Source organism: Cupressus sempervirens, chromosome 3 (genome assembly GCF_028749045.1).
Source record: "Cupressus sempervirens isolate cs-2001-9-10 chromosome 3, ASM2874904v1, whole genome shotgun sequence".
NCBI lineage: Eukaryota > Viridiplantae > Streptophyta > Pinopsida > Cupressales > Cupressaceae > Cupressus > Cupressus sempervirens.
The window spans coordinates 210,303,805-210,375,893 of record NC_143120.1 but is presented as its reverse complement, the minus strand read 5'-3'; positions in this window follow the sequence as shown (position 1 = coordinate 210,375,893).

Below are 72,089 nucleotides of genomic sequence, written 5' to 3'. Positions count from 1 at the left end.
AATCACCACTTCCAATTAGTTCACCAGTAGCATCATAAATCTTTTCTTTTTTGTTTTAGAATTCAACTTGGTAGCTTGAATTGATCAACTATGCCACACTCAACAAGTTATATTTTAAACCATCAACCTAATATGCATTATCATTCTTGATCTTGTCATTCAATATAATTTATTATTTACCTTTCACATAACATGGTGGATCATTCCCAAACTTAACACTACTTCCATTATAATGTTCTAACTTTTCAAACTTGCATGTATCACTAGTCATATGATGTGAAAAATCACTGTCAATTATCCATTTGTCATTCTTGTCCACATGTGAAATCAATGTATTTTTCTCATCTTCACTAGATTCATCTTTCATTGCAACATAAACAACCTCCTCGTGATTTTCACTAGTATCACTATCAGAACCATTTTCTTCAATAATATAACATGGTTTCTTACATTTTCCTTTGTAGTCTTTGGTACCTTGGTTGTCTCTTCATTCCCTTCTTCCCCCATATTTGATATCCTTCGTTTCTTCCTTCTCATCTCTATCAAGACATCTTGCAGCAATATGACCAACTTTGTTACATGTAAAAATAATAATAGGGAGTTTACCTTTGTATTTTCCTTCAACTCTTGACAACCTTCTTGCCAATAATGCTTCAAGATCATCAAGATCATCATCTGATTCACTATCATTTTCCATGTGTCTTTTTTCTTCTTTCTCTTAGATCCATCAACAGTTAGTTGAGACTTGAAAGCACATTCAATACTAGTAGGGGAATAATTATCAAAATTTGATAGCTCAAATGCAATGAGTCTACCAATTAGACTATCCAAGGTCAGATCATTACTAGATGTACATCTCAGTTCTTGAATTGTAGATACTCTAATTGCATACATTGTAAGTAAAGTCCCTAATAACTTACTTATCACAATTTCACTAGATATGATGCTTTCATATGCTCTAATAGAATTCAAAACCTCCTTGATTTAGACACAATATTGTGCAATAGTTTCACATATTGTGCAATATTTTCACCTTCTTTCATTCTCATGTGATAAAACTTGTCTCTCAAGCTTTTTGCTTTAGCTCTTAGCACATTTTTTTTCCTCCATGAATTTGTGCCAATTTGCCCCACATTTTCTTTGCAGTAGTACATTCCTTCACATCATCAAATTTACCATAACTTAAAGAATATTTCAGATCTATCATCATTTTATTATGCTATTTCTTCTCATTCATCTTTTCAATAGTCATGGGTCTAGGAACTTCAAAGTATTAATTTTCTAGATAATACAATGTCAAAACTTCAACTTCAAATAGATACAATTTCATCAATTGTTTTCATGTAGGGAAATTCTCCTTGTTCAACTTAGGTACCTCTCTCATGCATCTTTAGCTTTAGGTTAAGTCCTCACAAGCACCAAAAGCTTTAATACCAATTGTTAGAATGTTTAGAATAATTAAGAGGGGGGTTGAAACATTTATCCTTAGATCCAAATGGACCATATCAACTTTCACTACTCTTCAAACAACTTAAACAATCTCATTAAATCACTCATCCTGTATAATAACTCATCAATAACTCAACGTATTGTTCACTACTTAACTCTTTTTTTAGTACATGTTGACCAATAGTAAAATAAATAGCATGCATCATACATATAATATTCACACATATATGACACCAAGATTTAACATGGAAACCCAATTTGGAAAAAACCACCAAGCAACATGCTACCACTTTTCACTCTTCTAAAGTGAGCTCGGTTAAGAGCCAACCCTATTAAAGGTTACAAAAGACATAGTTAGGTGTGACCCTATTAAAGGATTTAATCACCCTATTAGTAGTGGCCTAGTTAGAGGACTTTGGATCATTCCATTAGAATGTCACCTTGATTAAAGGATTTACAAAACAATTATTAGGTTAACCTTGATTAAATGATTTTGACTACCACAATGGTTAGAAAATAACAAGTTTGATCTATAAAACACAGCTCACTTTTCAAATTTAGATCTCCATTCATCTCATTTTTTGGTTCATTGACTGGACTTCATTATCATATCCATCATTGATCTGCTTGGCAACCCTTCAAGAAATCTCACTTCACCATTCTTCTCATTTCTCCTCTACTACTATGGTCTTCATAAGTTCTCCTTAAAATTTCTAATGAACAACAAACCAGTTGTAGAAAATATCTCTTATGCCTCCTCAAATAGGTAATTTTGATCTTTTGTTGCTTAAACGTCACCATAGATCTTAGGGCTAGGTTAGATTAAATGAATCCATCCATATTTTTGTCCTTCTACTCCTCTCTTTACACTTCTCTTTAAATCCTTTCCTTTGATTCTATAGCAAACATAATTCATGCATTTGATATGCCAATTCATCAATCCTTATCATTCATGTGTTTTGACTAATCCAAAGATTTCACTATGTCGGTTTCAAACTCGATTATTTCACAAACTATTATTTTTGTGACACTCAGTCAATATTGTGTTCTTTTGCTCAATCATAACTATGTATCTCAGTCTCTACTATTCTATCTTGCTTGTCTTTCATTGGATCACTTGGTCTTCACTACACTCGATTGCTACTATACTTTGCTTCTCCAACTTGATCAACCATAACTATCAATCAGCTAATACAGTTTGTTCAACTAACTCTTAAGTTCCTTACTCTTCCTTTTAAGCTCGCTCATTGACTAACCACTTTTCACTATTGTTTTATTTGGTATAACACAATACTTATGTACTTCATACACTAAGTAACAATACATTATCTTGTCAAAGACTAACTGATCAAGTTCCCATTGTAATTCCAACATACTTGCTCATCTTTACTCAACAACTTTGCTAGTTCATCTAGTTATCTCTCTTTTCAAATCTTCTTCATAAAGAAACATATATGGCTCTCTACACTATTAGTAAATGTCTCTCTAGTAGGTTTGACATTAATGACAATATAACAATTATTCCAATTATTGTTTCCAACATCCCAATTATAACAAACCAATCTTTCATTTTTTCTCACAACTTCACCTTGTTCATTCATCTTGATTCTAAATACCCAATTAGTTCCAACAAAATTCTTGTCTTTAGATCTAGGAAAAAGTTACCAAGCCTTATTATTTTCAATCTATTGTACTTGCTTTTTCATAGCTTTAATCCAATAGTCATGTTTACAAGCTTCATCAATATTCTTAGGCTCAACTTGAGAAATTAAACACAATTCTTCGCTAACCTTGTTTCTTGTCATACTCTTGTGTTCACACTTCCAATAAATTTTTAAGCACAATGATTCTTTGCCACATTTCTATTAGGTGTCACTTGTTCAATCCTAATTTCTTCTCTGGGTAATTTAGATCTTGGTTCTTGTTCATCTCTTTGTAGTTCAGTCTACAAATCAATGTAAATTTTATAAAATAATTCCTTCTCAACATTCTTATTGTTAGTTCTTTGACTAGTCTTTTCATTAGAATCATACTCAAGTATTCTTTCATGTATCTTGAACTTTTTATCAACTATCACATTAACACTTTAAACATAAGTCTTCAATCTCTTATTAAAATATATGTATGCTTTGCTTCTCAATGAATATCCAAGAAACATTCCTTTCACTTATAGAATCAAAATTTCAATATCATCATCTCTCTTGATCTAGCATTTACTTCCAAAGATTCTAAAGTATTTTATAGTAGGCTTGTGTCAAAACCCAAGTTCATAAGGTGTCTTATGAGTGCTTTGTTTGATTTGCACTCTATAAATAGTGTATATGGGTGTGTTTACTGCTTTTCTCCAAATGATACATGATACATTATTATCAAACATCATTGTTCTAGTTTCTTATGTCACTAATATGTTCCTTCTTTCTGCTATCCTATTCTGCTATAGAGTTTTAGGGGTTGAAAGTTGTCTCTTTATACTATTATCCTCACAAAAATTGTTAAACTTGTTTGAAAAAAATTCTCCTCCTCTATCAAATCTCAAGTATTCAATCTTCAAACTAGATTCATTCTCAACTTTATTCTTAAATATCTTGAATTTCTCAAAAGATTCAAATTTATCTCTAAGAAATGCAACCCACATCATTCTAGTAAAGACATCAATAATAAGCATAAGATACCTTTCACCATAGAAATCTCTTATTCTTGTAGGAACATTTAGATCTATATATGCAGTTTCCAACTTTGATGAAGTAGTAAATGTCTTTCTCAAAAATGAAATCTTTTTTTTTTTGCCAATATACATTCTTTACAAATTATGTTAGTAGGTTTCACAATCTTAGGGAAATATCTAACTAAAATTGTAGTACTAACCTTCACAATGTTGTCAAAGTTGATATGACAAAATCTCTTATGTCATAACCAACTTTCATCCACTTTAGCAACTAAACATGTCATTTTAGTAGCATTCAACTAAAATACATTACCTCTTGTCCTTGCACTAGTAACTATCAATGTACCATTCTTATCCTTAATAATACAAGCCTTTTTTGTGAACTACAACTGATATCCCTTGTCAACAAGTTGTCAACACTAAAAAGATTATGTTTTAAACCATTCACAAAGTGAAAATCCTTAGTGTTGGTATTTCCATCAAGTGTAATCGATCCTTTTATTTTTATGTGACATGCTACATTATTTCCAACTCTAACTATTCCTCCATCATAACTATTGAATTCAACAAATTTATTCATATCTTCAATCATATGATGAGAACAACTACTACCTATAATCTAATCAAACCTTTTCTTCTCAATTTGTGATAATAATACTTTTTCTTCTTTTATCTCTTCTTTCTTAGGGCTTTCTTATTTAATATAAACAAATCTAATTTCACCATACTTATTACTATCATCGAAGAAATTTACCATCTTAAAATCAGTTTCACCATCCTCATCAACATAAAAGAAATTCTTAGGTATTCTTGACATTCAAGGTTTACTAGGTTTAAACTTATTTTCTCTTTTAGGACATTTAAAAGAATAATGACCAAGTTCTTTAGATTTCCACAAACAAGAATTTTGTTAACTTTAGATTCTCTCTTCATAAGTAGAGTAAGTCCTTCTTTAATCTTCTTGTCTTCTAATTCTTTTGTTTAGTTGTTACTAGCATAATCTCCACTTATACTCACACTCCTTGTCAATATAGGCATGTCCTTCTATACACTAAAAATTGTTTTTACTCTAGGTAGTTCTTCATTTAATTTCATCCACAATTCAAACAATATATTGCAAGAAGAGTTTCCTTTTTAAAGTTAGGTGTACATTAAATAATTTGTTCCCTCTGGTCAAAAGAAGGTATCAAAGTCTTTAGAATTTTCCACACAATCTCATCTTCTATCTTAGATCCAACACAACTTTTGATCCCAACAACAATCTCTAATATTCTAGCAAAATAAGATCTTATAGTTTCATCCTCATGCATCTTAGTATCTTAAAACATACATATCGAACTTTGTAATCTAGCCTCATTAGCATGATAATTTCCTTCAAATATATTTTGTAAAGCATTCCAAATGTCATGGGCAAGTCTTAAGGATTTTACCTCTCCATACTTTGTTTCAGGAAGAGCTCATAATAGTGCTTCTCTAGAAAGCATATCTACATGAATAGATCTTTTTCACTTTCCTCATAGAACTCAAGATTATCTTCTTTTGTCACCTCCTTTGCATTCAATGTAACTAGCCAATTTTATAGAACCATGCACAATAGGCAAGTCTTCATCTTTTTCCTTTCAACTGTCATAATTGATTCCATCAAACTTCAAAATTTATTTTCTAAAATAAAAAACTATGGATCTCCTCAAGTTGTTAAACTTTTACTTCAAGGACTTGATGCTCTAATACAAATTGTTAGAAAGTAAAGTCCACCAAGAAAACTAGGGGGGTTGAATCATTTATGTAATTATCAAAAAAATTAGTAATTCTAAAACATGTAAAAAATAGATTTAAAAACCATAGAAAGATAACCATGTGTTAGTGAACAAATTGCCTTCCAAAGAAATACATACAGATTAACCCCAAAAAGTTCAAATAGGAAGACTGAATATGCACTAACAGTTAGGTTACTTTGTTATTGAAAAGCATAAGCAAACTCTAAATTTATATGGGTATAGCTCCCCATGTATAATTTATAATAAATTGTCAAAAATACAAATATGGATGCTTGAAAGCACAAAAGGTAGAAAAACATCTACTTGTAAACATGACATGGATGTGAAGAAACTGATTAACTACAAGAAAATAAAAAGACAATGATACAAAGCTCATTGAACCGATCATTTTTTATTATGAAAAATAGGATTTAAAAGGGCCTTGAAACCCAAACATTACATAGTATGGACTAAAATAGAACACTTAAAGTAAAATCTTAAGAAACTAGCTATAACAACTCCCCAAAAAAAAGATACAACCAGAAAAAAGCCAGGGAGTCAAGACAAAAAACTAGGACAAGCCAAGAAAAGCCAAGGAACTCAAGCAATGTCTCTTAGCATTTTTCTTGTACTTATCTCCAACTCTGATAGTCAACCAACTCCCTCCTTCATGTTTGAGAGTTCCTTGTTAGGGTTCAGGGTGTCCTTTCTCATGCTAGACCTAGTTTGCTTCCTTGAGCTGTCATCAGGGGTGCTATCCTTTGTGCTATGGAGGGAAGGGTCCTCCTCTTTACTAATTCCTTACTCCTTCATGTTGTTAATGAAAAACTTAATATTCTCATTGGCCTCTTTGAGAATATTATAGCTTTCTTCCACTATAATCTACATTGAGCTCTCCATTGTATGTACCCCGTTCTTAACCTCCTCCACTCTATTGTCCATACTCTTTTCCTCCTCTGTAATCTGGTTCTTCAAGCTATAGTTTTCCCTTTCCAAGTAGCTCACCCAATATTTTAGCTCTTGGATTTCATGGAAAATTCACTTGGTTGTGCAGAAGCTATCCATCATGTTGTTTTTGGCATTATTGAGGGTGTCCATATCTGGATACTCCTTAGTGAAGTCACTAAAAATCACCAAGCTAGGGTCAATCAGCTCTTCCATTTGTATTTTACCCTCTTTATTTTCTTTGATAAGAGTTCTAATCAACTCATGATTGATCTCCATTTAAGAAGAATTGGTGTCAAAGTTCCACCACACTACATTTTTGTCCTTCCTTGAGATTGAGCATCTATATTTGGTTGACTTGATCATTACATTAAAGAAGAAATACAAAAAGAAAGATGAATTATTTTCTCCAAACACACGAATACCAAAGCCCAAAGTCTTATTGATAATCGTGGTAATGATTATATGTATCAAAACTGCATTTAGAGATAATTAAGCTAACTCAAAGATTAACATTAACCAAAAAGCTAATACACAAACCCAAAGTTATTGTATACTAAAAATCTCTTCCCCTAAAAGAAATAGAATAAGGAAAAATCTGCCCCTTGATAGATGTTGATCATTCATTCAAAAAATTATATATCCTCATGTAGAACAAAATATACTGAAAAATATAATCCCCCTTCTTCTGCATTAAAATAGAACAGAAAAGAACAAAAAATCTCCCACTCTTGGAAGCCCAAAGTCAGCAAAAAAAGGAAGTCTCTCCCATGGAAAAAACAAGAACCCTTCTCCCAGAGAGTTCTCACAAATAATAGTGATAACAAGTCACATTCAGTTTTCATAACTGAATCCTGATAGCTTACACCCCTATTTTTTAATTTGGCTTTGGTGTTTTTCCTCTCTCAAAGGTTTAATTAAATATCATACCGCTGAAATATTATGAATGTAACTTATGGAAAGATGTGAAATTTCCATCCTTACAACCACGCAATATTGGCAGCATATGTTTTGTTTTGAGAAATTAGTGAGTACCTTGTTGTCATTATACTTCAACAAGTGGCATGTAGAAAAGGAGGCAATTTTTCTCAAATATGTCTCATCTCACTTTAATATACTTGATGACTCTTCACTTCCTTTTTGCCTCAGGTTAATATTGACTATCTTCTTTATTTGCTCTAGTGGTTATACTCAAAACAAGGCTTGAACAATTGTAATATCTTCATACATGACTCTGTAATGCTTATTTGACCCTTTTGATGAAAATTGACATTACATCAAACACTTACTACATGAATGCAATCAACATTATATAAATGCCAATTTATAATAGTTTATATGCTCGATGATGGATTGGAATGGCTTCAAAACTTTAAATAGGTAGATGGGTTTCTGCTCTAAAGCATTCCATCCAATCTTTCACATGCTACATTTGTGCCTCTATAATGAATCTGTTACATTTATACATGTTTAATTTTATCAAACTTTGAAAACCCACTATCTTCCACATCAATGTTTTTACATTCATCATGTATGGATTCAAGGAACGAGGGGAGTACTATTCCTTTTTCCTATGATTCTTCCTTGGAACAACCTCATTTGATGATGAACTAACACAAACCACAACCCTAGTGACTATGAATCGATAAAGGGATTAGAGCACCTTAGTTTGCATGTGTTAGAATCTTTCATGGAGTACTGCCCATGGTATACTATAGACATATCTTCAAATACTTAGAGAGCATCCTCTAACCACAAAGTTTTTTGTTTAGGATTTCAACTTCCTACATCCTAGTGTATATAACCGATGTTCAACCCTATCATCTTCATTATACCAATATGATGCTCTAATCTTCCTATCTTTGTACACATTCAAGGTCACCATTCATTGTTGACCATTCGCAGTGCACTCTAATTTTTCAAACCTATGGCCAAGGTCACCATGAGAATCATTACCCTTTCATCAAGCATAATTAGCATAACTCCAACACCAGATGAGCTATCAAGGTTCTTGAATGTTGTTGAAGTCTGGATGCTGGGTTGGATACATTATGCTAAACCTCGGGCATCATGTCAAACATTTTGTATGTTTTGTCTATGACAATCTCCACACTATCAGCACCATGAGTCACCAAAGATATTGATTGACTTGGAGATCAAGCTTGTGTGCATTCCAAAATTGAAAAGTCTCAAACTCTACACATAACATTGGCTACTGATCTCTACACACAACCACATGCTTCAATTGCTACCATGTGGAATACACTTGGTGTTTTTGGTGTAAATAAGTATTTACTTATTACACTTTACTTAAGTTTACTTAGGTCAATGCATTATTTTATTATTTCTTAGGTGAGACACTTAGGAGTTTGCATACTCTTATGAGTTGTCATGTTGACAACACTAGAGTAAGCAACTCTAATTCAGCACATGGTGTCTACAACACTAGAGTTTGCATAATTAACTAAGTTGTCATGTAGAAAACATAGTTATTAGCATTACTATTTTAGCACATGGTGACTACAACATAATTTTGCATGCTACACCTTTGTAGGCTTATCCTCTAATCATCACACTTACTCCTATGCTTAATGGAGGATAATCCACTTCTAGTGGACATGTGCTTGGTTGTAAGACTTATAAGTATGCTAATTCCTAAGCATTCTAGAAGCATTCTAGAGGCCTTTATATATAGGCACTCCTAGTGTACTTTCACATGGAATTGAATACTATATTATTATTTTGATAATACTCTTTTGGTCTACTATTGTGCTTATGCTTGACTTCATTGATCTTGGGTGATTTTTCCCTAAGGAAAACTCTTACATGGTATCAAAACATGGGGATATTCTCTTCACATAGCTATTCAAGACCATTCTTGCTTTAGCACCTCGACCCAAATCTAGAGTATCACAATCATTGGGAGCATCTAGAGCCAAAATGGACCTCACCATTGCATCTAAAATGTAGATTCTATGAAAATTGACAATAAATTTACCTACCCTAGGCCAAAGTCAAATTTGAGGCAAAATTGTTTTGCAAACCAACACCCAAAGGCTGATTTTTGATTCTGGTATGATCATCTATTAGATCTACAATTTATTTTATTTCAAATATGCCTTTTTTTCTCTACAATTTTTGTCTATATTTTTTGGAAATTTTTATGCCTATTCAACCTATAGGGAAAAAAAATTGTAGGAACTGGGCAGTAAAATCATAGCCCCTATAGTTGAATCGGGAATATTCTGTGATTTTTGACATATTCTCTGGGCTTTATCACACATTTCGGGCTGCAACATACATATTTCGATGAGAACCAACTGACAATCACATAAAATTGGCAATTTCACTAGTGGGCTACTTCACTACCGATGACCAGCGCTCAATGACCAACGGCCTTGATTTTGGTTTATACCCGGTGTGGCTTCCATTTTAAACATTGGAAAGTTCTTCATTCGCATCAATGTGGGACTAAAATTGTCCCCACACCAAGATTCAACACATACCCTTAGTGCAGTGATTCTGGCCTAAATACTTAGTTTTTTGGCCTGCTCCTTCTTTTTGGCCCATTTCTAGTCTTCAATAGTTCACGGCATTGGTAACAGATCCTTGATGACCATTTCCTGGTAACAGGAGTTTGTGACAGCAAATGTAGTTAAGATTCTTGTTGCCTATCAAGTTCTTTCGGCACTTTTGACAACTATAAACTTTTTCCCATCAACTTTTTTAAATTCTCTGGCCCAACTGCATTTTTCTAGGTGATCAAAGACTTTTGACCCCTATGCGCCACATGTTGCTCTGTGACTAGTGCCATGCATCCTAGCATTAGAGGAACTGCCAGCTTGGATTTGACTCAACTATCCCAACCCACCACATCTACTCCTTACACATAGGCATATGAATCAGCAACCCATCCATGATCCAAGTTAGATTTTTTTGTATAGACCGTACGACCAGACAGTCACCATGTTAACCTACGACCCTGCCACATCATCAAGGGGCTCTTTTTTTCCCTATGTCAGCAATTCACTATCTTAAAATTGACAGTTATTTGACCATCATCTGTAGGAAATTTTGAACTATTTTGATAGCCATTTGACCATCGAATTTAACCTCACTATTTTCTGATTAGACCCCTCTCCAAATTTATTTTTGAATTGACAGCCTAACTTTGGGAAGCCATATCTCAATCATTCAAGCTCCAAAATAGATGCAATTTTTTTAATTTTGGGTAGAATTTCCTAAAAAAATTAGTGCTATAGTTAGTTTCTAGTTTTGGTGCATGGATTTGTCAAAAATTACATCTTTTGGCAACTATACCTGTCCAATCCTACATTTTGCAACTTCAATTTCTCTGTACGGGTTCATCTGGACTTGAAATTAGGTTCCATTTTTTTTGAAAGTATGTTATTTTTTGTTTACTTTCTAGATCTACAATCATATTATAGGGTTATGTTGACAAATATATCACTTTCAGAATAAGGTCCTTTTTTCCATTGTAATGGTTTGATATAACTTCAAAATTGTTGTATGTCTGAGATACATTGTAAGTTCCATATTTTTACTCCATAAAGAGGTTGTAAATAGAAAAATCAAAAGTCCACTAAGGTCAAAATTGGCAAGTGGCTATTCTAAATGCACTAAGTATAAAGTGCCAAAAGCATCCGGGGGGGGGGGGGGGGGGTTTCTTGAATAAGTAGGGGAGGTGTTTCTTGGTGTTGTGTTTCTCTTTTCCTACTATTATTTTTCATTTCTTACATCATGGGAAAGTTTAAGCTTCTAAAATTAACACCACATAACTATGCTACATGGTCCATTAAAATGTGGTGTCAGTCAATGCATAATGAAGTTTCTCAATATGTAGATGGTACCCTTCCTAAACCAACAAGTGATCAAGTATCGAAAAGTGATATTAATTCTTGGGAAATGACAGATAGGAAAGCCCTAGGTAATATTTTGTTGGGGGTTGAAGAAAAAATCCTCTATTAGATTGAGAAGTATAAGACGTCCAAGGATGCTTGAGATGCCCTCAAAAACCTATATGGTAAAGTGTCTAAGGAGGATATTTACAAAATTGAATATGAGTTTGTCTCCCTAGATCCTAAGACATTTGATTCTATAAAGGATCTCATAGGATCTCATCATTAAGGTGAATGAATTAAGAATAAAGCTTGATGATTGTGGTAGTCCTATTAAAGATGACAGGTTAATCTATCTCATTCATAATAAGTTACCATCTAAGTACTCCACATTTGTTTCTTCTTACAACACCACAAAGACTACATTAGAGGCTGCCTATTAGAAAGTCACTTTTGATCATTATGCTCAACTATTGGATGATGAAGAAAAGAAGTTACAATAAATGGGGATTCTCCAATCATCCAAGTCTAAGGCATTAGTGGCCAATAATGAGGGTTCTCAAAATTCAGCAAGTCAAACTTCAAATAAAGGAAAGGACAAGAAGAAGAAGTGGAGAAATAACACACAAGAGAATATAGAAAAGACAACACCACCATCAAATTAACAAGGCAAGTCTTCCTTGAATTCAAACAAGAAGGGAGACATAATAAGGAGAAGAAAAGGAGTGCCTATTGGAAGAAGTTGGGTCATGATGAACATGAGTGTTATCGTAAAAAGATTGATGAGTTAATGAACATCATAAAGAAACACAATGTTCCACTACCTAATGATTATAAGGAGAAAGGATCTTCATCTTTAGATTTAAAGGGAAAATGGAAATCACTTATGGAAAACTCAAATTCTTCAATGGAATGGATTCTTGACTCAAGTGCCTCATATCATATGGACTCTTCAAAAGGAGACTTTTCTTCATTGAAGCAGTGTAAGGTACTACACATCTTTGTAGGAGATAATACAAAAATGGAAGTTGAAGGGAAAGGACATGTGGATATGGAAAATGGAGAGTTCAAAGATGTTCTCTATGTTCCTAACCTAAGCTCCAATCTCCTCTCAATTTACCAAATCACTCACTATGGAGATGGCAATAAAGTTGAGTTCCTTCCAGATTCAATAATGGTGTACACTCTCAAAGATGATTCTTTGGTTGCAATGGGGAAAGTTAATCATGACACAAGGTTGTATTCTTCTCCCACTTTGTACCTAAGTCTCCTTCACATGCCTTGTTGACTCAATCTCATTCACAAACCAAATTATGGCATGAGCAATATGGACATCTTGCCTTCTGATATCTTCATCAACTTTGCTCAAACAATATGGTCAAAGGTCTACCTACAATCAACTTTTTTAAGGGTGAATGTTCAATATGTTCAGTGGATATACATCTAGAGGAGAAGTTTGATAAAAGGAAGTCTTCAAGAGCACCAATTGTTCTTCAATTGGTTCACATGGTACTAGTAGGTCCTTTTGCAGTGACATTAGTCAACCAAGGTCACTATATCCTCTCTTTCATTGATGACTTTTCATGCTACACATGGGTCTACTTTCTTCATCACAAGAATGAAGTGTTGGATAAGTTTCTAGCATTCAAAACTCATGTTGAATAACAATCAAGGAAAGCCATCAAGGTTCTTCAGATGGAAAATGAAAGAAGAGATGTGAACATAAGACTTAAAGACTTTTGCAAACTTGAGGGTATTTATCTTTAGAATCCACCAGCATTCAGTTTGTACACAATTGATGTTGTACCACTAAGGATTAGAACTCTTAAATCCATGACAAGTTGCATGATACAAGCCAAGTCTCTTGATCCAACACTTGAAGTTGAACCTATAAGCAGTTCCAATCACATACTTAACAGGTCTCCTCATAATGCCTTAGATGGAAAAATCCTTTTCAGGTGTGGTGCGGTAGAAAACTAGTTGTGAAACACTTTAGAGTCTTTGGTTGTCTAGCATGGGAAAATATATCTTCCAAGGAATGCAAGGCACCACCACCAAGGCCGTGTATTTTCATAGGATATGAAGATAGTGTTAAGGCATATAGACTTATGGATCTTGAGACACGTGAGATTTTCATAGAGAGGAATGTACACTTTGAGGAAAGTTCACCTAGCTTATCCTCTAATCCTCTCCACACTTCATACATTGTGGGAACTGATAGTGACACCAGTGATAGTAATTCAATAGATTTAGATATGTGGGATCCTATTGATAGTTGCAGTCTACAATCACATCATCAACACATTCCACATGCATATATTGCTATAGTGATAGGTCTAGAACTACAGGGTACACCTAGTCTTCCAGCTCCAACATTAGTGGATGACTTCTTGACAGATATATCAAGTTTTTTTGTGGAGTCATACATAGTAGATTTGGGAGACATCATTGCTGATATACATCTTCTCTTTGATGAAGAATATCCTTCTTTAGTTGTTGTGAGGGCTCACTCTAACCCTCTTGTCCACACTCTACATGATCCTTCTTCATAGGTTGATATGATTGTGGATTCTTATGCATAGTAGTTGATCCATCTAAATCCATCCTTGCTAGATCTGTATTTGCTCTTTTTAGCAGTGTTCGAAAGGGTAGCAGTTAGTATCCACACAAGGACAATTAAGTAGGTTTCAAAGGCATCATTAATCATCAAGATTCTTTCTACACCTAGGAGAAGTATCTCATATGTACCTATGATATTGTTTCTTCCAAAGGGGAAGAACATTATTTAGCATTCATGGATCAACTTCTACATTGGAGCAGCTATCACTAATCGACATTCTACATTTGGGGGGGGTGGGGGGAGAACTACCTTATCTCTTTTGGGGGGGACATTTTCCTCTATTGGGATTGTGTTCTTCTCATACTTCTCTTTTGTATATACTTGATGTATGTTGTAACTGGGAGGGGGGGGGTCTTGATTACTCCATCCATCCATGCATCTTGATTTTTCATCTCTCTTTTTGGAGGATGGTTTTTCCCATGAAGTTTTCCCTCTTTCTCCACTTAATGAGAGATTGCATTAGTTTGTACATGGGTACCTAACATGACCTAGTAGCCAGGACCCATTATGCATTTCATCCTAGCTTTCATAAGCTTAAGTGCATTCCCCTAAGTTGTACTTAAGGGGGGGTGTTGGTGTAAATAAGCATTTAATTATTACACTTTCCTTAAGTTTACTTAGGTCAATGCATTATTTTATTATTTCTTAGGTGAGACACTTAGGATTTTGCATACTCTTATGAGTTGTCATGTTGACAACACTAGAGTAAGCAACTCTAATTCAATACATGGTGTCTACAACACTAGAGTTTGCATAATTAACTGAGTTTTCATGTTGACAACATGACAACTTAGTTATTAGCACTCCTATTTTCACACATGGTGTCTACAACATAATTTTGCATGCTACACCTTTTTACGCTTATCCTCTCATCATTGCACTTACTCATGTGCTTAATGGAGGATAATCTACTTCTAGTGGACATGTGCTTGGTTGTAAGACTTATCATTATGCTGATTCCTAGGCATTCTAGAGGCCTTTATATACAGGCACTCCTAGTGTACTTTCACATGGAATTGAATACTATATTGTTATTTTGATCGTATTCATTTGGTCTATTGTTGTGCTTGTGCTTGAGTTCCTTGATCTTGGGTGATTTTTCCCTAAGGAAAATTCTTACAAGTGCAATTGTTCTTTGTGCATATGGTTTCTAAATCTCCATGTTGTGCAGATTCCATTTGTTCAATGCAAATGTTGGGTCTCTCTTTGAATTTCCCTTTTTAGAAATTGTACATGAGGATGAATCTTTCCAGGGGCGAAGTCGCCGTTTAGCTAAAACTTTCTCTCTTCATTAGACCATGATTCTTTAATACCATTTGTCATTCCTTATCTTTCAGAAATCATGAAGACAAACAAACATTTTTTATAAACAAAGTTATGAGCCTAAACTCATTCCCAATACCTTCTCAATATTCAACTTGATAACTCCATGAATTTGATGATGATAGCACTATGTGATCCAGTTGAAGGCTAAGGATGTTTATAGTTTAGAGATATGGAGAAATCATGATGAGTTCACTAAGGAGATAATAGTTTCAAAATTTTAGTGAGCCCAATGTTCCTTCATATTCCATAGTTGTAAGGTAAAATCATGACTGTTGGTCATCCATGATCAATATTTCCAACCATCATTGTATAGAAAAGAACCCCACAATAGGCATACAAGTTCTAGAATTGTTATTTGAGCACCATAGAGTCATTTCAGATCTAGATTTTGATTTTCTCATTATGGATTTGCATTTTTAGAATTCATCATGCATGGGACTGAATCACTACAATACATCATCAAACTAACTTGTTGATTGCAACTTCATCCCTTGAGTTTGCATTTATGACCATTACATCTGAAATTGCACTTTTAAGAGATGATCTTCATATTTAAAACTAAAACTTGAATCAAAAATTTACTCTCATACTGATCCATATCTACAAACCATGACCATGAGCTTCAAATTTGAGCTTGAATATTGCAAATAATGACTGGCTTAATGAAATCTAAAACATGAGCTTAAACCCATAGGGTGAATTGCCTTGAACTGTTTGAACCAAGATGAATTAGAATAAACCATTGAACCTATAGGAGAAAATAGAACCACTTTGAACCATTTTTCAAAGGATTTCAAGACCATAATTTTAAAAAATAATTAATCACTGGGTCTATATGGATACCAATAGGGGCTCTACAAAGGGATTGATTTTGACTCAAAAATAGAGAACTCCAGCAATCTCTAGCAAAAGACAAGTGCCTTATCCATTGGGAAAATAGAGTCACAAAGAAGAGAAAAGCTAGGAGTTTCTTGAAAAAGGGTGGAGGGGAGTAGGGCAAATCCAACCAACCCAAACTACCAACAAGCACATAGCTTATACATTATTCAAACTAACACTACACACACCCAAAAGCATATTTACAATATATAAAAAGGAAGAAAGAGAACCTACCATGACAATTAGTGGAAATAATAACTCACATGAATCTATTTATTGGCTTAGAGAAGTAAGAGCCCTTCCACAGTAGCAGGTTGTGCTTTAATGGAGCAGCTCCAAACCAATGTTCAATGACAATCTCTTCAAGATTAAAGCTTAAAATCATAGTATAAAAAATTTTGGCAACCCAACATTCTATCTTGAACAACCAAATATTATAATAGCACTCTTCATCTTTAAATGGTTTTTCCACATCTTCTTTCAAATCAAGTCTCAAATTGAGGAGAACAATATTCAGGAAATTTCTCATTATCCTTCTGACTATAGTTGACAATAACCTGCTTCTTCTCACAATCATGAGAAGCATGCTTCATATTATCAAACAAAGAGAATTTATCTAACATGGGATCAAATTTATATTAAAAAAAAAATTCTCCAACTCTATCAAGAATCATGGCATCATCAAATATGTAAAACATTTAATCTTAATTTTCCCAGCGCAGCTTCATATGTCATAACATTATCTTCAATAGAATCACAGCCAAAAGAATGAAATGAATCACCAAACAAACTCTTGTATCCTATTTTTTTTGGATTCATACCTTGATTGTCTAAAGAGGGATCTCCTTGCCCAAGAGATGATAAAAATCTACATATGATGTCTTATTCTTCCTTGTAGAGGAGAGAATCACCCAACCTCTCAACTGAGTGGTGAATAGGTTGGGAACTAACTCCAACCTTTCCTCTTTCCATCAAAGTTTCAGCATTCCCAAATATGAAAGGAGAGAAAATATTTTCATCACTTAATGGTTGATCATAAGGTTGAGATAAAGGATTCTCTCTGATAGTAATATCTTCACAAAACCCCATTGGTAAGTATAATAGATTGGGTTTACTCCAGATGACTTTATCTCCTAGCTTTTCAAAATTTTCTTTAGTCTCTCTTGTTGCCACAATGTCTGGTTGGAACCAAGTTACTTCTTCTGAATGTGCAAGATGGTCATCTTCTTGAATCCTACCTAGTTTAGAGGTGAGCATATTTATCTCTATTTCAGCATTCTTACCATTTTGAATGAAGGTGTTAAGCTGAAACTTATCATTTTCATATTCAGTTGGTGATTCTATCTTCTCAAAAATAGAAAGAGAATCTTTTCCTTTCTCATCTTCTATGCATGGTGGAAAAGATTTCAATTATTCACTTTCAACTAGATCTGGATCAAAAATTGAACCATACTTAGAGGGATTCTCTTGATTATGAAACATTTCTCCTTTACTAAAAAGGGCATTATTAACACTTCCAATGGGTTATCCATGGGCTAGAAGTTAGTTTTAAGATTTCTTTCCTTTTCTTTGTTTTTACTATTGCAAGGATTCTCACTCTTAGCTTGAGTGTTATTGTTCTCCCATGTCTGGTTTTCTTGCAGATGAGCTATGGCTGTTTGGATTTCTTTCTCATGCAGAACTGAATAATTGCATGAGATGAAATGTGAAGATATAATCGAGGCTTCATCATCATCCACCTCAAAATTTTTCTTCAATTGAAACACTTTCTCCTCAACTTCTTGCAAGTCTTTCAACTTGTGAAATCTCACACAGAGGCTTTTCCACAATAGACAAGATGCAGAGTTCTTTTCTATGCTTATGTTGTTCCTGACAGCTAGAGAGATACTTCCTTTATAGCTATCCACAAATTTGCATAACACTTTATCATCCATTTGATAAAGTTCCATGAGAGAAGGGTTTGGCCTTGGTCTTCTCATGACTTTTATAGTTGGCATGGTCTTCATATAGACTCCCCAATCTCTTGCACATGGGGATAACCATAAAATTGAGGAAGCAATTATTAGGCACTAAATCTTAATTTTTAGATCCCCATTAGAGTCACCAAAAATTTATTAGTGAACAGATTGTCTTCTAAAGAAATACATACAGATTAACCCCAAAAAGCCTAGATAGGAAGATTGAATATGCACTAATAGTCGGGTCACTTTGCTATTGAAAAGCGTAAGCGCCCTCTAATTTTATCCAAGTACAACTCCCCATGTATAATTTACAATGAATTTATAGAAATAAAAATAAAAATTCTTTTAACTGGAAAGCACAAAAGGTAGACAAACATCCACTCGTAAACATGACACAAATGCAAAGAAACTGATTAACTACAAAAAAACAAAAATAAAATGATATAAAGCTCATTTGCCCAATCGATACATTAAAGAAGAAATACAGAAAGAAAGACAAATTGTTTTCTCAAAAAACATAAATAACAAAGCCCAAAGTCTTAATGATAATCATGGCAATGATCATATGCATCAAAATTGCATTTAGAGACAATTAAGCTAACTCAAAGATTAACATTAACTAGAAAGCTAATACACAAACCAAAAGTTTTGGTATACTAAACTCTCTTCCTCTAAAAGTGACAAAACAAGGAAAAATCTGCCCCTTAACACATAATGATTATTCATTCAAAAAATTGTATATCCTCCTATAGCACAAAATCCACTAAAAAATACAATCCCCCTTCCTCAGCATTACAACAGAATAGAAAAGAATAGAAAAACTCCCACTCTTGGAAGCCTAAAGTCTATGGGAAAAGGTAGTCTCTCCCTTGGAAAAAACTAGAACCATTCTCCTAGAGACTTCTCACAAATAAATAGTGATAACAAGTCACATTCAATTTTCATAACTGAATCTTGATAGCTTACACCCCTTTTTAATTTGGCTTTTGTGTTTTTCCTCTCTCAAAGGTTTAATTAAATATCATACTGCTAAAATATTGTGAATGTAACTTATGGAAAGATGTAAAATTTCCATCCTTACAACTAGGCAATATTGGCAGCATAAGTTTTGTTTTGAGAAACTAGGGAGTGTCTTGTTGTCATTATACTTCAATAAGCAACATGTAGAAAAGGAGGCAATTTTTCTTGAATATGTCTCATCTCACTTTAATATACTTGATGACTCTTTGCTTCATTTTTGGCTTAGGTTAATATTGACTATCTTCTTTATGTGCTATGGTGGTGATACTCAAAACAAGGCTTAAACACTTGCAACATCTTCATACATGCCTCTGTAATGCTTGTTTGACCCTTCTGATGACAATGAACATTACATCAAATACTTACTACACTAATACGATCAACATTATATAAATGCCAAGTTCTAATAGTTTATATGCTTGGTGATGGATTGCAATGGCTTTGAAACTCTAAATAGGTAGATGGTTTTCCACTCTAAAGCATTCCATCTAATCTTTCACATGCTTCACTTGTGCCTCTACAATGAATACGTTGCATTTATACGTGTTTCATTTTGTCAAACTTTGGAAATCCACCATCTTCCACATCAATATTTTCAAATTCATTGCATGTGGATTCAAGGAATGAGGGGAGTACTATTCCTTCTCCCTATGATTCTTCCTTCAAACAACCTCATTTGATGATGTACTAACATATACCACAACACTATTGACTATGAATCAATAAAGGGATTAGAGCACCTCAGTTTGCATGTGTCAAAATCTCTAGTGGAACATGGCCCATGGTATAGTGTAGACATATCTTCAAACACTTGGATCCTTTGACCATTGGATTTTCTATTCAAGATTTCAACTTTTCACATCCTAGTGTATATAACTAATGTCTGACCCTAGCATCTTCATTATACCAATATGATGCTACAATCTTCCTATCTTTGCACACATTTAGGGTCACCATTCATTATTGACCATTCTCGATGCACTCTACTTTTTCAAATCTATGACCTTTCATTGAGGATAATTAGCATAACTCTGACACTAGACAAGCTATCAGGGGTCTTAATTGTTGTTGAAGTCTAGATGTTGGGTTGGATACATTGTGCTAAACCTTAGACACCACATCAAACATTTTGTGTGCTTTTTCTATGATAATCTCCACACTGTCAGCCACCGTGAGTCTCCAAAGATCTTGATGGACTTGAAGATTGAGCTTGTGTGTATTCCAAAATTGAAAAATCTCAAACTCTGCACATAGCATTTGCTAGTGATCTCTACACTCAACCACATGCTTCCATTGCTACCATGTGGCATACACTTGTGCAACTATTCTTTGTGCATAAGGTTTCTCAATCTCGATGTTGTGCGGACTCCATTTCTTGAATGCAAATGTTAGGTCTCCATTCAAATTTCCCTTTTTAGAAATTATGCATTAGGATGAATCTTTCTAGGGGCAAAGTCACCATTGAGCTAAAACTTTCTCTCTTCATTAAACCATGATTCTTTAATACTATTTGTCATTCCTTATCTTTGAGAAATCATGAAGGCAAACTAACATTTTGTATAAAGAAATTTATGAGCCTAAACTCATTCCCAATACCTTGTCAATATTCAACTTGATAACTCCTTGAATTCGATGATGATAGCACTATGTGATCCACCCAAAGGCTAAGGATGTTTATAGTTTAGAGATATGGAGAAATTGAGATGAGTATGCTAAGGAGACAATAATTTTCAAATTTTAGTTAGCCCAATTTTCCTTCATATTCCACAGTTGTAAGGTAAAATCATGACTGTTGGTCATCCATGATCAATATTTCCAACCACTATTGCATAGAAAAGACCCCCACAATAGGCATACAAGTTCTAGAATTGTTAGTTGAGCACCATAGAGTCATTTTAGATCCAAATTTTGATTTTCTCATTATGGATCTTCATTTTTAGGATTTTTCAAGCATGGGACTGAATCACTAAAATACATCATCTAACTTGCCAATTGCAACTTCATCCCTTGGGTTTGCATTTCTAACCATTACATTTGAAAATGCACTTTTGAGAGATGATCTGCATATTTAAAACTGAAACTTGTATTTGAACTTTTCTCTCACACTAGTCCATATCTACAAACAATGACCTCTGAGCTTTGAATTTTAGATTGAATATTGCAGATAATGATTGGCTTAATGAAATCTAAAACATAAGCTCCAACCCATAGGGTGAATTGCCTCGAACTGTTTGAACCAAGATGAATCAGAATATACCATTGAACTTGCAATAGAAAATTGAACCACTTCAAACCATTTTTCAAAGGATTTCAAGACCATAATTTTAAAAAAAAATTAATTACTTTTTCTATATGGGTACCAACACCATGTACAATAACACTAGATATGTTAACTAGGGAAACCCTTGATCAGAGAGAAAACCCAGTGGGAATGTCATGAGCCCAAATTAAAAGGACATATGAATATTCAAATAACATATTATACAATGATAATAACTAAAGATTTTTTTTTTAAATGAATTGAAACACATGCAAAATAGTCACTTTGGCATGACCCCTCTTGATAATAATTATAAGATTAAAATAGTTTAACTCAATAGATTAAATAGAAGTCAAATATTAAATATACTAATAATAATAGTAAATCTATTATTATTTTGATAAAATCTATTAACTATAATAATTAAATATTTTATTATAGTTACTAAAATAATAATACAACCACATATATCTCATTAAATAAATAATTATACAATGTTATAATAAAATAACATCATAATATGATTCTCTATATAATAATACCTTTCAAACCAAGGAAGAATATAATATAAAAATACAATATAAAAATTACTATATTATATATTATTTTTAAATTGGTTATACTCCCGCTAGTGATTAAAGTCAATGATAATTAATAAATAGTAAACCTTTATGATAGAGAATGACCTCTCGTGAAGGGGCACAAACACTATATAGACATGCCTTTCAAACACACCTATCTAGTCAGAACATTATAAATTGGAAATTGATTGCATCTAAGGGGAAAAAAATCATTGGATATATATGTATGAAGGTTGCCACCACAATAATAGAAAACTAGGTTAGAGAATAATAGACAATGACTAAGAAGCAAAGAAGGGAAGCAGTGACTATGAAGATTTAGGGAGAAGCTAGTATACACACACATAATTACTTACAGTCAAACAACAATTAATGCTAGAGATTATTTATTTGCAACTGTCTATGTATTGAAGAAGAAACTTGCAGTGGATACACAAGCTTATAGATGCTGCCTTTGAATTGCTCATACTCTTCACAACTAGGTTGGATGATTGTAGACCCAAAACAAATATTTGTGTGATGATGGAAAAAGAATTTGTTAACTGCTTAGAGAGTGCTCATGTGAAAGTGAAGGTGGCATGAAACTTTCATGGTGGGAATAAGAATGAAGAGGGGCATAAGTAATGCAGCCATACAGGATGAACAACGAGGGATGTGATGTAGGTTTGGAATATGTGCAACATCCATTTTCATTGGAATCTTGAGTATTACTGCTACTATTTCAACTCATAGGATCAATGCTCTTGAAGGCAACCCTCTAACTTGCATTTCCAGGTGATGATTATGAAAAACTCTACAAACTATTTATTCAATCAAATAGTGATGCTTTATGTTATCAATCTTGGTTTATTCATCAATTAGTAGATTCTAACATATTTCAATAGCTTTGAGCTTTCAATCAAAAACATATTTGCCCAAAGCAATTATTGAAGTAATTATTTAAGAAAAAGACAAATAAATGAATGACCTAAAAAGGGTCATTACAAGTGGTATCAGAGCACTGATTTTGCCATCCTATGATATCATTATTAAAATTCTAAGAATGAATGACGAAATTTGAAGCACTTGCAACCTTGATGCATACAAAAAGGAACTTATGGCATGTGAAAGAAATAGACAAACCCTAAGTGATTTACCAAATAACATTTTGACTGTTATTTGAAGCAAATTTTCTTTAACATCTATGTGGAAAGCTCATCAGTTGTGACTGCAAGGCAGTGGTTATTAAATGACTTAGCATCCATTATTCACTTTGCATTGTATCTCATTCATTCATAGCTTTGTATCACTTCAACATGATGTTTTTGTTACTCTCAAGGTATTGGAGAGTCTTGTTGGTTCTAGTAACTATTGTCTCTTAACTAACCAGGAAAGCCTCTTCAGTTACAGAGACAACTCAATGATTTTGGTGTTGGAGAAATAATAAGATACACTAACAGCACATTCATTTCTGTAGAGCAAAATTCATTGTATATGTTTGTTGTGTATTACCTGAGAACTAAATTGATGTTGTATATGCACTCTATATATGATCGACACGGTTATTCTTGTTCAATGTAAAAAAATAGAAATGTATCATCGGAGAAACAAATGATATTTACTAAAGGAATTCAACAAATTATCTAAAACAATCAACATTCCTCAGCATAAGACAACAACAATAATATATGTGCCCATGAGAAAATTAATTTGAATCCGATTAACAAGATAAAATTAGTAAAGGGAAAAATCTCAATAATGTAGCTCTCAGAGATGGAATAAAATACAGAGAAATCAAATGCGTTAAATGTTATGTTATAGAAAGATGATGGTAGTACCACCACCATGAAAATTTTGTAGATTGTATGGAGTACAATACTGTAAACTAGGTACCACTAAGATTTAAAAAGGTACTTGGATAGAGTGTGCAATTGATTTTACATAAAAAAGACCATCCGAGTATTCTAATAACAATAGACAATGGAAAAAGAGAATAATATCAACAGATTGCTAGACCAAGGGAAATCAAATAGGTTTGAGAAACAAAAAAGGTGTCACATGAGCCATGAAAAATGTTGTCCCACCACTCAAGTGAAGTATTAAACACCATGGAAATATATGACATGAGGTGCAGTGACCTATCATAGTTTAGTGACTATTAGTTTTACACCTGACATTACAAAAGAGTAAATACATGCCCATAGAGCAGTGTATATTCCAAAAAGAAAGAATTTAACCAATTATGATAGAAGGGAAAGCCATCTAATTAGATAGTACATAGGGGTCTATTTCTTGTCCACATTATGATCTCTTAAGATAAGGAGTGGGTGGAGGGAGAGGCAGAATAAATTCAGGCACATGATGGATATCCTCTAGGGAATCACTTGTAGCTTGTTTCATGCACCCTTTGCACCATAAATCTACCATTTCAAGATGATCGTAATAAGGAGAGAGAAAGATTCTTGTGCCAAATAATTATATTCATTAGATTAACACTCATTTTCTCATCCACATTATGGTGTCTTAAGATAGGGAGTGGGTGGAGGGAGATGCAGAGTAAATTCAAGCACATGATGGATATCCTCTAGGAAACCACTTGTAGCCTGTTTCATGCTCCCTTTGCACCGTAAATCTACCATCTCAATATGATCATAATAAGGAGAAAGAAAGTTGTCTATGTACTAAAGAAGAAATCTTCCAAATGAATAAGTAAATTAAATTTAACACTCATCTTCTCATCCATATTATGATATCCTAAGGTAGGGAGTTGGTGGAGGGAGAGGCAGAGTAAATTCAGGCACATGATAGATATCCTCTAGGGGGTCACTTGTAATAAGGGTAGAGAGAAAGATTCCTTCCAAAGGATTATGTAAATGAGAAAAAGGATCACCACAAGACTCATCTGTCTTTAGAACTATTATATGCTAATAATTATTTGTGTTGTAGGTCCATGATCAAAAGGCATATTAGGGAAGTATATTTTATAAATCATTTCATTTACTCTACTTCATGCATCATTTGTCTTCATCGTGTATGCTTTGTGTTTTCATGCATTCATGTGTCTACTTCATGCTTGCTTCGTGTCTTCTTGCATTAATGTGTATACCTTGTGTCTACTTTGTGTCTTCATGCATTAATGTTTATACATTGTATCTATTTATGTTTCATAATTTTGTTACCAAAATCATTATTTAAATAATCCAAGTAAAATGATCAAGGAATAGGCCATTGATTTCAAGATTATAAGTTGAGTAGAAATTAGGAATTTCTTGAGGGCAAGCAATTTGAGGAAGGGAAAACTTGTCATGAGCCCAAATTAAAAGGATATATGAATATTCAAATAACATATTATACAATGATAATAACTAAAGAATTTTTTTAAAATGAATTAAAACACATGCAAAATAGTCACTTTGGCATGACCCCTCTTGATAGTAGTTATAAGATTAAAATAGTTTAACTCAATAGATTAAATAGAAGTCAAATATTAAATATACTAATAATAATAGTAAATCTATTATTATTTTAATAAAATATTTTATTATAGTTACTAAAATAATAATACAACCACATATATCTCATTAAATAAATAATTATACAATGTTATAATAAAATAACATCATAATATGATTCTCTATATAATAATACCTTTCAGACCAAGGAAGAATATAATAGAAATATAATATAAAAATACAATATAAAAATTACTATATTATATGTTATTTTAAAATTGGTTATACTCTCGCTAGTGATTAAAGTCAATGATAATTAATAAATAGTAAACCTTTATGATAGAGAATGACCTCTCGTGAAGGGGCACGAACATTGTATAAACATGCCTTTCAAATACACCTATCCGGTCATAACAATATAAATTGGAAATTGATTGCATCTAAGGGAAAAAAATTCATTGGATATATATGTATGAAGGTTACCACCACAAATATATTCATGGGAAAAATAGCAAACTAGGTCAAAGAATAATAGACGATGACTAAGAAGCAAAGAAGGGAACCAGTGACTATGAAGAATTAGGAAGAAGCTAGTATACACACACAGAATTACTTATAGTCAAACAAAAATTAATGCTGGAGATTATTTATTTTTAGTTGTCTACGTATTGAAGAAGAAACTTGTGTTGGATACACAAGCATATAGATGCTACCTTTGAATTTCTCATACTCTTCACAACTAGGTTGGATGATTGTAGACCCAAAAAATATATTTGTGTGATGATGGGAAAAGAATTTGTTAACTACTTAGAGAGGGATCATGTGAAAGTGAAAGTGGCATGAAACTTTCATGGAGGGAATAAGAATGAAGAGGGGTGTAAGTAATGTAGCCACACAGGATAAACAATGAGGGATGTGATGTAGGTTTGGAATATGTGCAACATCCATTTTCATTGGAATCTTGAGTATTACTACTCGTATTTCAACTCATAGGATCAATGCTCTTGAAGGCAGCCCTCTAACTTGCATTTCTAGGTGATGATTATTAAAAGCTCTACAAACTATATATTCAATCAAATAGTGATGCTTTATGTTATCAATCTTGGTTTATTCATCAATTAGCAGATTCTAATATATTTCAATAGCTTTGAGCTTTTAATCAAAAACATATTTTACCAGAGCAATTATTGAAGTAATTATTTAAGAAAAAGTCATAAATAAATGAATGACCTAAAAAGGGTCATTACAGGGAATGATGCCCTCAAGATCATGAACTAATATAAAAGTTCTTTGTGAAAGGATGGACTCTATTAGGAGCCAATGAAATACAATCAATATATATGAGTCCTTGCTATGAGATTTTGAATCCCTATTAGGAGATTCCAACCTTGTTAGGAGTTGAAAGGAGGACAACTAAACTCACTATTCAAATATCCTCAAAAATAGTCTTCACTAGACAATCTTCTAGATAAGCATATCCAAGATCTTTGAACTGACTTAATAAAAAATCCATTGCCAATATAGTTCCTTTGAAGATAAATATACACCCTCAACATTAATCTTTTCTCTCGTCAAATACAAATTCACATCCAAGTTTGCATAACCAACAAAATGATCTCACTGATTATAAAACATCCACATTGGATATCTATCCATAAGGAAATGATCTTTCCTTTATACCAAGACCTTAAAAAAATATTGAGCCAACCTTGAGGATTTCCTAATTTACAATAATAATTTAGTACATCCTTAAGATATTACATTACATGCTACATTATAATTATACTATTTTTCAAAGATATTTGCAATATTTGGCTCACAAAGAACATCTTCTAAACAATCTTTGCTAAACTTCATAGAATAAACATCTTTTTCACCATCTAGATAATAACATCTTCAACATGTCTCCAACCTTCCTTTGAACTCGTTTAACTATATTACATAAATATTAAAAGATATAATCACTTTACTAATAACCGATTTCTAGAAACTCTTTCTGAAAGCTACCTTCATAAAACATCTCATAATTCTTTCATATCTCCATATTTATGTTTCTGCACTTAATTTTAGCATATGTAAGCACCTCTAAACATATTTCTAAGAGCGTACATCCCAACTCATTGACCATTGATAGTGCTAAAAAATTCTTCCTCTGTAACTCTGGTAATCTTCATAAAATAAGGTATATGTTGACATCAATGAAAAATACTATCATTAATCCAACACCAAATTTTTGAATCATGTCTCCAATACTACTATGATACTCCCCATAGAAACATCATTATCCTTTATGATAACATACTAAACATGAGTTACCAATACAACATGCTCTACCATCTTCCTCTATTGGACAGAAGTGATCAAAAGAAAGAAAGAACAATTGAGGCCTTCTGAGAATGAAAAATTCCCCTTTTAGGAAGGAGCTCCCCTCAACTAATTATCTCCACCTTCTCCAATAATTAAGGTACCTCTGAATTTCTCCATTATATCATTGAGGTGGCCCAACCATTCCACCAACCCTTCTTCATGTTCTTTGTGCTCACAATGATACAACCAAAGGCTCTCTTTCTAGGCTTCTAAAGTTTTCCGAGATATAATACACCTCACATTGATGATCCATAAATTGGAAGAACTAGGATTATATTATAAGGTTGGATGGTGAAGTGAAATTATCTAGAGAGTGGAGTCGACATGCTAGGGAATTTGAACCCATAATTTGAGCAAGGAATTATAACATTAATATTGTTCTAGCCTCCTTGAAGATGTAGGAGAGCTTCCTTGAGAAAAAGGAGATTTTCAAGGCTAGAAATAATGAAATAAGACTTAAAATTTAAGGTGAATCTCTTGCAAATTTTAATTTTCCTAATTATTTTACCATATTAAAAGCTTCATATTTTAACTAGTGTTAACATTTATTTAAGCATGAGTAACATGACATGTGGAAAAATTGTAGATAAAGTAATAGGATAGGTTAGTATCCAATCTTCATGTGTCTAGCTCGATAAGAATAAATGTTTTAGGTGATGAATTGTCAATTTTTCTATGAGAAAGATGTATCAAAGGATTCTTAGAACTGAGTCACCTTGGCCACCTAGGTACATTTTTTTTTTTTGGTGTCAAGCCTTACCCTTTGGATTGTCTCTAGCTCGACTCTCCAATATCACCTTTCTTGGTGATACCTTTTCCCCTTTGGGTTGATTGTGATATTTACTACATCTAATTTAGAATAAAAGTGGTTAAACATTTATGCTAAATTTTAGTAAAATTCTAGTTGACATGTACTCAAAATTTTCTTTTCCTATACAACCATTCTCAACTAGAATAAGTTCGATTAATCTTAAACTAACTGTTAAAACCTTTAATTATAATTTGTAGCATAATAAAATAAAGTTAAATTTACAATACCCTAAATTCTAGAAACTAGAATCCGTCTAGGGCATAGTCTACAAAACTAGGGTTAGTTTGTTGGCATAAAGGTATTTGCCATTAGTGACAACACTCATTATACAGTTCAAATCGAGCGTCGAAGACACAGTTCAAACCAAGCGTTGAAGACACAGTTCAAACCGAGCGTCAAAGACACAGTTCAAACTGAGTAAAGTTGCACTTAGTGTTAACTGAGTGGAGTGTTAACTGAGTAAAGATAGGAGAAATGTTAACTGAGTAAAGATGGACGTAGTGTTAACTGAGTGAAGATGTACTTAGTGTTAACCGAGTAGAGATGGACTCAGTATTGATTGAGTGAAGAAGGACACGGTGTTAACCGAGCTCAGTCGGTTAACAAAGAAATTAGTTTTTACCGAGTGACACTATATCTATCGAGTCACCAATGGTTACCGAGTTCTAGGAAACGTCATATGACTAGTATGAACTGAGCCCCTACCTCTACCAAGTGCATGATGATGTCGTGTAACATAGTGGATGTCGTGTATCAGGAGGTCATCAAGTCTATCTGAAGAACCCCAGTTTATTTTACTATTTGGCCGACTCAGTTCTATTTTGTTTACTTGTGTTCAGCTGACCTTGCATCTATAATTACTGAAATGGTATATATATGTGTATAATACAAAGTTGTAATTGTTGTAATGGATAAGAGACATGTATGAATATGTACATATTGTGATACAAGAGACAGATGTGAATTCAGCAGCAGAGCAGTATATTAGCAAGGTTCACAAGGTGTAGTAAAGATTTCATCAATCACAAGAGGTAATTATTGCAAAGGATCTAATCAAGGTATATGTAGATCTGATTGTTTCATCCTAACAGGTGAATCATCTAAAAATCCTCTAGCAAGGTAGACTTAACAGTCTTTGTATAAATCTCCTAACAGAGTGCATACTTGTAAAGTATGTTTTAAATCCTTTAACAAGGTGGATCTAGCAATCCTCTTTGCTCCTAACAGGGTAGATCACCAGAAGCGATCATTGTATGCCTTAACCGGCTAACTTCTTACTGTAGAAAAGAAGCTTTGTGGGTTTCATCCCCACTCTAGTTTTACTTTCTATTTTGGAAGGTTTCTGGGTCACCAAAATCTCTGTGCATATGTGTTATGAATATTTATTTATCTCTTGCATGCATTAGATTAGGTGAATGAATGATTTTCCAGTTTATGCTGAATTAACTTAAAAGTTTTATTGTTACTGATTCACCCCTCCCCTCTTAATAACTTGTTATATCTTGAATATTTCCAACAATTGGTATCAAAGCTATTTGGTTCTCAGGACAAAGCTTGACAGCTTGAGCAAAGATCAAAGTTAATGGAGATATTCAGACTGGAGAAAGTTATAGAAAATGAAAAGTTACATCTAGAAATGGTCATGGTTCAACTCAAAGAAGCAAAGGAACATCTTTCTCAATCCCTAAAAAGAAGAAAGGAACTTGCAAGACAAATGAATGACCATCTTTATGTTGAAGAAAGGATTGGAGATTTGTTACCATCAAGTAATTTAGAAGAAGCTAACAAAGCAATCAAAGAAATTCTAGAAAAGAATGGATCTCTGCAAGAAGAGGTAAGAAAGCTTAAAAGGGAGCAAGAAATACAGTCAATCAGGCTATGTGAAGTTTTGGAACAAAGAAACAAAGCACAAGAAGAATTGGAAGATAGAAGTCATGAAATTCATAATCAATCCCATTAGCATGAAGATCTTATAGACCAACTCTCTAATGTAAATGAAGAAATCAGGATTCTCAGAGCACAAAATGAAAGAATAAGGAATGATTTAAACACTGAAAAGCAAATCAATGAAAGTCTACAGAGTGACTTAAGAACTGAGAGACAAATCAATGAAAGCTTGGAAAATGACCTAATCTTTGAAAGGCAAGTCAATGAAAGAATGATGAAATCCCAAATAGATATAAATCAATTAAATCAACAAAATGAGGAAAACCTTCATAGACAAAAGGGTAAAGCTGGTCTTGGATACAAGGAAGAAGGTGAATCCTCCAAACAAGGTGAACAAAGGAATAAAAGACCCACTTTTAATCATTGTGGCAAGTTAGGACATACATCAAAAAAATGCTGGAGCAATGGGAAAGAAAAATTCAGTGGCAAATGCTTCAATTGCAATCAGCATGGTCATAAGGAAAATGAGTGTAAAGAAAAACCAAAATTTGAGGGCAACTGTCACAAATGCAAAAAGCATGGTCACAAAGCATTCCAATGCAAAACCAAATCATTCAATCTAGCTAAACATATTTTCAAAGCCATATTTGGATGGGACTACAACACTTGGTGCAGATGTCACTATTGTGGAGAATATGGACATTCTGGCATAAATTGTGCTAGACATCACCTAAGGAAAAAGGACACTATAGTAAGATGCTATACATGTACAGAACTTGGTCATATAGCTAAAAATTGCATGAATATCAAAAGAATTGAAGATGAGAAGAAAATCAAAGCAGACAACATTCGGAAGCAAACAAAGCAACAGTGGATTCCAAAATCTACCAAGCAAAATAAATCAAGTAATGGAAATGTCACTCAAGAAATGGGTGATTCCACCATTTCCAATTAATATTCATAAAAGAAATATTAGAACTGAATCCTCCAAGATTTATCCTAAGTAGCTCCAAAGGAAGAAGGATGATCAAATCAGTATTTCAGATACACTTTGACTTCAGGATGGTTCAAGACTTTACCAAGTTCGGTCAGGTGTAACAAAGCTTCATTAACCGAGTAGCAACTATCGAGTTAGGTCAGTAAGAGACTTTACCAATTTCATTCGAGTGCAACAAAGTTTCATTAACCGAGTTGTGTCAACCGAGCAAGGTCAGTTTGTGACCTAACCGAGTTAGGTCAGCACTTCAATATTTTCATTTGATCGCCAAGTTGATAATATCTACCAAGCTAGTGGATGACAACATGTCATTTCATCTACCATTATACCAAAACATTTATGGCAAATTTTTTTTCAAAAGGGGAAAAATTTAATCTCATTTTTCACTGCAAACAAAGAGCTAAGTTATCTTTTGTGATTCCAAAGCAAGCTTAAAGCATTTTTGAGCGAATTTTTTCAAAAGGGCAAAGAATCTATTCAAAAAATTTCTACACCTACTGAGTAGCAATGGCATCCAGAAGTGGCAGCTCCAAGACAAAGAAAGGTTTAGAAATGTTGGTTAGAGGAGAGGAATGGAAGACCCCGAACTTCAAATTGGCATTGGCAATTGCAGAATCATTGGACCCTAACGGTACTCAGGCACAAATCCCTCCAAAGGTACTTCTTATTAATGACATTCGCTCTCATTTCAAGTGTTCCATTCAACAACTTGGAAACCTAGAAATTGACAATGCCCTAGGTGAAATGAGCGTAGATGGAACCTTGAAACTCAAACATAAACATCTTGAAACAAAAGGGTTAACCCATATTTTGCATTTGCCAAGGAAATTTCAAGTAAAATGGGTTAGGTATGTACTCATTCGGGTTCACAATGGCCAATTATGGTTAGAGAAACCAGTACCTATCACTAAGAAAATGATTAGCAAAATTACTAGACTCCCCATGTTGAGCAAAGCCAAGACTACCAAAACCCTAGGTCGAGAAGAATTGCAGAGACTAACCCAAGCAGAATGGGATGGCAGAGGACTTAAGCTTAGTACAGTAGCTGATGTTGAATTGAGATTTGGCATTCACATCATTGCTCATAAAATCTACAGTTCAAGCCATCCAAACAGTGTATCCTGTGAAGCTGTGGATTTGGCATATAAAATAGTAAAGAAGAATGTAGAGTTTGATTTATCGGAATTGCTTTTGTCCCAATTCAATAAAAATATGGAAAGCATAATAAAAATATGGAAAGCATAAGGACTTCCAAGAACAACTCCTGTAAATTTGGTTCACTTTTGATTTGTTTTTTTTTCTATGTTCTAAAGTCCTTTCCATCTAAAGGATCAATAGTATGGGAAAAGGATATCCCAATTCTTTATCAAATTAATGAATTCATTGCCGAATTAGGTGAAAATTTTGATAGTGTTTTGGATAGTTATTTTGAAGAATTTAAGGAAAGAATGAACAATAGGTTTTGAATTCCTCCAAGACTTATTGAAGAGTACAAGGAAGATGTATGTTTCATGGTAGACTATGACAAGGTATACATACAAGCAATCAGGCCTCGGGTAGCATGGGTGAAACCTCTTCCCTATGAGGTAAATATTGATGAAACCAGGGGCATCATAGAAGCATTGGTAAATGAACCTGTAGACCCAAGGCAACTAGTTTTTGGAACATATGATGAAGCTAAGGCCAGAATTGAGCTTCAAATTAAAATCCCTCAGGCCATTAGCAAAGGAAAGAGGAGCATAGCCAAACTAAAAACAGATGTTTGCCCTCTCATGATAACAGAAGGGAGAGGAGAAGATGAAGAAGAGGAGGAAATCGAGTCTAAAAAAGAAGAAAAGCCTCAACAAAAGAAAGGTAAGGTGACTATCACCAAACCTACAAAACAAACCACTGCAGTGTTCTCCAAGAGAACAAGATAGGGAAAGAAGGAACCTGTACTTGTTAAGCCTCCACTCACCCTTGAAGCAAGACTGAAGTAATTAGATGCAGGAGCTAGCTTCACAAACTTCAAAGCATTGAAGTTTGAAACCAGAATAGAATAGGAGAAAATGCAGATTGAGGAACTGGTACTGAACAAAATGGGTAAATGGAAATACTCCTCGGACCAAATAGCCTCTCAGATCTCCAAAGAGCTATTGGAGAGGTTACAACCAAGATGGGAAGCTGCAACCAAGATTGTCAAAGACATTTATGAGCAGACCCTGAGGAATCTCCTAACAAGTCTCACTGATGTTAAAGTGAAGACATCACTGAAAGACCACGAAGGTAACATGATGATTAGATTCCACACTTGTTTGATACTTGTCAAAGACATTGAGCATGTAGTAAATGATGCAACAAACATGTGGAAAAATATCTATCATCTACACAAACCTAGTGATGATACTGTTGAAATCAAGGACAATGACAACAGTGATGATAATGATGATGATGATGATGATGGTGATGACATTGAAGACATTCCAGAAGACCTGCAATCATTAATGTTAGAAGTCGAGGAAGAAGCTGAAAGAGAAATGAAGGAAGAAGTAGAAGAAGCTAAGCAGGAAGAAGATCCACTAATAATTGCAGCTGAAGTCATTGCATCTCTTCCTCACTCTCCACCTAAAATAGGTACATCAACTATGGAGATAGCTTCTACTGGTGAGATTGTGAGCTCAATAGCCTCATCAATTGATCAATCTTCATCTGTCTCCTCTCAGCTCCGGGTACCATCTATGCAAGTGTCTACCACTTCATTAAACGAGCTATAGCCACCTTCTTTGACTGAGTTATCCTCAATCACAGCAGTAAGTTTTTCAAGTATATTAATTTCTACTGCAGAGTGTACAGTAAGTGTACCTACAGGTACTACAATTTTGACTTCTCTTGCTCCAATTTTGGCAACTGTTAGTTCTCCCACTCCATCCTGTACAACAATTTTGGGAGCAACACCAATTTTTGATACTATTAGAACTTCTCTTAGTCTTTCTCTAGTTAGTCCTATTCCAATTTTGTCAGCTAGTCTAGCATCATCAACTATTGTTTCAATTTCAAAGGGCAAAGGTGTAGTCACTGTAGAAAAACCAAAGAGATACATGTTTTCCAGTAAGGCAGTGGATGAGGAAATAGATCTGGATAAGGACATTGTCATTCCTAAGATAGATCTAGATACTGCATCAGTTGATGAAATGAGAATGCTCAGTTAGCTATTAGAGCAGAAAGCTAGGCAAAAATAGTTGAGGCATGAGAGAGACCAAGAATATAGCATTATTGAGAATGCTAAGAATATCATAACAGATGCTATAGGTGTTGAAGTAGATTCTATTCAACACATTTTGATTTAGTTAGAAGAGGTTGTATATAAATTTAATGAGGATAGCTCCAACCAAGAGAAATTGATTGAAAAGGCAGAGAAGAAATTTGACAATAAGGTGCTTGAGCACATTGCTCAGCATATTACAGTAAAACAGGTAGAATTATCTACAATTTTGAGTAATTTTAAACATTCTTTTAATAATGTAACTTCACTTTTTGGAAAACTCTGTGATGTTACTGAGTTTACTAAGGAAATAAGAGAAAAGTTGAATAAAATTGATGTGGATATGAAGGTCAGTGCCCAAATGCTGCAATTTGACCATAGTGCAAGTTCATCCCATCATCTTAGAATAAGGTTTTTGTTAGAGAAATAGGAAGAATTGTTGAGAGAGGAAGCAAGGATCAAGTCTACTCTGATTGATATCCAGAATATGATCCTTCCTATCATGGACACAATGCAAAAGCATATTGCTCATTCTAAAACATTGATCCATGACAACAACTTCTCTATTGCAGATCACATGATTGAACTCTCTGCAGAAGTTCAAATTGTTGGATACAATTGGTTAATTGATTGTTGTCTTTGATGTTACACAAATGTCATATCAGTCATCAGATAGAGTCTACCAAGCTCAGAAGGTAAGCATAGTCGTTTACAGAGTCTACCGAGCATTGTTGTATATTACACTATAAAGATAGCTTCTACCGAGCTAACTTGGTTAAACGAAGGAAGTTTAGAAATTACCAAGCTCACTCAGTGATCAAAGGAAACTGTGACAGAGTTTTTACTAAGCTAGGAAGGTAAGCAAAGAAAAGTTAGTGTTTACCGAGCTAGGAAGGTAACCGAAGAAAAGTTAGTGTTTACCGAGCTAGGAAGGTAACCGAAGAAAAGTTAGTGTTTACCGATCTGGGAAAGTAAACAAAGGAAAGTCAGTGTTTATCGAGTTCACTCGATGTCCAAAGGGAATTTGACAAAGACATTTTCTACTGAGCTCACTCAATCATCTATACTTACCGAGTTCTCCCGGCGATTGAAGGGATGTCATGGAGTTCGCTGTATTAACCGAGCTCAGTCGGTTAACACAGGAATTATTTTCTGAATAGTATTAACCAAGTAGTGTCGGCCAGTAAAGGGATTTTTTAGTTTGTAATTTTAATTATTTCTAGCCGAATATTGTATTTGTTTATTGGTCAGTGATTAGAGCCGACTAAGATCATCTGTAAGGTATATATGAAAGATCAAGTTGTGAATTCGTGAGATGTAAGAATTTGGATGCATAAGAAGTGCGAATGTATGGATATGGAATGAGTGAATATTAAAGAAGTGTGATGAAGAATTAGATGCATTGAAAGAGCTGCAAACTTGTATGTGATCAGTAAGGATCCAGTCAAGCATAACAGAGATCTGCAATCAGCAAAGATAAGTTGCACATTATATCAGGTCACTTCATTGTTGCTTTCTAACCATTGTAACAGTGAACTCAAAATCTCTTAATAGAGTTGGTTTAACAAGCATTCTATAAATCCTCTAACAAGGTGACAGTTCAGTTGAATTTTTCTAAAGACCTCTAGCAAGGCCACTCCTAATAGGGTGATTAAATCCTCTAACAAGGTCACACCTAACAGTGTGTTTTGTAACCTTTAATAGGGTTGGCTCCTAACAGGGCTCACTTCAAAAGAGTGAAAAATAGTAACTAGTTACATTGGTGGTTTTTCCCATATTGGGTTTCCACGTTAAATCTGGTGTCTTTAGTGTTCATGATTGCTGAATTGTTTTGGTTACCAGTTCTTAATAATTATTAGTATTTGTTGTATTATCAAGTTTCAGTAATCTGTAACCAAGATCAAGATTTTAGACATCTAAGGGACTGTGAAATGTTTTTGTGGTAACTGATTCACCCCCTCCCCCTCTCAGTTACTTCATTCTCATTTCCAACAATTGGTATCAGAGCTTTTGGTACTTGCAGGAGAAGATTTCAAGGATCTAAGCAAAAGATCAGGATGTCTTACAAAAGAGAAATTCTAAAACTTAATAGAGATAACTTCTCAGCATGGCAAGGACTGATGAAACTTCACCTGGCTACTGTTGGTGATATTGGACTGAAATACCTTGAAGAAGAATATGAAGAACCTTCTGGCACACTGTCAGTCAATGATATTGCTGAAAAGAAAACTCACAACAACATGATGATAGACATAGAATCTTCTCTCAGCTATGAAGAATTTGATGACATTAAGGACTGCAAAATTGCCTTTGACATGTGGAACAAGCTAAAAGAAATCTATGGAGGGGATGACAATGTGAGAAGAGCAAAAGCAAAAAGTCTAAGAGGACAATTTGATCAAATGAGGATAAGAGAGGATGAAAACATTGCAAAGTATGTTGAAAGAGTTAAAGCATGTGTAAGCACAATCAGGGCAACTGGTGGTGACATCAAAGGAGAAATAGTTGTAAGAAAAGTTCTCAGAACCTTGCTTCTCATTTATGCAATCAGAGTGTTTGCAATTCAGGAAAGAAGATGTGAAGCAAATCATCATATAAATCTTGAGGCCATAGTTGGGAGATTAACTGCATTTGAACTAGATAACTTTGGCAACTATGTTCCAGCTTCCATTAACATGGAATCAACATTTGAGGCCAAACTTTCACTCAAGGAGAAAAGAAAAAAGAAACTTCAGTCAGAAAGTGAAGATGAATCAGATCTAAGCTTAGACAGTGATCTTGAAGTAATTGAAGCTCTTCTAGCAAGAAAATACTCCAGAGGCAGAAGAAAATATAAAGGTAAAGTTCCTCTAATATGTTTTTCATGTGAAGAAATTGGTCATATTGCAGCTAGGTGCCCAAACAAGCAGAACAATGATGAAAAGAAGGATCATAAAAGGAATGGCAAGAAAGATTTCAAATCATTCAAGAAAAAAGGTAAGAAATCATGTTTCATGGCTGAAAATTTTGAAGATTCTGATAATAGTGAGAATGAAATTGTTTATATTGCTATTAAAGATGATTCTGACAATGATGAGGAAGATAAAATTGCTCTTATCTCTCATATAAGTAAGAATGATACATGGATTATAGATAGTGGTTGCTCACATCATATGACTGGTGATAAAACTAAGTTTGATCAGTTTGAAGATTATGATAGTGGCAGTGTAAGGTTTGGTAATAATGAACCTCATTTCATAAAAGGAAGAGGAAGAATCTGTCTAACCAAAGAACTTGTTTGTAATAATGCCTATTAGGTTGAAGGTCTCAAACATAATTTGCTAAGTGTGGCACAGTTACTCAATACTGGATTCAAGGTGGAATTCATGCATGGAAAGGCAAGATTGTTGAATGAGCAAGGAAAGCTGATAGGATCTGGCACCCAAACTAAAGGTAACTTATTCTATCTAGAACTTGGTGAATGCTCATGTTTTATTGCTCAAATTGAAGAGAGTTGGTTATGGCATAAAAGGTTGTGTCATGTCAATTTTGATAATTTGATAAAAATAAGAAAATTCAAGAAAGTAAGAGGCATTCCTAACATTAAGAAACCTGAGGTTGGTCTATGCAAAAACTGTTAGATTGGTAAAATGGGAAGGACTAGTTTTAAAGGTAAAAACTATCAATCTGAAGATATATTAGAAATTGTGCATACTTATTTATGTGTACCTATTGGAATAGAAAGCTATACTGGAGAGAAATTTTTCATTCTCTTTGTTGATGATTACTCAAGAATGATGATTGTCATGTATCTAAGAAATAAATCAGAAGCATTTGAGAAATTCAAATGGTATTTGGAAAGAGTAGAAAAAGAAACAGGGAAAAGACTGAAATGTTTAAGGTTAGACAGAGGTGGTGAATTCATTTCACATGAATTCAATAACTTCTGCATTGAAAGAGGTATTAAAAGATAGGTTTCAGCACCAGGAACTCCAGAACAAAATGGAATAGCTAAAAAAAGAAATAGATCCATTATGGATTGTGCAAGAACCCTGATGATAGAAAAGAAAATTGCTATCAAATACTGGAAGGAATCCATCAGCACTGCAGTTCATACATTAAACCGAGTACATCTAAAAAAGGACTCATTCAAGACTCCCTATGAATTATGGTATGGCCACAAACCCAATGTAAGTTATCTTAAAGTATTTGGAAGCAAATGTTATATTTTGAAAGAATCTAGAAAAGGAAAATTTGATGGAAAAGGTGATGAAGGAATATTTTTGGAATATTCTTGCAAAAGCAAAGCATATAGATGTTTAAATCTATCCACTCAAAAGGTCATAGAAAGTGCACATGTGAAAATTGATGAGTTTGCAAAAAAATCAGAAGAAGAAAGCAAAAAGGTACCTAAAGACTACAAGAGATTTGTTTACATTGAACCAGATACTATACCAAGTATACCATTCACTCAAGAATCCACAACTCCTAAGTCTTCAGTAACTGAGTTGCAAATAGTTCAAACCGAGCCTCAACAACTTTCAGACACTACTGAGAAAGTGTCTACCGAGTTTGAATCAACCAAGCCAATATCTACCGAGCCAGAACAGCAAGAATTTGAAGTACAGAAGGATAACAAGGAAATTCATTCAAGAGGCAAGGAACCTGTATTAGCAAAATACGTCAAAAGACATCATGCACCAGATCAAATCATTGGAGACAAATCTGAAGGAACCCTGACAAGAAGTAAGTTGAAAAATACTTGTTTACTTGCTGATTTTGAACCTAGACGTATTAAGGATGCACTGGCAAATGATAGTTGGATTGAGGCAATGAATGAGGAAATAGAACAGATAGAGAAAAACAAGACATGGACTCTTGTACCCAGACCTAAAGACAAGAATATAATTGGAACCAAGTGGGTATTCAAAAACAAGTTGACTGAAGATGGTAAGGTATCCAGAAACAAAGCTAGATTGGTATGCAAAGGATAATCACAAGAAGAAGGTATAGATTATGGAGAAACTTTTGCTCCTGTTGCAAGATTGGAAGGAGTCAGAACCTTACTTGCATATGCTACTCACAAAGGATTCAAAGTTTATCAGATGGATGTCAAGTCAGCATTCCTCAATGGTATACTGGATGAAGAAGTTTACATTGAACAACCTGAAGGTTTTGTTGATCCAGATAAAAGGAAAATGGTCTGCAAATTACACAAGGCACTGTATGGTCTGAAACAAGCTCCTAGAGCATGGTATGAAAGATTGCATAATTATCTTATTCAGATTGGTTTTCAAAGAGCTCATGATAATAGTAGCTTATATATAAAGGAAGGTCCAGATAATAAGATTGTCTTGGAAGAAATATTTGTAGATGATACTGTTTTCACAGGGCATGATGATCTTTGCAAAGAATTTTTAGAACAAAACAAGGAGTTTGAAATGTCTATGTTTTGTGAGATAAAATTCTTTGTTGGTCTTCAAATCCAACAAAATAAGAATGGCATCTTCATCACTAAGTGAAAATACATCAAAGAGATATTGAAAAAGTTTGGTATGGAGGACTGTAAACCTGTTGGAACTCCTATATGTACTAGATTGAAACTTACAAAAGATGATGAATCCAAAGAGGTAGATCAAACATTGTATAGATCTATGATTGGAAAATTGCAGTATGTAGTTCATACCAGGCCAGATATTGCTCTCACAGTTGGTATTGTTGCAAGATTTTTAGCAAAACCAAGAGAAACTCACCTGATGGCAATCAAGAGAATAATGAGATATTTGAAAGGAACTAAAGATTATGGGCTATGGTACAAATTTGGAGGTAATTTGGATTTGAAAGTTTTTACTGATGCTGATTGGGCAGGGAACCTTGATGATAGAAAAAGCACAAGTGGAGGAGCATTCTTTCTTGGAAAGAGATTGGTTTCTTGGACAAGCAAAAAGCAGAATTGTACATCCCAATCTATAGCAGAGGCAGAGTATGTTGCTGCAGCAGTAAACTATTCCAACATTGTTTGGTTTAAACAGTTATTACAAGGAATGAAGATGGAAATCAAAGAACCAGTTGTTATGTTCTGTGACAATACAAGTGCAATCAATATATCCAAGAATCTAGTGATGCATTCCAAGACCAAGAATATTGCAATCAAATATCATTTTGTCAGAGAATTGGTGCAAGACAAGGAGATCAGATTGGAATATGTCCACACAAAGGAACAAATTGTTGATATATTGACAAAGCCCTTGTCTAAGGATGCATTTTTCTATCTTAGAGGTAAGTTAGGGGTTATTCCCCTATCTAAAGTTCACTAAAATAAAGTTTTAAGTGATGCATCAACCTATGACAAGTTGAAAATCAATCAAGTTGATGTAGCAGAGTATTGAAGTCATTGCATATGAATCTGTACATGAGGTACACTGTAATCCAGTTGAGAAGTACTTTTGGCATACGAAAAGAGCTTTTACTGTGTTATATTGTCTTTGGCATGTGTTGTCAAAGAGGGAGAGTAAAACTGTAATACCTATTCTGAAATTTGTAAGCATTTGTAAAGGGAGAATAAAACTGTCATATCTTTCTGTTATATAATTCCTTCACAGAGGGAGATTACTAAAAGAGGGAGAAGTTTCTATCTAAGAGGGAGAAGTATTATGTTGACATATAGTGCTGCACTAAGAGAAGGACTTGTTTTCAAATTTCATTTTGCTATGACATGTTGTGTTGCCATCAATGCCAAAGAGGGAGATTGTTGGATACAATTGGTTAATTGAGTGTTGTCTTTGATGTTACACAAATGTCATATCATTCATCAGACAGAGTCTACCAAGCTCAGAAGGTAAGCATAGTCATTTACAGAGTCTACCGAGCATTGTTGTATATTACACTATAAAGATAGCTTCTACCGAGCTAACTTGGTTAAACGAAGGAAGTTCAGAACTTACCGAGCTCACTCGGTGATCGAAGGAAACTATGACAGAGTGTTTACTGAGATGGGAAGGTAAGCAAAGAAAAGTTAGTGTTTTCCGAGCTAGGAAGGTAACCGAAGAAAAGTTAGTGTTTACCGAGCTGGGAAGGTAACCGAAGAAAAGTTAGTGTTTACCGATCTGGGAAGGTAAACAAAGGAAAGTCAGTGTTTACCGAGTTCACTCGGTGTCCAAAGGGAATTTGACAAAGACAATTTTTACTAAGCTCACTCAGTCATCTATACTTACCGAGTTCTCCCAGCGATTGAAGGGATGTCACAGAGTTCGCTGTATTAACCGAGCTCAGTCGATTAACACAGGAATTATTTTTTGAATAGTATTAACCAAGCAGTGTTGGCCAGTAAAGGGATTTGTTAGTTTGTAATTTTAATTATTTCTAGCCAACTATTGTATTTTTTTATTGGTCAATGATTAGAGACGACTAAGATAATCTGTAAGGTATATATGAAAGATCAAGTTGTGAATTCGTGAGATGTAAGAATTTGGATGCATAAGAAGTGCGAATGTATGGATATGGAATGAGCGAATATTGAACATAAGAGTGAATATTGAAGAAGTGTGATGAAGGATCAGATGCATTGAAGGAGCTACAAAGTTTTATGTGATCAGTAAGGATCCAGTCAAGCATAACAGAGATCTGCAATCAGCAAAGATAAGTTGCACATTATATCAAGTCACTTCATTGTTGCTTTCTAACCATTGTAACAGTGAACTCAAAATCTCTTAACAGAGTTGGTTTAACAGCCATTCTATAAATCCTCTAACAAGGTGATAGTTCAGTTGAAATGTTCTAAAGACCTCTAGCAAGGCCATTCCTAACAGGGTGATTAAATCCTCTAACAGGGTCACACCTAACAGTGTGTTTTGTAACCTTTAACAGGGTTGGCTCCTAACAGGGCTCACTTCAGAAGAGTGAAAAACAGTAACTAGTTACATTGGTGGTTTTTCCCATATTGGGTTTCCACGTTAAATCTGGTGTCTTTAGTGTTCATGATTGCTGAATTGTTTTGGTTACCAGTTCTTAATAATTATTAGTATTTGCTGCATTATCAAGTTTCAGTAATCTGTAACCAAGATCAAGATTTTAGACATCTAAGGGACTGTGAAATGTTTTTGTGGTAACTGATTCACCCCCTCCCCCTCTTAGTTACTTCATTCTTATTTCCAACACAAATTGCACTCTCCACCAGCAAAATTTTGAAAGAAAATTGGGATAAGACTTTGGCTCTTATTCTCAAGGTACATTCAAAATTTATCTCTCATTTTGGAATCTCCGTGTAAATATATACTGTTTGGCATTATTGTCAAAAAGGGCGAGATAGACTTCAAGAGCTAACTGTGCAAAAGATATATGTATTGACTTATAAATACTATACATATTGTATGGGGGAGATATATGTAAATAAAAAGATATGTGTTGCAAGATTTGCAAAAAGATCAATTTTGCTCTGTATGTCATTTTTATTTTGCGCATAAACTTTGATTCATAATTGTTTTTGTCACTAATGCCAAAGGGGGATATTGTTGGCATAAAGGTATTTTCCATTAGTGACAACACTCATTATACAGTTCAAACTGAGCGTCGAAGACACAGTTCAAACTGAGCGTCGAAGACACAGTTCAAACCGAGCGTCGAAGACATAGTTCAAATCGAGCGTCAAAGACACAGTTCAAACTGAGTAAAGTTGCACTTAGTGTTAATCGAGTGGAGTGTTAACCGAGTAAAGATAGAAGCAGTGTTAACAGATTAAAGATGGATGCAATTTTAACCGAGTGAAGATGTACTTAGTGTTAACCAAGTAAAGATGGACTCAGTATTGACTGAGTGAAGAAGGACTCAGTGTTAACCGAGCTCAGTCAGTTAAAAAAGAAATTAGTTTTTACCGAGTGACACAATATCTACTGAGTCACCAATGATTACCGAGTTCTAGGAAATGTTGTATGACTAGTATGAACCGAGCCCCTACCTCTACTGAGTGCATGACGATGCCGTGTAATGTAGTGGATGCCATGTATCAGAAGGTCATCAAGTCTATCTAAAGAACCCAAGCTTATTTTACTATTTGGCCGACTTAGTTATATTTTGTTTACTTGTGTTCAGCCGACCTTGCATCTATAATTACTCAAAATGGTATATATATGTGTATAATACAGAGTTGTAATTGTTGTAATGGATAAGAGACATGTATGAATATGTACATATTGTGATACAAGAGATAGATGTGAATTCAGTAGCAGAGCAGTATATTAGCAAGGTTCACAAGGTGTAGTAAATATTTCATCAATCACAAGAGGTGATTATTGCAAAGGATCTAATCAAGGTATATGTAGATCTGATTGGTTCATCCTAACAGGTGAATCATCTAAAAATCCTCTAGCAAGGTAGACTTAACAATCTTTGTATAAATCTCCTAACAGAGTGCATACTTGTAAAGTATGTTTTAAATCCTTTAACAAGGTGGATCTAGCAATCCTCTTTGCTCCTAACAGGGGAGATCACTAGAAGTGATCATTGTATGCCTTAACCGGCTAACTTCCTACTGTAGAAAAGAAGCTTTGTGGGTTTCATCCCCACCCCAGTTTTACTTTCTATTTTGGAAGGTTTCTGGGTCACCAAAATCTGTATGCATATGTGTTATGAATATTTATTTATCTCTTGCATGCATTAGATTAGGTGAATGAATGATTTTCCAGTTTATGCTGAATTAACTTAAAAGTTGTATTGTTACCGATTCAACCCTCCCCTCTCAGTAACTTGTTATATCTTAAATATTTCCAACATAGTCTGCATAAAACTAGTTAGGGCAAGAATGTTATACCATTGTATCATATAAACCAATACCTCTTAGGGAATCAAAACTACAATTTTCAATAATTTACTTTGAACTTAGGGAACATTTACAAAACCATTATTAAAATAGAACAATTCATCTCAGGCATCAAATAGGAAAGATATGTGCATAGTAGTATCAAAAGAAAGGGGGTGTGATAAAATTGCAGATGTGAATGAATAGAGAGTACTAATGAATTTTGAAAATTGGTGTTAGAATGTTGAGTTTTTTCATGTAGAGCATGCTAAGGATGTTATAGGGCATTGGTGGAGGTGGTTGGTTTATTATGGACAAGCTTCCATAATGGAGGGAAGAGTAGGAAGTATTTCGAGGAGAAGAAGAGGGAGATATTAGTTGATGAGGTTAGACTATGGTGGGCATGACTCCATGAGGAGGTGGTTGTACTACCTAAAACTGTAATCTAACTTCTCTGCTCCACTTTATGAGTCCAACTCACAAAATTTTCCCTACTTGTTTCTTTGATGCAAGAGCATCTAGGTTCATAGGCAATCTCACAACACCTAGAAAATTGCTACTTATTATTTTCTATTAATATTAGACAATTAAAAATAAATGAAAGCATATATAAGTCTCCATCTACAAAAGAAAGTGTCCAAAATGAAAAGAGGTTGAAAATATATAGTATACACCACCTATGTGTAAATGCATTTGTGTTTTCAATAAGGGAGACCTTTTTTGTATAATTTATAATGTTAAAATCATAGAAATTCCTTTCTTGATGTGGGAACAAGGGGAAGAGTCATGTGTGATATTTATTGAATGGTAACATAAAAAATGGAAAAAGACACCTACTTAGGAAAATTGAAAAGACATCCCTTGGGTGACCTCTTGGGGAAGTTGAGAAGTCATCTATTAACTACATGTTGCTTTTATGGATACATTCATCAAGAAGGCTTGTGAGATTTCCAAGAGTCATGAGGATTCTATAAAGGGGATACTTGGACTAGAGGTTATTCATTTTGAGTTGAGTTCTTCTCTTCATAGATAAAGAAGATTAGTAAGGACTGTAGAAGAATAGCTTGTAGCTCCATCTTGCAAATTGGTAAGGTCTAAGCGACCAGTATTTGGTAATTGAAGAATGTTTATTTCATTTTAATGAAATAGAAGAGCATCGGTCTATAATGCCCCACTAGGGAACCCAAAAGAAATTAACCTAAAGTTTCACTAAGTTTTCTAAACATTTTTTTTGAAAGATAATAACTTAACAACAACAAATATAATATAGTAAAAGCAACAAGATACACACATACATAAGCAACACATAAACAAATTACATCTCTTAAGGGCCACATGACATTGAATCACATTTAAGTTTAATTAATACTAAATCTAATATATATCAAATTGACATCAAAAAATAACTACAAGTATGAATCCATTTAAATAATATACAATTATAGGATGCCACTTGGCAATAATCAAAATGCACAATCATCCACTATAAAAGTCACAAGGTATTAAAGACTTAAAGAATATACATCATAAAATAGATTACATCATCTCATAAGATCTCTGAAAAAAAATACAATATAATAGAGTATAACCATCCATCATAGTACACAAGAACAAAATGAAAGGAACAACTCAATAGGTACATCCAACAATGACATACAACAGAAGAATCTCAATGGTATAAGAAAAATGCACTACCACCTGACCTCATGGAACCTAAATGGCCCACTCCCACTAGGCTAAGGAGATGAACTCAAGTCCCATATAGATATCAATCTCAAAAGTCAAATCCAACATCTAGGTCAAGAAAACACCTAAAAGAAAACTATCTCAAAGGGTACCAAGACACAAGTATTGTCTAATCCTAGAGGCAACAAAGACACATAGGAAATCTACCATGTAAGTGGGCAAGTGTCATCACATGAGCCAACTCTAAGGTTTCCCTGGCAACCTCTCTAGACTTTGGCCCACTAGTGTCTCTATGTGGCACTAGTATCCTTTCATATAGACAAGGCATACTAACAAAGCAAGGTTGTAACCAAGCATCCTCTCTACTCCCATCCTAGCATGTACTAGCACTCGAGGCATGGACGAAGAAAAATAATGACTCTTATTAATTTATTTTAAACCTATTTAATGAAATGTTATCACTTATTAAAACAACTTACAATTGGTTATCTAGGCAGCTACTCTAGGCTACAACATCCATTGCAAGCCACTTCCCAATGTACACATAGATTACCTATCCTAGGCTCATAAAAGTACAAAAACAAAGAATCAAAGTTTTCACCTTAGCCCTTTACAAGCGACTAGAAAGCACCCACAAATAAGACATAGTATTCACCTCAGTCTATTACAAGAAACTAGAAAGTACCTAAAGACCAATCTCAATATCACCTCAGTCCTATACAAGCAATTGGTGATTTGTAAGCTAGGATTTACAAGTTCTGTAACTTTAATCCAAATATAGATTTAGTCCCTCATCTAGGCAGTAATTGTGTGGTATGTATTTTGAACCATTGAAATTACAAGAAAAATCATGCTTAAACACTTAATTAAATAATGTGTTTAAGGTACACAAAAGAGAATAATATAAAAGAAACTTAAATGGATGAGAGAACAAGAAAGAGAATAAAGAAACACAAACAATTTGATACGAAGTTCATCTAGGTAGGACTATGTCTCCGAGTCTGCTTCTCAATCAGGGGACCACTTTATTAATTCTATTAAGCAAAACACTTTGTTAGAGAATCTAAGCTTCAATCATTCACAGTCTCTCCTATGCACTTGAAGGCAATACACAATACCATCGTGCTTACAAATTCTCTCACAAGGAAAAATTATTCCTTCCTTTACAACATTTCTCTCCACTGAAATTCTCCAAACTCCAACACTAATTCTTTCCTCAAGAACTAATTGTCTTCCAAAGAAGAATAACTTCCTTTTTATACATAAGTTTTTATTTATTATGGCGACAACCATAATATTTACCAAAAAATTTCATATCTCCCATTTACATCAACAAATCTTCTATAAAAGCCCTCGCCTTTTAAATAATGGCCTACATAATTTTTTAAAGAAATAAAAATCTTTAAATCTTAGACTTATGTAATTGACCCTCCAAAATTATTATAACAAAACTAATTAATCCCTACTTTCATGCCAAACGTCACGGGTGGCTCATTGGCATGGAGGAGAAATTGAAAGGGAGTGAGTGCATGTTTAAAATACTTCGGTTCCAATTTAGTGGTTTACCACATGATTTTGAATGCACTAAATATAATAATGCTAACAAAAAATCCATGATTTGTGTATGGTTCAATGGTAATAAGGGAAAATAGGAGTAATGAGGTTCTAAGTTTGAACTTCCTATCTAAGTTTTTCTAGGAGCAAACCATCCTATCTAGATAAGATTGCTATAAGATTGCCATACAAGTGCTATGTGGCATTTTATTGTTTGCTCATATTCTAACATGTGTCAACTTGTGACTAGTCCATTACATTTAAATGTTGATTATATCTACTAATGTCATGCTGACATCATCATTTCACTTAATTTTCTTACTATCTTCAAATGAGCATATCTTCTACATACGAACTCCATTTTTGATGAAATAAATATCATTGGAAAGCTCTTGACGAGCTCTTTAATTTGAAACCCATTGTTGACCACTTTTAAGATGCTTCAATTTCACCTCTTTTTATGAAGTCAACCTCTAGTTTTCCAATTTGACCTAAACTTTGACCAAGCATAACTTTTGCAAACAAGCTATTTTTTCACCCATTCAAGTTGCACCGGGTTCAATTTTCAGAGCCCTTTGTACTAATGCTAAATTTGAGAAATTTTAAGACTGTGAATTGTTTGAGTTTCCTAGATCCACCTGGATCATTTCTCCCCATTGAGAAGCTTTTTGACCTCCAAATGTCTATTTTTACATACAATGGAAGTGAAGGCATTTTCCCCTAACTTGTCTGGTATCACTTGTACAACCTATCAAAATTTTGAATATTTGACTCATCATAAACACAATAAAAAATGAGATAACATTGTTGACACAATTAACCATACATCTACCAAGATTCATTGTTGCATCCATCACCTACATAGTACCAACTAGTAGAAAAAAGAAGCAACAACACTGAATAAATTGATGAAAAAGGAAAAGTATCAACTCTCTGGATCCCTTGCACAAGAACACCATTATAAAATGAATCATCCAAACCCTCTTTTACCATCACTGGTTGAAGACTTTATTTTTCTTGCACCTGATCCTCACTTGGTGTGACAAACATGAGAGTCAGTCTATTTCTTTCATTTACAATCATTTTCAAATCCCCTATATTTACAATTGATCCTTCACACTTCTTATGATGAGCCTTTACAATGTATTCAATTTTGTCCTTAAACAAATGATACTTATTATGCTCCCTGTAGAAGATAACTTTTCTATCATATAAGTACAAGCTACATAACACAATCCCATAGATGTCAAGTGGAACCACATCAAAATCAACCTCATCAATGTATTTGGATGTTATTGCAAATCTTAACCTACATTGCTTTGTTACTCACAGTCTGTTATCATTGCATGCCCAACCTAAAGGATAAGGCCTCTTGTGTGGATTAGTTTCTAATCCCAACTATTTAACAACTTCCTCTAAAATCAAATTAACTTGGGATCTAGTATCTATCAGAGTGTCAATTTTAGTGTTCTTAGAAATCACCCTTATATGAAAAAGTTTGTACCTTTTACTATCTTCAAAAACATCATGAATTTTGGAAGTAGAACATGAAACATTAGTGGTAGAATCAATATCAATAAAAGCTTTACGTTTTAATATCACAACTGATATCTTGGTTTCAACATCAGAATCTGATCGAAGATCTTGAACAATAAGTGTAGTCTTTTTTTTTCCTTTGTGATCCTTCTTAAACCACTTTGGTTTCAACTCTAGATGCAATTCCAACACTTTGCATCTGCATGCCCTTTCTTCTAGAAATGTGAATATGTACTATGGCTAATTTCTTGCCCTTCTTGTGTCCTTCAAGAGGAACAAATTCCTTCTTTGAATTGAAACTTGTGTTTGCTCTACCTACTTCAATATGGGTTACTTAAACACACTCTTCATCAAAGTTAGAAGGACTAAACATCAATATTGTATGTTTCAAATAAGAATGCATTCCACCTATATACTTTAACAAAGTATCTTGTGCATAAAGAGGAATTCCAAGAGTTAATGCCTTCTTCCTAAACACTTGTGTATACTCTTCCACAGACAATCCTTTACTATGTATCAAATTTTACCAATCCATAATGGTTTGTTGCATATAACCCAAAGGATAAAATTGTTTCTTCAAAGTAGAAGTAAATTCATACCAAGATGAAATGAATTTAACGTGTGTAGCAAGATCATCTTAGATCTTGCTCTCCCACCAGACTAATGCAGTACCTCCCATTCTAAGAATAGCTAGCTAGATTTTAGAAGAATCATCCAAAATATTTTGAACCTTGCAGTACACTTCAATCTACTTAAGCTAGTTATCTAGTTTTTCTAGATCCAATTCACCACTATATATAGGCAAATCAAACTTCACATCAAGTTTTAACAAAGGTGTCTTCACATGTTTCCTTTTAGAAGAAGAATACAACTTAGAAGAAGAAGAGGATGAAGAGGATGAAGAAGATGGAGGTGAAGGTTCAAGATCGTCACTACCACCTCCTACTCCTTTTCCTTTATCATCTTTTGATGAAGATTTAGCTTTTTCTTTCTTCTTATCCTTGTCCACCTTTCTCAACTATCACTCTTGCCTTTCTTGAAGAAGAATGTCCACCAAATCTTTCAATTCCAAAAAAGCTTGCTCAAAGGCTTCTACATTGAACTCGGGATGATTTTGTTCAAATTCCATGACTCGTGAAAAGTTCTTCTTTTTGCAATCTCTAGATTGAACTCTACAAGTTCACCTTCTCCTTGTTTCAACTTTAACCTGGTTAACATTCACCACTTGCAATTTTTTGCAAAATAGGCTATGATACCAAACATGAATTTTAAACTAGGATTTACAAGTTTTATAACTTTAATCCAAATACAGATTTAATCCCTAATCCAGGCAATAATTGTGTGGTATGTATTTTAAATCATTGAAATTACAAGAAAAATCATGCTTAAACACTTAATTAAATAATGTGTTTAATGTACATAAAAGAGAATAATATAAAAGAAACTTAAACATATGAGAGAATAAGAAAGAGAATAAAGAGACACAAACAATTTGATGTGTAGTTTGTCTAGGCAGGACTACGTCTCCAGGTCTGCTTCTCAATCAAGGGACCACTTTATTAATTCTATTAAGTAAAACAGTTTGTTACAAAATCAAAGCTTTGAGCATTCACAGTCTCTCCTATGCACTTGAAGGCAATACACAATACCTTCATGCTTACAAATTCTCTCACAAGGAAAAATTATTCCTTCCTTTACAACATTTCTCTCTACTAAAATTCTCCAAACTCTAATGACTAATTCTTTTGTCAAGGACTAATTGTCCTCTAAAGAAGAATAACTTCCTTTTTATACATAAGTTTTTACTTATTATGGCAATAACCATAATATTTACCAAAAAAAATCATATCTCTCATTTACATCAACAAATCTCCTATAAAAGCCCTTGCCTTTTAAATAATGGCCCACATAATTTTTTGAAGAAATAACAATCTTTAAATCTTAGACTTATTTAATCGGCCCTCCAAATTTATTATAACAAAACTAATTAATCCCTACTTTCATGCAAAAATTCACAGGCGACTCATTGGCATGGAGGAGAAATTGAAAGGGAGTGGGTGCATGTTTAAACCACCTTGGTTCCAATTTAGTGGCTTACCACATGATTTTGAACACACTAATATAATAATGCCAACAAAAAATCCATGATTTACACATGGTTAAATGATAATGAGGGAAAATAGGAGTAATGATGTTCTAAGTTTGAACCACCTATATAAGTTTTGTTAGGAGCACTCCTTATCGCAGTACAGGGTGGGATCCCACAGGGGTTTTGGGGGGTAGTGTCCTCAAAGCCAAAAATGCCCTTACATTGTAAAAGGTATCAACTACTATTTTTATATTATTCTAGCCCTAATTCTGTAATCCACAAAAGCTTGTATAAAAAGGTTTAGGGTTAGGGATTTCATAATGTAATGGTGATATTGTAGCTTCTTGTGGCAATATTAAGCTGTAAGGGATTGCAGATTGTAATCATTGGATAATAATAATATTGGACTTGTTATTGGTGGACATAGGCTAGGGATTTGGGTGAACCACATTAAATCTTGGCATCTTGTGTTCTCTTATGTGCAATCTATTATTTTTTGATATTGGTTATATTTGCATGTAACTATTATTTCTATCTGAGATTAATCCTAAAACCTAAATATTAAAGTTTTTGAATTCACAATTAATTCAAAGTTCCTTAGAAATAGGAATCCATTCTAAATATAAAACTAAAGAAACTAGACAAAAATCTAAGTTTAATTAAAACAATTGATTTTCCTAGTTACAATCATCAAATTACTTCATTAAAATATTATGTAAAGTAATTGATAAAATGTTTATTAAAAAAAGTAGTATTAGCCCCATTAATGTACTGAAATATTATCATCAACTTTTAATAATTATTATTAATTATTGATTACAATATTTATTATCTTATCAATAAAATAATATTTTAATATTAAATCATTAATAATAACAAATATTAAATTTCATAGTATAATAACTATATATTAAAACTAATAATAATAATTTTATTAAATAAATTAAATTATTAAACTTTAATTTAATAAAATTTAATAATAATAAAATTTTAAAAATAAATTTAAATTAAACTAAGCATGTTTAAAGGCTTGACGACTTGTACTAATGGTTGTTACAACAAGTTGTTGTTGTAGTAGCAACAACGTACTACCATAGGCAATACCTACTGCTACGACATCAATAGGCTGTCGTACGGCCTACAATGTGCAGCCATAGGGTGGGTGTGGAATTGGCTATGTTGCCCACCTCCAAACTATAATATTATATATATTTTTAACTTTTTTTTTAGTAAAAACAAATATCAATGCTCTCCCATAGTTAAATTCATATATATATATAATAATGTAATTACATAGTAATTACCAATTACAGTGTAATTATATTATTATTATATATATATTTTTATTTTTTTATTTTTTATTTTTGAAATACATTTCCCATATAAACCTGGTATAGAAACCCGAATAATATAATCAAACTTATAAACAAATAAGCTTTTCTCTTCTAAACCCACTTCCCGATTTTATCAAATCCAAATACAAAATTCCCAAATTCATTAAGCAAGGTTTTCAAAACTAATTTCATTCACAAATGTCTTTCAAGAAATGAAGAACAATAAATTCATAAATAAGGGTTTCAATTCAATTGAAATTCTGAAAACAGATCCACAAGCACAAAGAAGATGTATATTTTCAATGAAGGAACTACTACACAAAACCTACAAAATCTTACCTAGATATGATGCTAAAAAAATGAACACATGGAGCTCGCAAGTGAATCCTTTTTCTTTTGGAAACCTTCTTCCCAAAAATTGGCTCCTCCAAACCTATGTGTGGAGAAATGAGCTCTAATTTCCTAATAAAGAGTTCTTCCCCAAATTAGGGCTTCGATTGTGCAATCACACAAAACCCCTTTTTCTTAATTATATTTTAATTTTCATGCACAACCTATTTGTATTTAGTTAAAATATCTTTATTTTAAATCAATTGCTTTCTCTCTCTTATTAAATCACGAGACACTTTTAATTAAATATTTATTAATTTAAACAATAATATTATTTAGATTTTATTATTAAAATGAAACTCCTAAATAAATTATTATTAAATTAAATAAATATAAATATGCAAAAATTGGAAATTTAACTACACCTTTTAAATTTAATTTTTTTGTTTAATTATTTTCTCAATTAATTAAATAGAATTAAATATTGAATTTCTTTTATTTTTTAAAATTAAATTAAATCATTAAATTATCTTTTAGTTTGATTTAATTATAATTGAAAATTACAACAAACCCACAAGACTAAATACGACAACTCAACAGAAGATAAAGAACATAACTCTAGGTTCAAAATCATGAATTCACATCACTTGAGGAATTCAGATGGGTAAACAACTTAGATACTTGTCTTACTTTCTAGGACAATTGAATTAGGTTAGGGTTTGGCCTCAAGAATTATCTCCCCACTCTTACCATTGAGACACTACGATAGGGCACGCTCATCCTAGCAATTCAGAGAAGTACATGCTCGATACCTGCAATCTACATAGCATGTACATATACATACCATCTAAACTTAATAGGCAATGGTGAGGAATGACACATCGTGTAGATCCCAACTAGAAAGTGACTATGACTCCCTCTCTCAACCACATTAGAAACATCAATCAAAAAGTAAAACAAACAAGTACATCATACACATACAAGTATGAGGTAAGTAACCATAGAACTGCATATAAATAATCTATCTGCTTATCATCATGAGATAACTTAAATGATTTTATGAACATACATGTATCATCATATAAATAATCCTAAACACATGAAATAGCTAAGTAACTCAACACATAATCAACTAAGTACGAAATAACATTTAATCAATCTGGTAACCAAGTACCACTAATCATAAAACATAACCATCAAATTGGCATAAATGAATTCAGCAATACAATCTGAAAAGTAAACTAGGGGTAGGCATTACACAATCAATTTTCATAACATTGGAAAATAGAAGGAAATACGGAAATTTTCAACTTCATAATTTATTCTCTTTATTAAGCCATGTTTGAATGTGTTGAGTTGTTATTTTGCATGATGCTCAATGGTAGGAATCCTTTCAAACTCCTCTCTTGAAAAGCTAATTGAGGATCAACTCCAAGGTTCTAAATGATCTTGCAACCTGCTGAAATCCATTCAATTGAAGATAAATGTGTATGTTCAAAAGGAGGCCTTTGTTGGTTTTGAACAATTTTGAACATGGGTCATCGAGTTTGACTCAAAAATCACACAGTTAAATCCTGATATTCACATCACAATTTTGGATAAGCTAGTTTATCTGTTGTTGTTTGAAAAAGTAACCACAAAAGAGATATATATTTGGTATTTTTTCATTTTATGATGAATGCAATTTATCGATGCAACTATATGAATTCCTATTTTAACCAAGTGTTACAAAAGCAAATAACAAAGATAAGATAACAAGAGATTAAAGAAAATAACTTGAAAGGGAAATTCCTAACAGACATAAATCATAGTAAAAACATGTTTATGAATTAAACCGTCAAAAAGATCGAGTAGGAAACTAATGAAATTAGGAGCAGTGCTTCCTCAACTCCACTAATGCAATCATTGATGGGAACTCAATAATAGCCAAAATATGTTTCACATTTCATCAAATTGCAAGGCCATGGAAATTGTGCTCATGTGAGACAAGATGCTATGGAAGAACAATAGGTGATCTTTTCTCCAATTCATTACATCAGCGAGATTTGTTAACATGAGGAAAACACCAAAAATAAAAGGTCACACAAACATAACAATGCAATAAAACCATTGGCTCCATTATTATTCATGAACATGCATTCAAAAAAGTAACACACTCTAGCAAGAATAACTACACTCAGAATGAGAGCATCAATAGCATATACTATTGCATCAAAATAATAGCTTGGAGTAATATTACATCCATGCATTTATGAGAAATCATCTCCTCCCTTTGTGTTAGGGGTGAGACTTCTTAAAATGCAAACACATGCTAAGAAATAATAAAATAATAAAACAAATATAATTATATACAAATTGACTCTCTAATTGGTGCTAAGTAGGTCTCCACCCCTATTTATATTCATTAATGGGTGCATGAGCCTTTACATGACACAAAAAGAGTAAAAGGATGAGAAGATAAGAAGAGGGAAGTAGTGAGATGATTTGGAAGTCTCTAAAAGCTCTAAAAATAGAAGCTCAGCCTTCTCTAGGTGCTTCTGAGAGTTGAACTACTGTCAAAATGTGTTTTTGATGCATGTAAAGCTCTAAATTAGGAACTGGCAATTAATTGTTAGTGCACTTCTTCTTCTTCAAAATTGTAGGTGCACCTCTATGAAAAGCACACTTGCGCACTTTGGTGATAGGTTCCAAAAATCCAAAATTCTTCTAAGTGTCAAAACTAAATTTCTAACATTTGGGTTTTCTTCCCCTTTAGACCAAAATGATGTTTGGATACTTGTTCTTAAACTTCTCTATTATTTCTACCACTTGGGTAGCCTCTGGAAAATTGAGACCCTCATACTTATTCTTCACTACTTGCTAGTAATTACTCACTTCAATCCTTTTTTCCGCAAAACCCTCAATCTTGGTGTCTAGTTCGAGCAATGCTTCTTCAGTCTTGAAGGCTTGTCTAATGTCATCTTTTGATAAAGCTTCTTCAAATGTACCTTTGAACTATTGACCAACTAACTTCACTAAAAAAAGCTTGGTCTTTGACTCATCCTCAAAAATCTCAAGGCTAGTGGCATTGTAGTACCTCTCTGCTTCCAAAAATTTCTCTTGAGCCTTATCTTTAATCCACTGGATTTCTACATGTAATCCTTCCATAACCTTATTGTGTGCTGAAATTTTCTCTATCCAATAATCTAACCTATTAAGTTCCTCAACCACATATACCCTCATTAGTGTTTGATATCTTTGACCTTTGATTGATTTCAGAGCCTGTAGGTCATTTTCCTAGGTATGAACTTCATCCATTAACCCAAAATCTTGGTTCACTATGGATAGCAACTTTTTAACACTCAACTAGATGTGGTGCAATAGACCTAAATTTCCATGTATGATTTGTACACCTTTTTCTTTAAAATTGTCATGCCATCACTGACATGCTTCCAAAAATGGATCTAATTGTGTTGTTCTCATGCCTTTCCTCTCTAATGTTGATATTTGGATTTTCTAGGTCGATTGGGTCCACAACTTCATGCAGATAGCCTCTTAATATCTCATTTTTCTTCTACAATGCTATAAACTTATTTTCATCCCGATCCATATGCCTAAACACCTCTTTCATATCTATAGTGATCATCACTTTGGTTGTCTTTAGGAGTCAGTTTTTTGGTGTTAGCATGCAGAGGAGGAATGGCTATATGTCCAAGAAAGTCCCAATCTTGGGTCTTCATTATGAAGGCCAGTGTTTTTGCATCACCCATGGATGGCTAAGGCTTCTTGATTACTTTTACTAATTTCTTCATTCCCTCCTTGACTATTAATTCTAGCTCCCTCTTTTGGTGAAACATAACCTCCCTCTTCAACCATGTCGGTGTGGTGCCCATGGGAGACATGTACTTGGCTAAAGAGGTTGGTTCTACTATAGGCTCATTTCCCTTATCAGTCCCCTCTCAAGTCTTCTCCTGTCAAGAAAGATCTTCAGTTTGAGTCTCTACATCTAGTTGGGCTAAGGTCCCAACCTCTATATCCTGAGGAATTTGTTGAGGCTCTTCAAGTATTTTTCCTTCCTTAGATACTTCATTGGCATGCAGCGGCTGAGGCTCCCCTTCCTCGGTTGCTTGTTCTTCTCCTTGTGTAGGCTCAGAAAGTCAAGTCATTGAACCTTTATCCAAAAATGCCAAATCTTGGGATGGTGGTGGTGGAATGCCTAGAGGTCCTTGAGGTAGAGGAAACAATTGATTATAGTTCTCTCCTAAGGGTTCACTCGTGGGAGTACCTCTTATTTTCTCTCCCACCATCTCAATGCCCACTAGCATGAAGTGAAAGTCAGAGAGGTTGAAGACATCAATTTTTTTCCCTTCCATATCATCTATCCATTATTTTTGTTCATCTTCTTATGTTGGTACCTAGATAGGCTCCCTTGGAGCAAATGGAGGTGTCACTATGGAGCTTCTTCTCCTCTCTTCCTTTGTGACCCTAGCCAAGTGGATCTGTTGGCTTAAGGGGACAATTTCAATTTGCTCCCCTTCTTCTTCTTATACCTTGGCTTCTAAGATTATCTTGAGCACTTGTGGGGATATAGTGTTTTTCTTCTTTAATCTCCTCCTTCATGTTCCTACCACAATTAATTCAACCCTTTCCTTTTTGGGAGTCAAGGGGGAGACTTCTTCTTCTTGTGTTGCCACTAGTGCTACCCTCTACTCCTCTACCTACTCTTCCTCTACCTATTTTGGCTATGGAGGTGCTTGTGGCTCTTGTGTAGGCTCTTAAACTTTAGGCTCATCTTATTTAGGTTGTACCTATTCTTGTTGAGGTGCTTGGGCTCAAGTTGTTTGCTTCTTAGCCTTGGAAGGTACTCTTTTCCTCTTGTTGGTGCCTTAATCAGCCCTAAAGTATTCAACCTCCCTTGCATTCTGGTATACTATTTCCAACCTTATTGGGGATTGAGTAGGGAAGGTTGGCACTATGACTAACACACCTTTTACTTTGATTGGCCTTTTTGTGTCTTGTAGGGGAATCGCTTGAGGAATTGGATCCATTCTTTGTTAATTGGACTATATGCCTAGCTCAATTATTTATATCTGTATTCTCATCTCTCCCTATTTTTGCATTCATTATTGGTCAGCCATAGATCTTTTCCCTATTTTATAAAGGATCCATGATATCTTCGGTATCCTTTTCCACAACCTTTAGAGGGATTTTAATTTTCAGCACTTGCTAAATATAGTCATCCTACAATAGTCCCTTATATGAACATTGTAGTCATCTACTATGTTCATCCAATGATCTTCTAATGCATCCTCATGTATAAAATCTTTTCCTGCTAGGTGTTGTACCATCCCAATGTTGTCAAATTAGGGGTGAGGGGAGTTGTATTCTTCCAATGGATATTGATCCCACTCAGAATCGAAGGTGATAATATCTTTCTTTTGTTTTACCTCAAAAGCACCAATTGTGATGGGCCATACCCATTTCTTCTTATGTTTTCTTCTAACTTTTTCATATGGAGAAGTGAGTTGGCATGCAATCTCTAGTAGGATTAGCCTATCAGATGAGATTCTTGAGAGCTTCTTTGGGAACAATAGAGTACCAACTACCCTAATATGGGTGAATGTTTTAAACTAAATGTAGTAAGTGTTGATCTCGGTGATCCTGGCCACTACTTCTACTGACATTATTTTGGCATAATCATGCTCTATGAACCTGATGATTGAAAAGATGAACTTGTCATTGACCACCTTGTATTCCAGACTTTGTAGTGGGAGCTTCTTCTTCACTAATTGTGGATATAGCACATAGGGCCAAGCATTAGCATCCTACATGCTCCCCTTCTTGTAAAGGCCTAGGTAGTCTATGGTTCTAGTCACCAATAAGTACACCAAATATGATGTCATATAGAATCATGGATCAGCTTTGACGACTATGAGTTTCTCATCCAAGTTGTCACTCAAGATGGTAGCCCAATCAATTGGCATCTTTGTCATTCTGATGGTTTCAAGGAAATTGACCATCCATATCTGAAGGTGTCCTATTGCAGGAAGTCCCATAACTATGTTCAAAAGCACAATTTCATATCTAACATGTCATCCTTCATATACTCCATTGTCATATCAATTTTAATGACTCTGCGGCCCATTGGTGTTTGGTCAATCAGGAAAGAGGATTGAACTATTTCTTTCACCTCTTTTTCATTTTCCCGATACCACCTCTCTACTCTATCATATGTTATCTTCAAATATTGATCCACTCCTAGAAGGTGGAATACCTTCTTGATGTTCCTAGGTCAGAGATCTAGGACTATCTCTCATGTAATGCTCTTAACGACCTTCTCTTTGGTCAAATAATGTTCTGCAAGGGTCATAATGAGTTTAGAGGACTAGACTGATGTTGGATGTGATGTCGCATTAACAAGGCCTAACCAAATGAGTGCTGACACCATTGTAAATCTTTCATTAGGTTTGTTATAGATCATGAGGAACACATTCCAGTCTACATGCCCAAGTTTTGTGTCTTTACTCTCAATGTGTCCATCTTGAAACCCAAATTTTCTTGGTGCCCTTAATACTTGAATGTTACTAGTTTTGGAGCTATCTTTTTTGACATTGAAGAGGATGATGAGGCCATCTTATCTGTACAAGAGAAAGACAAGCATTAGTAAAAATGCTAAAAAGCTTGACCTAAAACAAACCCTAATTGACTCCACAATAGGTTAGAGTCAAGAAAAACAAGATTAGAACCAGTCAAGTCCCCCCAAAACCCCTAAAATACAGTTTAGTCCACCTAGTGCACCCTTACAGGTGCACAAGTGCACTATTCTAGCCTTTGAATAGTCATTTATGCTTAGTTGCACACCTGCATACCTAGGTGAGGTGTGCATGTGCATAGCTACACACATGCACATTGCACAGTGCAATGGGGGGATGGCTTAGGTGTTGCTTATTTTTTGGACACAAAGGTGTGCACATGTGCACCTCTAATGCATTAGTGGTTTTGCATTTGTTCCTTTTTCTAAGTCTTTATTAACATTATAAGGTGCACACATGTGCACCTTTGTGGAGTGTGCATGTGCACACCTTCATTTAGGTTGCTAACCTTTGTGTTTGATGTGATTAGGGGAGGCTTGTTGGAAACTGGGAGTGGAGGAGTTGTCACATCCCCTCTTTTGTGTTAATAATTTTGGCGCTTGGTTAATCTATCTCCACATTCAAATAAATTATCGACATTACTAGTAAAGATGCTTGCCAATCATAAGGGAATATTTGTCATTTATGTATTAAAGTACTTTAATTAAGTTACTTTATGTTTTAATAAGGCATTCACTTTATAAAGTGACTTAAGTGACTAGAAGACAAAATTGGTGTTTTATCCCACATCTCTTATTCCAACACTTTTCCCTCACTCTGAGTTTATAAATAAGAAACTCTGACTTGGGAAAGGAACAAGGAATATATATGATATGTCTACAAAATCCTAATGGTTGCTTAGTTGTGACTAGATTTTCTCTTAAGGACGAAAACCCTTAAGGAAGAAGGTGAGTTTGGATGCAAAACTGGTACTCACTTGGTATTTCAAAATTAAGAGCTAGGATAATTCATTGATATAAGGAGATCATAGCTCCAAGGCATGAAGGTGGTTAAGTTGATAAAGTTGTCATTACACAAGATATTATCTACATAGTCAGGTTGGACGACCAAGAGGGACATCAATCATCCCAAGATAGAAGTTAGTAATCCCATATGCAAGTACATTATCCTCTTCAATTCAGTTGCAACTGCATCATCCAACATCTGGTTGTAGCATTGAATGCATAGCAGCTAGGAGGGAATTGGACTACCCTCGATTTTCATCGCAACATCTATTTGTGTGATCATCTCCCCAGGAGTAAGAGGTCAAGAGTCATGGAAGTGATTACATAAGAAGTTAGGTTATCTATAGAGGTGTCGGCATACATATTACCAGTGAGTCAGATATGACTAGGATACTAGAGAAATTGGTAGTAATCCAACGGATCATGTACCAAACATAAGTAAATCATTGTGGATCCTAGAGGAAGGTCAGAGGTGATTAAGGATGGTCAGTTGGCAGAATACATATGGTAGACAATGGTTGAAGTTAGAACATTTAAACGTGGGCATTGGAGGGACATTCAAGGCAGACTCATAGATCCCAATTGTTTTTTACACTATAAACAAGTTTGTATATTATCTACACAACTTGCAACTAGATCCTCTATATGTTCTTCTATATATTTAAACTCAAAAGTTGTCATTTGTATATTATAAATCTGTTGTTGGTCAATTAGTCTAAATATAATTACAACTTGTGGCTTTAAAACTATCATCTAGCACTTATTGAAGGCATGTTTTTCATAAGTTTATAAATGTTATTCCATATCATTATGTGAGCAATCAACATAGTGGTACGACAGTAGTGAGTTTGCTTAAGGATTTGTTTACATGCCAACTATTTGACAAAATTCAGTATAGACCAAGTCTATAATTTCTTATCCAATCTAGTAGAGGTTATTACAGGAGCACATAGTCAAAGGGTGCGGACTATAGGGGGAGCGAAGAGTAAGTGAGAGGAAGAAGGGGGTCTGGGGTCTTATATAGACCCCAAGCCTAGTGCACATCTTTGTGGGTGTGCACCTTCGTAGGTGCGTACCCTTCGAAGGTGCGTATATGCACATTTATGGAAGGAGATGTAGTGCACACTTGCATACTGAGCACACTTCCATAGGTACACATGTGTGCAAGTGTGCTAGTGCACACTTAAGACACTTTTAAGCACATAAACTCACTTTTCTCCAAACTTCCTTAGTTAGATACTAGGGCTTGACCTAGACTCCTAGGGAAGTCCAAAAGTGATCTAGGCTCCGAACTAGGAGCCTAGTAGGCAAACATTTACTAGGGGGTCCCCATTTCTAGGAGAAATGGGGCATGCATTGTGAGACCACAACAAAATGTTAGGAAAAATAACCCTCATATGATATAAGAAAGTATGTGTTTTGTATAGATTAGAAAAGTTCCCTACACCAAACAAAATAAAAATATTATATCATAAATTTAGATTTTATATAAAATACTCTAAAATCAAAATAATTAAACAAATAATAAGTAAAAACTAATTATTAATATAATTTAATATAATAATCTAATTTAAACTAAATTAGCTAAATAAAACACTTTAAACAAGAGCTCTACAGAGATGGAGTCTCACCTAATGTGAAAAGAACAAGTTTAAGTTATTGATAAAATTATTAAAAAATTATTAACTATTAAAAAAATAATAAAATATTTTAAAATGTATTTATAAATATTAAAAGTATAATATAATATGTATCAATATTTTTAAACTTTTAGTATCAATAAATAATGAAGTAAAAATAATATTTTAAAGAAACATTAAAAGTTTAATCAATGATTTCTGGAATATCAGAGTTTTCCCCTCTTAGATTTTGCTTGTCCTCAAGAAAAAATAATTTATCCATAAATTTTTTTTATAGAACCACCATACGAAGCATACAATTGGATGCAAGAAGATTTTAGTATACATCACATTACATGAAAACACAAAGCATCCATGAAGTAGACATATGAATGCATGAAAACACAAAGCAAATACATAAAAACATGAAGCAAATACATGAATGCATGAGGTGGCCTACTTAAGGGGATGCTTGTTTTGTTTTGTACTCATTATCATTCTTTAGTCAAGAATAACACTTAGGATGTAAACAAATTGCATAGCCACCACACTCACCGGTCTCCCTCAAGGTTTATTGGGATCCAAGCTCTTAATCCCATCTTAGACAAATCATCAAGGTAACTTGATCCCATTGTGGTCAAGTCCTCAAGGCATCTTATAGGTATGTTGGTCGTTACCCATCTCGGAATAACCGTCTAGTTGGATTTACACTAGTCACTCCTTGAATTTACCTTTGTTCTATCCCAAGGCTACCTTTATAGGTAAGCAATAAACAATATGTGAATTGAAAAGGGCATGCTATCTTGGTTATAAAGCTGGCTTGTTAGAAAGTAAAGTCGACCAACATAACTGAGAGGAGGGGGGGCGAACAAGTTATGCAATCAAAACAACTTTTGTTATCCTTATTAAATTTGAAACATGTAATCAGAAAGTGTAATAACCACAAGAAGATAACCATACACAATAACACCAAATTTGTTAACTAGAGAAACTCTTCATTAGAGGGAAAACCCTAGTGGGGATGGTACCCACAAAATGATGTACTAATATATAAATTCCTTATAAGAGGCTGAACTCTGTTAGGAGCAAGTGAAATACATTCAATACATATTGGTCTTTGTTAGGAGACTTTGAATCCCTGTGAAGAGATTCCAACCCTATTAGGAGTTGTGGAAGGCAGAAGGACCCACTATTCAAACAACTTCAGAAGCAAGATGTCATGTCCCCTTTTCAAAATAATTAAAAATAATAAACTTTGCTAAAGCAGGCAGGCTCAAAAAAGGTGAAGTTTCGACAAAAGGGGCTAATCTTTGGAAACCAATGGAATAATAAATAAAAAATATTATTAAATTATATTTTATTAACCCCTCTTGGACGTGAGTTAGAGTTATGCCCTCTTTTAAGGGGTTTGGAGGCATTTTGGGCTCATTCTAGAACTTGATTTTTGTTGATTTTCTTTGTTGTTCTTCAAAGGCTGCCATACCTGTGGAGAAGGAGACCCAAGAATGGGATTTTTTAGGTTTATAGGAAGGCTAAGGATGGGAGTTTGAAGCCATTCCATGTGCATGCTCATACAGAGTTTTTCTTTGTGCTAAATAGTGCCGATTTGTGGGTTTTCGGGGTTGTTTTTGGTTTGAGTTTGGTGTTTTCAGTTGAGTGTTTCATATAAGTTTGGGTTGTTGTTGTATTTCAGACTTTAAGATGTTAAAATAGAGCTTAATATATGTACTGGGATGTGATTAAACTTCTGAGATAGTTTATGAGTATTTTTGTGGTGTTTTCGAGCATTTTTGTGTTAATTTCGGGAGCCCGATTGAGCATAGTTTTGTCCTACATTTGTGAGCTGTTGTGTAAAGGCTATAAAAATCTATAAATGTCATTTTTTAGGCTTTTATGCTGATGAAATTTCTATAAAAATGTCCATTTTCAGATTTATTAATAATTTGTGAAGTTGTGAAGCTTTTGGCACTATTTTCAGCATACCCGATTTAGGGTTTCTTGAGAAATTTGGTGGATCTTTGTGATATTAGTTGTTTGATCTTAAAAATATGATTAGAGGTTGGAAATATCATAAAAAACCAGTAAAGGGACATTTCAGTGGTATCAGAGTCATGATCTTGCCAGACTGAGGGTTTGTAGAAGTTTGCATGTTAGTTTTGACAACTACCCAGATCTTGCATGTCAATTTTGACAACTACCCAGATCTTGCATGTCATAATTTATGGTTGCATGTTGCTTCTAATTATATTCATGTCAAAATTTATGGTCGCATGCACCTAGGTGAAAGAGAAAAAAGATATTTGCAGCGAGAAAAGAATAAAGAAATTTTGATCAAACCTCCAGTTGAAAGTAAAAGTATAAAATCTAAGGAAGAGAAAAGTATGGCTGATCCAGATGAGATGGAAAAGAAATTCTTCCAAGACATCCAAAATACTCAGAAGCAAACAGTGGATGGTTTGGTGAAAATTAGAGAGGATTTGCAAATATTGACAGAAAAACTATAAGGAGTTGCATCTATTAATGAGAAAGGGAGCACTTCAGAGGAGCCAAGAAATGGGAGATCCACACCATCTAAATCAACTAAAACTATTTTCTTGCCTACAAATGAGCCGCTAGTACCAAATCCAACCATTAATCCTATGGAAGAGGTTACAGGTAACTTGATTACATTAAGAGCTACTTACAATGGCTTAGATGATGACTTTCGTAGTTTAGTTCCTTTTAGAGAATATGTGGATATGATGAACACTTTGATGCCCAAGAAAGAGAACAAGAGGGAGCATGACACAAGTGGAAGAGAGCTCAAAAATAAAATAAGCAAGTTCATAGCACCTACTTTTGATGGAACAAATAAAATTTCAGTTAGAGCATGGCTACAAAAATTACAAACTTTCTTCACACTTAACCCCATGAAGGAGAGTGATGTTGTTCAATTTGCAAGTCTACACTTGGAAAATGCAACCTATGATTGGTGGTATCATGGAATGACCACTCAAGGTCATGATCAGGTAACTACATTTGATGATTTCAGTCAAAGAGTGATAGATAGATTTGACCTCAAGGATGATGAAGAGTACTTTAAAGAATTGTCAAAGTTGAAGCAAACCAAATCAGTTAATGAGTATATAGAAGAATTTCAAAAAGTGGCTGTTATGGTACCTGATATGAGTGAAAAGAGGATTGTTTATCTTTTTCTTGATGGTTTAGAAGATTCTGTTAAGGGTTTGGTTAAGGCTTTCTCACCCTCAACCTTATAGGAAGCTATCAAAAGAAGCTTGCAACTTGAAACTTGCGTGCCTATAAAATCAATCACTAATCAAAAACCCCCAAATCTTTGGCAACATAAGGGAAATTTTCAAAAAAAGACTTTTCCAACACTACCACCAAAAGATGTGAAGAATGTGGCAAAAAAGAAGGTAGATGAAGAGACTAGGAGTGAATTACGAAGGAAAAAGCTTTGTTTTACTTGTAGAGAACCATGGGTTCCAGGACACAGATGTTTGGGGAAAGGTCAAGTGTACTATATTGAAGTTCCTTTAGAATCTGATTCAGATGAGCATGAGGAATTTTATGATACTAAGGAGGAGGTAGAAGAAGAAAAATAAAAAGAAATCAGCAAGGATGGCACTTTAGTAGCATTATCAGGAGTCCCAAGATACCATCCCTTCCGAATTTGAGGGGTACTAGCAGGGAAAAGGTTGAAATTTCTTCTTGATAGTGGGGCAACTCACAATTTTATTGATGAGGGATTTGTCATGAAAAGAGGGCTTAAAGTAGAAGACTTTGAGGCATTCAATGTTACTGTAGCTGATGAATTCACTATGCCTTGCACACGGGTGGTGAAACAACTCAAGATGACCTTAGGAGATTATGAGTTATGTGATGACTTCTATGTGGTTGGTATTGGGGAGATAGATCTTGTATTGGGTGTCCAATGGTTACACTCTATTGGAGGCTATTACATGAACCATCAAACTATGGAGTTTAAATTTCATTCCAATGGGAAAGAAGTCATATTGAGAGGTTTATCGAATGGAACACCTAGAGCAATCTCTGCAAAGAGGATGGAGAGGACTTTTTGAAGAGGACAAGTAGCATGGGAAGTAGGAGTCATGATCCATCCAACAAACTCTCCAAAGAATCAAGGTAATTTCCATTTTGAAATTCAAAGTATTCTAGATAAGCATAGTATAGTTTTCAATGACTTGCCTCCAGGATTACAACTAGATAGAGGTTTCGAGCATGTTATAGAGTTAGAATAGGGTGCCAAACCAGTTATAATGACCCCATACCACCATCCAAGAGGTTATAAGGAAGAAATTGAAAAAACTATTCAAGAACTCTTGGACATGGGATTCATAAGGCCTAGCTCTAGTCCATTTGCATCATCTGTGGTACTTGTCAAGAAAAAGGATGGTACAATGAGAATGTGTATAGACTACAGGGCTCTAAACAAGAAGACCATAAAAAATAGGTATCCCATACCATGTATAGATAAACTCATTGATGAGTTACATGGTGTTGTATACTTCTCAAAAATTGACTTAAGATCAAGGTACCATCAAATCTGAATGAGGAGTGAAGATGTGGAAAAGACTACTTTCAGATGCCACTTTGGGCACTTTGAATCTCTTGTTATGCCATTTGGCCTCACTAATTCACCTGTAACATTCCAATCTTGTATGAATAAGGTATTCAGCCAGCATCTTTGAAAACAAATTTTGGTATTTTTTGATGATATCTTGATTTATAGTAAAACATGGGAAGAGCATCTAAAGCACATAGGCACTATTTTGGGAATCTTGGAGCAGCAATCCTTCTATGCTAAGCTATCTAAATGTGAGTTTGGTTTGATAGAGATCCTATATTTAGGACATATAATAAGTTCTAAAGGAGTATAGGTTGATCAACAAAAAATCCAGGCAATTTTGGATTGGCCTCCACCCACTAATCTTACACAGTTGAGAGGTTTCTTCGGGTTGTGTAGCTACCATAGGAGATTTGCCAAGGGATTTTCTCAGCTTGCTGCCCCCTTGAGTGATTTGACAAAGAAAGGAGCTTTTTTTTGGATAGAAGAAGCACAAAAAATATTTGATAAGCTTAAGGAGGTAATGAGTTCATGCCCTGTGCTTGCAATTCCAGATTTCTCTTTACCTTTTGTTGTTGAATGTGATGCTTCTGGAGAAGGTATAGGGGCTGTCCTAACTCAAAGGAGACATCCAATAGCATTTGAGAGTAGAAAATTAAATCAATCAAAGAAAAGTTACTCCATCTATGATAAGGAAATGTTGGCAATCATGCATGCACTACATAAGTTTAGACAATATTTGGTATGTGGGAGATTCATTGTAAAGATAGACCATAATAGCCTCAGGTTCTTATTGAACCAAAGGGATTTGAATGATCGTCAACAAAAATGGGTAAGAAAATTGCAAGCTTATGATTTTAATATTGAATACATGAAAGGAAAGAATAATGTGGTTGTTGATGCTCTCTCAAGAAAGCCCACTTTGTGTTCCTTATCATCTATCTTTGCTGATTGGAAAATCTCCATAATTTTAGAGTATGCTAAAGATTCCTTTGCTACCAAGATTTTGGATAAGTTAGTGGATGATAATAGGTACAAGGTTGTTGATGAATTGATTTATTACAAGAACAGGATCTTCTTAGTGCCAGGATCAAAAACTAAGGAGAGGATATTAAGGGCCTTTCATGACATACCTTTAGCTGGTCATCAGGGATACTTCAAGACATATAGGAAAATTTGAGAGTGGTTTTCATAGAAGGGTATGAAAGAGGATGTCCTTAAACACATTAAAGAATGTATGGTATGCCAGCAAAGCAAGAGTGAGCAAAATTTTCCTGCAGGGTTGTTGCAGCCACTTCCTATTCCTGAACAAAAATGGGAAAGTATTTCCATGAACTTCATCACTGGGTTGCCCAAGGTTCAAGGTAAGGATTTCATATATGTGGTGGTAGATAGACTAACTAAGTATGCACATTTCTTTCCTATCACATCTGATTTCAAGGCATCACAAGTCGCTAAATTGTTCTTCAAGGAAATTTTTAGATTACATGGCTTGCCTAGAAACATTGTTAGTGACCGGGACAGTAGATTCCTCAGCTCTTTTTGGAAGGAGCTCTTTCATTTGGTAGGAACTGAACTCACTCCCAGTACTAGCTATCACCCTCAAACAGATGGATAAACAGAGATAGTTAATAAATGGATAGAGGGATATTTGAGGAACTATGTTTCAAATCAACAATATGCTTGGGTGAAATGGTTACACCTAGGGGAGTATTGTTACAATACATCTCATAACATGTCTATTGGTATGCCTCCTTTTCATTCTCTTTATGGTTATGATGCCCTTTCCTTTGTTGATCTAATACTTTCTGATAGCAGAGTACCTGCAGCAAGTGATTTCGTCAAGCAAAGCCAAGACATAATAAGGTCCCTCAAGGATAATCTACAACATGCACAGAACCAATAAAAGTTATATGCTGATAGGAAAAGGATTGAAAGATCTTTTGAGGTGGGAGATTTGGTATTTTTTAGGTTTTAGCCATATAAGCAAAGCACCTTGAAGAGGAATGGGGCAGAGAAACTCAAGCCAAGGTTCTATGGGCCTTATAAGATCATCAAGAAGGTAGGAGAAGTAGCTTATGGATTGGAGCTCCCACCAAATAGAAAAATACATAATATTTTCCATGTATCTTTCCTAAAGAAGGTTCTAGGCTAGAAAACCATGGTATCTACAGAATTACAACCTCTTGATGATGAAGGGAAATTAGTTTTGATACCAGAAGAGATTTTGGATACAAGAGAGAAAAGATTGAGAAACAGGAGCGTCATAGAGCATTTGGTCAAATGGAAAGGATTACCACTAGAGGATGCAACTTGGGAAGGAGCACATATTCTTGAGAATTCCAACCTTCATTGATTGAGGACAAGAAATATTTGGTATGGGAGGACTTGTCATGTCCCCTTTTCAAAATAATTAAAAATAATAAACTTTGCTAAAGCAGGCAGGCTCCAAAAAGGTGAAGTTTCGGCAAAAGGGGCTAATCTTTGGAAACCAATGGACTAATAAATAAAAAATATTATTAAATTATATTTTATTAACCCCTCTTGGACATGAGTTAGGGTTATGCCCTCTTTTAAGGGGTTTGGAGGCATTTTGGGCTCATTCTAGAACTTGATTTTTGCTGATTTTCTTTGTTGTTCTTCAGAGGCTGCCAAACCTATGGAGAAGGAGACCCAAGAATGGGATTTTTCAGGTTTCTAGGAAGGCTAAGGACAGGATTTTGAAGCCATTCCATGTGCATGCTCATACAGTGTTTTCCTTTGTGCTGAATAGTGCCGATTTGTGGGTTTTCGGGGTTGTTTTTGGTTTGAGTTTGGTGTTTTTAGTTGAGTGTTTCATATCAGTTTGGGTTGCTGATATATTTCAAACTTTAAGATGTTAAAATAGAGCTGAATATATGTATTGGGACGTGATTAAACTTCTGAGATATTTTATGAGTGTTTTTGTGGTGTTTCCGAGCATTTTTGTGTTAATTTTGGGAGCCCGATTGAGCATAATTTTGTCCTACATTTGTGAGTTGTTGTGTAAAGTATATACAAATCTAGAAATGTCATTTTTTAGGCTTTTATGCTGCTGAAATTTCTGTAAAAATGTCCATTTTCAGATTTATTAATAATTTGTGAAGTTGTGAAGCTTTTGGCACTATTTTCAGCATACTCGATTTGGGGTTTCTTGAGAAATTTGGTGGATCTTTGTGATATTAGTTGTTTGATCTTAAAAATCTGATTAGAGGTTGGAAATATCATACAAAACCAGTAAAGGGACATTTCACAAGACCACCAAACTCACTATCCAACTAGCCTTTGAATTATTCCTTTCAGAACAAGACCAAAAGATCAACTGTCCACAAACACTCTCTACCAAATATAATCTCTTTGCTCAATGATTGTGCCTCTGCTGCACCAAATACTTATCAAATCTCAATACTAGATCCAAAAACTCGCATCACATGAGTCTCTTAGACCACTTACTCTTATGTAATTTGTACTTACAATTCGCTTTCTTACTTCAATTCATTTCATTACATACATCCATACATAATCACAAGGAAAATAACTTTCCTTTATAAAAAATCTTCAAAATAATTTATTGAGTTGGCCTCGAGGCTTTACAAATTTATAATTACAATAGGACCACATTAAGATAAAATAATACATGTTACATTACATCTTTTCATAATTACACAACACTGTGGGCTCACATTCTTTACAAATATTTCACACGTGCAACCTTGGACTTTGTCCACTCACTGATGTCATCATCATGATGTCTTCTACCTCTGTCTAACTGAGCACAACTAGATTCTATCCCTATTAGGAGATATGATCCTATTACTAGAAACCACTTCTTAGGAACTTTGTCTATATATTGTCTTTTGTAAACCTTGAATAATTGTCATCAGTTTTTGACTCTCTGCATGTGCTCTTACCCATGGAATTAGGACACTCTATAGAACATGTCCTCAAGTATGGTTGACCTCATCTTCAATCCTTGAACCATATGACCTCAAACACTATATGTTGCTCTATTAGGCTTCAATATGTTGACATCAATGACAAATATTGCCATGAATGCAACATATGATCACACTAACAATCTTCCACATGCCTCAACAATACTAGGATACTCTGCCATAGGAATATCATTAGCATTCATGCTAACATGGCCTAGAAGCACTGAAGAGATATAATAGGTGACTTTAACTCCAAACTCAATAGTCTTCCTCAAGATCCTTGTGGATCCAAGCCCTTAATCCTGTCTTGGAATAACCTCAAGGAAACTTGATCTCATCTTGGTCAATCCGCAAAGCATCTTTGGGGATGTTGATCCTTACCCATCTCGAAATTACCTAATGATTGGATTTATACAGGCCTTTCTCATTTTGTATCTCTGCACATCTCTTCTAGCTTAGAATTTCAACTAATCCGAGCATGGGTGTTAATAAATTAAACTAATTTTGAATTTCTACTTATTAAAATAAATAGATAATGTGATGCATACTTGCCTCGAGATACATGAATATTTGTTCTATGAATAGAACACCTTTTCTCATGAGTTGGTGATAATGATTGTTTACTATATTTGATTGTGTTAATTTGATATTGACCTTATTGACCTTCCTTATTATCTATAAAAGAGTCGAGCTTGGTATTTAATGGTAAGTCTTTCCATATAGTAATCACTTTTTTGCTTTGGAGTCTTATAATTGTCATGATAAATATTAACTAATATTTCAAAAATTTATATAACTTTTTCTTCTGTATTTCTCCATAATTTTTTGAGTTCTTACGCCAAACTCCATTTTCTTTTTATTCTCACATTCTTCTCATAAACCTAACTTTTATCTATTGCACCCCCATCTAATTTATGCAATAATCCTTATGGATGAATTTAAGGGATACTTCATTCTGATCCTTCAATACCACTAATACTTTCAGAACATATATAC